The 60,328-nt window shown below is 52.8% G+C and overlaps 2 protein-coding genes and 1 pseudogene across 2 annotated transcripts; 2 read left to right on the forward strand and 1 right to left on the reverse strand.

Annotated features, from left to right (window-relative positions):
• Nucleotides 1–5,943: 5,943 nt before the first annotated feature.
• LOC141996960 (mast cell protease 1A-like) lies at nt 5,944–22,529 on the forward strand. The gene is made up of 5 exons (XM_074969254.1): nt 5,944–6,073; nt 17,487–17,634; nt 18,403–18,538; nt 19,427–19,681; nt 22,345–22,529. Exons 1-5 carry the CDS (start codon nt 6,010–6,012, stop codon nt 22,489–22,491), a joined length of 750 nt encoding a protein of 249 aa, XP_074825355.1. The 5' UTR covers nt 5,944–6,009; the 3' UTR covers nt 22,492–22,529.
• Nucleotides 11,648–15,928, forward strand: LOC141996961 (granzyme H-like; annotated as a pseudogene).
• A 29,860-nt stretch (nt 22,530–52,389) lies between the features above and the next one.
• LOC141996962 (granzyme H-like) lies at nt 52,390–58,618 on the reverse strand. The gene is made up of 5 exons (XM_074969256.1): nt 58,555–58,618; nt 54,851–54,998; nt 53,952–54,087; nt 53,511–53,762; nt 52,390–52,536 (listed from the first exon to the last, which is right to left on the reverse strand). The coding sequence occupies exons 1-5, from the start codon at nt 58,616–58,618 to the stop codon at nt 52,390–52,392; spliced, it is 747 nt and encodes a 248-aa protein (XP_074825357.1).
• Nucleotides 58,619–60,328: the final 1,710 nt, after the last annotated feature.

Below are 60,328 nucleotides of genomic sequence, written 5' to 3' on the forward strand. Positions count from 1 at the left end.
TCACCACACTGATTAACAAGAAGCCAAAACGCATGTCCAGCCCTTGGCTTACCACCCAGGCAACTGGTCTTTATGCTGAGAGGTTAGGGAAAACCAGATTCATCATATATAGGGATCTTCTAATCCCAAAGGATCAGCCACTTCACCAGGTCAAGCTATAGTTCCGCTCTTACCTCAAAATCATGCTTGTAGCCAAACCTTTAGTAACTAAAAACTAAAGGTTTTATTATAGAAATAAAAGAGACAAGAGTGTTATTAAATGGTTAAAAGAATCATATACATTACAAGTGACATTCAGAGTCTGTAGATCAGGTTCATAGCAGTGATGGTAAATTGGCTAGCTTGCAAAAAGTCTCTGTGGGTCACCCAGACAGGTTGTGGGGTCATTCAGTCCATTGTTCAAATCTTCCTTGTTAGAAATCACAGTCCAGAGAAGTGAAGCAGGGATGAAGACAAAGAAGTGATGTCACCATCTCCACTTTTATACTTTCAGCCCAAGTGCATGGAAAGTTACTGGCAAAAGATGGAGTCTTATATCACAAGTCCTTATCCCATGTCCTTCCATGCCTTGCTGGGTCACTGGGCCTCCATTACCCCTATGCTCTTTCAGGAGTCCTCTGAAGAGGTCCCTTGATATCCATCAACACATGGCTGGCTAGTCCTGATGTAAATCTGCCTGGTGGGTGTCACCCAAGAGCAAAACATATTTGAGATAGACCTAGCCAATATTCATAACTTCAGATACAACGATGATACATGGATTTAAACAGGATAATCACACTTAACAGATTATAACCTTTACAAGGATACTTTACAAGACATGCTTTGTACAAGATTGATTGCAATTTTGTAACAATAGTGACTGAATTATTGTAACTAATCATCTTTATTTTTATACAGCATCACACAGGAGGTCAGACTAGATAATCACAATGGTGCTTCTGGTCTTAGATTCTATGAATCCCCCATCTTGGGCTTCTCAGTGCTAATTCATTTCTTTTTTGAAGATGCTCTGTCTTTAATGGCCCAAACAGTGATGTCCTGGAGTCCTGATCAGTGCATTAAAACTCATCTCCCTGTTTATTCTGGGGCAGGGCGATTCTGGAGGCCCGCTCGTGTGCCGTGGAGTGGCCGAGGGCATCGTCTCCAAGTGCATCAGGAACAGCATCGCGCCTCCTGCTGTGTACACACGGATTTCCCACTTCATGCCCTGGATCACTGACACCATGAGAGGAATCTAGCAACACGAGCCCCTGGCCAGCCACAGCCTTCTGCTACACAGCCTGCTCCTGCAAACATGTGATCAGACTTCCCTCTTAGTCTGGGCCTAGCTATTCATTGATTTATGATCAACATAGTCCTTGTGGCCAGATCAGAGATGGCGCCCTGTAATGGGGAAAGGCCCCGGGTCCCATTCCCCACCCCTCTGAGCCAGCCAGTCCCCCACCCTGGGGCCAGACTGGAGCTGCCACCCCCCAGGGAGACCACATACCACGTTCCTTTCTGCTTGTACCCTGGATAGTCTCTGTAAAGCGCTGAGGAAAATATGCAACGTTCCCTGCTCTGTGGGTCACAGATACAGCTTGTGATACACTAAATGGCTTTTTGCAGCAGCTGCTGTTGGTGTCTGGACTCCTGAGTGTTTCGCTGATCGTGAGAGGTGGGCTGCTCCAAACTCCTCACACAGCTCAGTGTCCCTCTGAGTGAGGGTTTGGGTGTGGGGGTTGTGGGGTGTGAAACTACAGTTAAAGGGGACGTGCGGGGAGAAGGGAGAAGGGCCCCAATTCAGCCAGGCTCTGAGCACTCTCCGACATTGCAGCCCATGTGAGTAGCCCCTTTGCATCCAATCAGAATATGCAAGTGCTTAAAGTCAGACACCTGATTATGCACCTTGCTAAATCAGAAGACAAATAGGAGAGAGAGAGATAGAGGTTGGATAGATAGATAGATAGATAGATAGATAGATAGATAGATAGATAGATAGATAGATAGATAGATACAGGGGGTGTATGGGGATAGATAGATAGATAGATTAGATTAGATAGAGGGGGTGTATGGAGATAGATTAGATTAGATAGATAGACGGGGTGTATGGGGATGGATAGATCGATAGATCAGGTCTGTCTTCACTGCAGAGCTCACCCAGGCTGAGCCCTAAGTTGCTACAGTCCACACACAAACCCCTGCAGGTGCTTTGGACTTGGGCCAGGTGTCCTGACTGGGGTTGTCAGCTAGGACCCAGGTTTTGCTTGATCTCAGGCTCTAACTCACTCACTTTGGAGAGAAAACACAGGCTGGATCACTCAGGGCTGGTGCTTCTCCAATGCCTTCCCACGATTCCCCCCAGGCCTAGTCTACCCTTCCCCCAACTCCCTTCTGCACCAGACGTCACCCCCAGTTTCCTAGTGCCCTGGGTTGGCATTGAGCCCTTCGTTGTGCAGGGTCTGCTCCGTTTCTACCTCGCCCTACAGCAGAGCTGCCCTCTGGCAAATCCTCTTGCCAACATGCTGCTTCGTGGCCAGAGGCCCCCAGTCTAGCTCAGTGGGAGCACAACGGGGAGATGGACCCCACAGATAAGATCCCCAAGAGGCAAACAGGGGAGAGGATGGAGCAGGTGGCAATTCAGTGGGGGAGGAGAATAAACAACCTGGAGGGTGCCTATGGCAGGGGAGTTGACACCAACGGCCAACCTGGCCCCCCAGCCTCAACCTGCTCCTGTGACAGGGATTGGGTTGATGCTGGCACCGCTCGGAGTGTGGAGCCCCAGCTGTGCGGGACAGGCTTTGAGCTCAGAGGTGTTAATAACGGACCAGGGCAGAGCGGCCGGAGGGGCTGGGACAGACTCCGACTGCCTGAGGGAAAAGCTGGTACCTCCTGGACCTGCTATCCCACGGGAGACAATCCCAGAGCTCAGGCCAGGGAGGACCCCACTGCTGTGGGGGATGGGACTGTGACATTCCCCAGGCTACAATCTGGACTGTTGGACAGTGTGTTCCCTCAGTTCTGCAACCTAGGGTGTCATTCACACTGCTTCACTCTGAGACCCACCACTCCCGGTCTGCTCACACCCAGCCTCCAGCATGTAAGTCTGATTTGTGTCCATTTATTCTGTTACGTAAGAGACTGTCCAGTTTGACCAATGTACATGGCAGAGGGGCATCAGACGTCAAGAATTATAACATTCAAAAACCAGTCGGAGAACACTTCAATCTCTTTCGTCACTCGATTACAGACCTAAAAGTGGCAATTCTTCAACAAAAAAACTTCAAAAACAGAGTCCAAGGAGAGACTGCTGAATTGGAATTAATTTGCAAACTGGATACAATTAACTTAGGCTTGAATGGAGACTGGGAGTGGATGGGTCATTACACAAAGTAAAACTATTTCCCCATGTTTATTCCCCCCCTTCACCCTCCACTGTTCCTCAGACGTTCTTGTCAACTTCTGGAAATGGCCCACCTTGATTATCACTACAAAAGGTTTCCCCCTTCCCGCCCCCTCCATGCTCTCCTGCTGGTAATAGCTCACCTTAAGTGATCACTCTCCTTACAGTGTGTATGGTGACACCCATTGTTTCATGTTCTCTGTGTATATAAATCTCCCCACTGTACTTTCCACTGAATGCATCCGATGAAGTGAGCTGTAGTTCACGAAAGCTTATGCTCAAATAAATTTGTTAGTCTCTAAGGTGCCACAAGTCCTCCTTTTCTTTTTGCGAATACAGACTAACACGGCTGCTACTCTGAAAAGTGGTGTAGGGGGGGTTGGGTTCTGCTTGTCTGCCAGAGCCAGTTGGTGCCTTTGCTCTCTCTTTCCTCAGCTTCCTGGGTTTTTAGCTCTAGGGCTCGCGGATGTCCAAACTCCTCAGCTTGCTTCTGAGCCCCTATTTCCAGTTCCCTTAGCTCCAAGATTTGGGGATGTTCTTTCTCTTTTTCTGCCACCTGCAGTCTGTACAGCTCCAACTTTGCAACTGCATCACTTTCACCCATCTTTCTGCTTTTCCTGTCCCTATTTCCTTTCCCCAAAATAAGTAAACAGAAAATAATAAACTAGTAACCTTCTCTTTGACTTTTCTCAGCATCCACACTTAAAGTCTCACTTAAAAATCTCCACACCAGTGTATGAAGTGCAAATCTCACTCAGGACAACAAGCTGTGCATTTCACCCTGCTCGATGCACCACTGTGATGGGGTCTCTGGGGTGCAACCTGGCCTGCGGGACCTCTGACCCCTCCAAACACAACAGCCTGGGCTGCCTCTGACACTGTGATCCTGATGTCAAACTACAAGCCTCTGGCAGGCCCTGCACTTACACAGCCATCCACAGACCAGGACATACCCAACTGAGTTACATGAATACTCTCCCAGCCACTCATGAACCATCAATATGGAGGCTCTGGCCAATTCACCCCAGCTCCCCAGCCTTGCACCCCAGAACTGTACCATCTTGCACTGGTCAGAAGCCTGGCCAGTGTAAGCTCGTTGCCCAGTTTGCCTCGCCCTCGATGTGGAGAGGACACACACTATCCTTTGTAAACTAAGCTGAGATTTCCCAAGCACCTCTATCAAAACACCCTGTTTTAGGTAAAATACAAGGCAGACTGATTAACTACAGAAAGGTCGATTTGAAGTGATTATAAGTGGGAGACATAAAGGTTAGAGAAGAAATAAATAGGTAAATATGCCTTCTATATCCTAAACTTTTAGTCTAAGCAGGATTTGAATCAAACAGCTTTTCTCACTCTGACAGATGGTACAAGCAGGTTACAGATCATCAATACACAAACTGGACTCTTTTCCAGCCTGGGACCAAATTTCCCCTGCTCAAAGCCTTTGTCTTCCTGACATGGTTCTAGGTGTTGAGATGGGAGGGCAGGGGGAGAGAGGCCAAGTGATGATGTCACTTCCCCTCTTTTATACTTTCAAAGATCCTTGCTATGATGTGGGTTAGCCCCAGGGAAATGATGTCTTAGGTGTAGTGAGTTTGTCGGGTGTGAGACCTGAGTGGCTTGTGAAGGACAGTGAACACTTCATTGGTTGGCACCAAATGGGGCCTCTGGGTCACAGGGGGCTGAGAGACAGGACTCCTGGTTTCTCTCCCCAACTCGGAGAGGAATGGAGTATCTAGGTAGGAGCGGTGGGGGGCCTGGGAACCAGGACTCTTGGGGTCTATCCCAGGCTCTGGAAGGTAGTGCTGACATCAGCCACAGGAATAACTACTGTGGCTGCAAATTGACCTAACAATTTTTGGTTTTTGAATGTTGACTTAAGATTGTAGTGTAGAAATGCGCATCAAGAAGCCCTCTTGCCATTGTTGCTATGATCGAGGCCGATGGCTGGGCCACCATGAGAAAGATCAAAGGGCCGTGTTCCCCACCACTGAGATCAATCAGTGTCACCCCCAGCCCCCAGCACAGAGACATGGGCAGGGAGCTGAGTGAGGATGGGGCAGATGAGAAAGAGTCCCAGATGTGCCAAGAGGGGGGAGGGATAGCTCAGTGGTTTGAGCATTGGCCTGCTAAACCCAGGGTTGTGAGTTCAATCCTTGACAGGGTCATTTAGGGATCTGGGGCAAAAATTGGGGATTGGTCCTGCTTTGAGAAGGGGGTTGGACTAGATGACCTCCTGAGGTCCCTTCCAACCCTGATATTCTATGAAGAAGCACTGATGTGAGCCTCCATCCAGAGTAGTCCTGGATCCTCCTAGACATATCCCCAGCAGGGTCTTTTCCATGCAGAAGTCCAGGGAGCCAGCTTTGTAGCCTCCCCAGCTAGGCAGCATCCATCGAGCTGGGCAGTGGTCCAGTTGGGCAACATACATCCAGCTCTCCAGCAACCCAGCCATGCAGTTTCCAGGATCCCCAGCTGCTGGGCTGTTGCACGCTCTGTCCTTCCCCACAGCCAACCACACAGGCTGTGGTTAGAGACTGAGACTCTTGAGCTCTGCATTTGGATGAGTGTGTGGGTGACCCTGAGGTTTCCTGCCACTGCTCCCTGCACTGACTCTGAACATGCAGCTACAGATCTTGCTCCTGCTCCCCATGGCCTTTCTCCTGCCCCATGGGGCTCAAGCTGGTGAGTACAGATGAAATCAGGGGCCCCTGGGGCTTTGGGATAAATGGGGAAGTCTTAGGGATGGGGACTCAGCGGGTGGTATCTAAGGGCCTGTGACTTTCTGTACCCCAAGGTTCACCCCTCTTACGGGACTGTGATAACTTTTGTACAAAGTATGCCTTGTCTGGTATCATTCAAAAAACCATTATTGTCTGGGTAAAATATATGTGGCATATAAAGTTATAAGATTCTACTGTATGGTTTTACTACGACATACTGCAGATCTGGGGAGCAGCCACAAACCAGTTCTCCAGAGACAAAAGGCTAGGTGATGCCTCAGCCAGGTGTCAACAAAATCAAATGGACCATCACCTGGTTAAGTGGCCATTCTTGGGCAGGAAAGAGGGTGTTGGCAAACAAATCTACATCTAGACAATGAAACCGCTTGGGGTTCCTTTCCATACAGACTTTATGTCTCGTAAACTTCAGCTGGAGATAATTCTCAAAGAAGAGAAAGAGCTACAAGAAGGTGGAGCAGACACCCCAAATGATCTCTTTCTTTCTCTCTACCCACGGCTCTCACAACACCGAAAGTACAAAGGAAGTAGCATTGGACTGGGGAAAGGATCCTGACGGAAGCCAATTCACCCTGTAAGATTGCAGGAACATGTGATGAGAGACTTTTCAAACGATACCTCACAAGGCATATTTTGTATGAAATTTATCACAATCCTGTAAAGGGTTGAACATAAAGGTACAGACTATTACAGGGGATCGGGGCGTGTTGTCTCACCCGGCACTGATACTGATCAGTGTTAGCCACAGACCATTTAAGAAGATCTGGGGAAGGGCAAAAAGGGACTGTGACAGGAGGACCGAGGTGACCTTGAGAGGAAAGACCCATGTCCCAGCTCCCCATCCCTGAGCCAGCCAGCCCCCTGACCTTGGGCCAGATCGAAGCCTGCCCTCCCTAGAGGGAAATGGCTTCCAGCAACTGAGGCACCAAATATTGGAAACATGAGGGCTAGTTGTGCTGGGCTCCAGATGTTACACAGCTGGTGCCCTGTAGCCTTCTAAAGCATGATCTTTGCCCATGATTGGTGGTGACAGGTGCCTGTCAACTAAACCCCAGGGGATCTCTTCTTCCCTTGATCTCCCAGTGCTGTGCTCAGGGGTTCGCATTGGCTAACTATGGGATGGGGGGAGTTGATTGTCTTAAGGCTGAGACTGTCAGGGGTGCCTGGGAGATGTGGTCTCCCCATCCCCATTCATTTGAAAGCAGGGGTCCAGCGCCTGGGGAGGAGATGGTCCAATGTTATTGCTGGGGGTTGGGGCAAACCTTGTTGCGGGCGGGGCGTCTGCTTTCTTAGATCAATGCAAAGAAGTCATTTTAGCCATGTGGGGATCCCACAGCCATTGCACCCAACACACAGGTATGTGGAAAAGCTGTAGTAGATGCCAAACCACGTGGGTCCATTGACTTCCCTGGGTGCACCTAGCAAAGGCAGGAGCTGAGGCTTTGCTCGGTGGGACAGCTGTTCTCCACGTGCGAGAGACAGGAGGGGCGAGAAGTGGTGAGTTGGTGAAGCAGAGAGTAAAAGAAGTGCTGGCAATGTGGCTATAGGAGCTGGACTGTGATGGCTGTTGTCTTAGCTGATACACCAGGGATTGAACTGGGGCACCTGACAGAAATAAAAGCATGAACTGCTTTAGAGCCCAGGGCCAAGAACAGGTCCTGGTGGGATCCCCTGGAAACCCTCTTTAATTCCCCATTCAACATTGCATTTTGCATGCAGTCAGCAAACCAGTTTCTAACCCATTTCACCTGGATTAAAACATGTTGGTGTTACCGTGTCTCAATGAGAAAGTCATGCGGCACTTTGGCAAATGTCTTCCAGGAGTCCAAATCTCTCTCTTGCCTCAGCATGGTCGCCTCTATCAACCAGCCTTGTAATGTTGTCCAAGAACGACATCATCTTCATTTAACAAGGCCTGCTGTCCATGGAACCATATTGATTGGTATCAGTTATATTGCTCTCCCTAAGCATCTCTACTGATGGAGTCCCAGCTCAGCAATTCCACCACTTTGCTTGAGATGCTGCTCATGGACTTGGCATGTCTGACAGATGAGGGATGGGATCCACACATCCCCATACAGACCCACCATTGCCTATCTAGAGCCATTCCCGAAGTATTCGAGGTCCCTGCTTGAGCAAAGCAGATGCACAAATATGTTGCTGGATCCATTTCGGTCCATTCAGGATTTATCTTGTTGCCGGCACCCAGTGCCGAGAGGCAAAACAACAGCAGGGGTTCGTTACCCAGTATGCTTCACTCAATAATCACAACGGGGTGGAGAAGCAGAAAAGTTTATTTGAAGCTTCAAAAAGGTACAGGGAGATTAGAATCTCAAATCCTGCACGCAGAGCAGGAAGTTATACAGGCTTTTATACATTCTTTTTTTAGCATACTTATTCAATAGCAAGCTGCCCTAAGTATCCATATAGCCAGCCAATCCAGTTACCAGCTAGTGCCCTTGTTCTCTGTATCATTTGTTAAACCATACATAAAGCTGCTTTATTCAGCATTGTTCTTCCATATCAGCCCTGTTTGGCCTTGTTTAGTTTCAGGCAGTCTGACTCTGCAACATATTGTTGCAGATCCTCAGAATAACTGCTGCGAGTGCCTCCAGGTCGGGGGGCCAAGGACACTTGGGCCTAGTACGCAGAGCTGCTGCGAGTGCCTCCAGGCAGGGGGGTGCCACGGACACTTGGGCCTAGTGCGTGGGGGCTTCATCGACACTCGTGGTCTTCCATCCCCTCGAGTTACCTAGTGGCCATGCCCCAGTGTCCCCAACAATCTTGATCAAACAATTCCAGTCTAGATCGATCCACATCTACATATACAAGTAGTTCATGTTGTGTATTTGGTTGTCATGGTAATAGAATCTTGTTGTTGCTATGGCACCTGCGTCAGATTATTAGGGATAGCCCAGCCAGTTTTGACTGGTCGGTCAGCTCAGTGTGTGGCAATAAATGGCTGCTTTTCAGGTTTACTGCTCTCTGTGTCTCAAGTGATTTCTTCCTAAAACTGCTGCCCCCAAGGATACAACAGTTCAGTTCTAGATTGATGCACACCAATGCCCATCCATTCTAGAACAACAGCACTAGGTTCTAGACCAGAGGTGGGCAGACTACGGCCCGCAGGCCACATCCGGCCCGCGGAACGCTCCGGCCCGGCCCCTGAGCTCCTGGCCAGGGAAGCTAGTCCCCGGCCCTTCCCCCGCTGTCTCCCCTCCCCCGCAGTTACGCCGCCACGTGGGCAGCAGGGCTGCGAGCTCCCGCCACTTTGAACGGCATGGTAAGGGAGCGGTGGCGGTGCACACGCGCGGGCGGCAGTGGGGGGGTTGGGTAGAGGGTCCCGGGGGGCAGTCAGGGGACAGGGAGCAGTTGGGGTGGGGGTCCCGGGGGGCAGTCAGGGAGCAGGGAGCGGTTGGATAGGGGGAGGTTCTGGGGCAGTCAGGGGTCGGGGAACGGGGGTGTTGGATAGGGTGTGGGAGTCCTGGGGGGCCTGTCAAGGGGGCGGGGGAGGATGGGGCTGGGGGTCAGTCAGGGGACAGGGAGCTGGGGGGGTTGAATAGGGGGTGGGATCCCGGGGGGGGCCGTTTCAGGTGTGGGGTCCTGGGAGGGGGCGGTCAGGGGACAAGGAGCAGGGGCGGTTGGATGGGTTGGGAGTTCTGAGGGGGGCAGTCAGGGGGCGGGAAGTGGGAGGGGGCGGATAGGGGGCAGGGCCAGGCTGTCTGGGGGGCACAGCCTTCCCTACCCGGCCCTACGTACCGTTTCGCACCCCGATGTGGCCGTCAGGCCAAAAAGTTTGCCCACCCCTGTTCTAGACCCATCTCCTCATCCTGCCAGTGCTGGACCCACCCGCTATCTGGATCCTGCAGGTAGCTACAGTAGGGGCCACCAAATGGAATCCAAGACCTTCGGGGGGGTTGGCTGGAGAATTCAGGACTGACCCCTGGGGAAGGTGGGATGGAGGATGGCTGGACCACTAATGCTCCCTTCTCTGTGTATGTGAATCCCCCAGGGGGATGGCACCTCCACTGACAGGGAGTGAGTGAGGCTGGGGCTCTCAGAGCACCCTGAGGGGTTGGGTGTCCCAACCCCCACCGGCTCCTGTGGGACCCCTCTGCCAATCCATGCCTCAGACAGGAAGGCCGGCTGTGGGGCTAAGGCTCAGGGCTGGGACCCAAGAAATCTGGGACCAGTTTGTTGCCGGCACAGAGTGCCCGAGGCAAGCAACAGCTGGTTCGTTGCCTGGTATGCGTCGCGCCAATGACCACAACAGGGTGGAGAAGCAGAGAGATTTATCTGAAGCTTCAGATAGGCTGCAGGGAGACTGAACTGTCTCAAATCCTGCAGCCCCAAATGCAGATTACAGTATACAATTTATACCTTTTCCTATTTCACTACACAAGCTTATACAACCAATTACCTGTTGCCCTGTACAATACCGTAGCCAATCAGCTAAAGCAGCCAGTTGTGTTTTTCCTCCGTAGCATTGCCTTATTTGGGTCGAGCCTTGCCTTATTTGGGTCTATTTGTTACTAGTTTTTGCTAAACATTTCTGCCTTATCTAGACGTTTCCCAGGCCGAAGCCGGCCTTGGCTAGCGAGCCGTGTGCAGACCTGCCTGTTTGTGTGCTAGCTTCCTCAGAGTTGTGCAGGGTCACAGAAAGTTCAAGGAGCAGAGGGGCTTCAGTTTGTCTGGAGCAAGAGGGCTTCATTGACACTCGTGGTCTTCCACCCTCCCGAGTTACCTAGAGTAGTGCCCAGTGTCACCAACAAGTGCCTAGCTCAGCCCAGGCTCCCTGTGGATTTCATGGGCCAGTCCCCAGGGCTGGGAATTTCATGGAGGACGGATGGAAACTGAGCACCCAATCCCCTTAAACAGGTGTAGGAACAATCTCACTGTGCTTCAGTTTCCCCGTCTGTACCGTGAGAATGATTCTGCCTGTGTCTGTTTGAACTGGAAACTCTTTGGGGGCAGGGATTTGGGGTCTGAGCAGTGCTCAGCACAATGGGGAGCCCTGATCTGTCTAGGTGCCACCCTAAAGCAAATAACAGCAATGTGTTAAGGTGCAAACTTTGACCAGGGAGCCAGGGGACCTGGGGCTGTGGTGGAGGCAGGAGTCGCTGGGTGGGTTCTGACTCTGGGGTGCCCAGGGAGGTCAGGCTGGGAGGTCACCCTGGTCCCTCCAGGCCTTGAAATTTGTGGGTCTGGGTATCTTAGTGCAGAGAAGCCCAGGGGTGTTTTTTACACCTGTAGTAGGGAGGGGGCAGGGTGAACCACATCCGCAGCCAGGCTGGGTGGGCACCAGAGCAGGAAACCCCTTGCCCTGATGTGGGCACAGCTGTGGCTGGAGGCTTCCCCAGCGGGCGTCTCTGCTCCTGGCCCATCCGGGGTAGAAGTTTCCGGGCAGGAGTGTACCTGCCTCTGTGGTTTCCAGGCTGGGCCCTCCCAGACTCCTGCCTGGTCCATATAACTCCCGGGGCTAAGGCAGAGGCTCCATGCCTGACCGTGGATGGCTCAGATGATGCAGCTCTTCATTCTGGTCCTGCTACCTGTGGCCTTTCTCCTGCCCCCTGGGGCTCAGGCTGGTGAGTGTGGGGAAGGAATTGGAACCTGTGGGGAGTGGCACCCTCACCTGGCAGCTGGAGCTGTGGGCATCAGTGAGGATCTCCCCCAGATCCTGCTCGGGCTATAGGAAACTTGAAGCATTTCCTGAGTGTGGCTGGGGACCCTCAGGCTGTTTTGGGATCCCACTGTCAAGCCAAGCCCCAGGCAGGGGGGTTGCTCACAGGGCTAAGGCACAGGGCTGGGACCCAAGAAATCTGGGACCATTTCCCAGCTCTTCCCAGGCTCCTTGTGGGAATACTGGGCCAGTCCCTGGAACTGGGATTTTCATGGAGTGCTGATGGGAACTGGGCACCCAAACCACTTAGGAACAATCTCCCTGGGCCTCAGTTTCCCCATCTATACAATAAGAAAATTGTTTCTTCCTGTGTCTGTTTGAACTGGACACTCTTTGGGGCAGGGGTTGTGGGTCAGTGCAAGGTCTGGCGCAATGGGGTCCCTGATCTTGGACGGGGTCATAGGAGCACACGGCATAATGGGAGCCCTGATCTTGGTCAGGGTCGATGCAGCACCTGGCATAATGGGGGGACCCTGATCTTGGTTGGGGTCTGTGAAGTGCCTCGCACAATGGCGGGGACCCTGATCTTGGTTGGGGTCTGTGCAGCGCCTCGCACAATGGGGGGGACCCTGATCTCGGTTGGGGTCTAGGCAGCACCTGGCACGGTCGGGGGGGCCTGACTGGGTTTGTTTAGTGTGGAAAAGAGAAGACTGAGAGGGGACATGATAACCGTTTTCAAGTATGTAAAAGCTTGTTACAAGGAGGGGAAAAAAAGGTTTGCTTAACCTCTGAGTATCCGCCTCTTAATTGAAATGAAACAAGCACAGAAACTGTTTCCTGATCTTGCCAAACCTTTTTTTAAAACTTTCCCTTTATTGTTTTAAGTAGTTTACGTTTAACACAGCGCTGTGCTGTTCTTGCTTCTTCTTCTTCTTCCTTTTTTTGGTCTTTGCTGCTGCCTGATTGCACACGTCCAGTCCCAAAGGGGGTGTGTGGGTGACAGATCAGTTCCTAACTCTGGTGTTGGTGACTCTGAGGCTCTACTGTAACAGGAATTTGTTGAAGGTGGCCTTTTCCAACTCATCCATCCCCTTGGGTGGAGACTTGTTTGGAGCTGATCACAAAAGGTTTTTTATTTTTCCATGGGAAAAACCCCAAAACTTTCTTTTACAGCAAGCAAAACCTGGAAACTTCCACCTAAAAATTACCAAAAACTGGGGGGAAAGAATCAGCTTCACAAGAAAAAAATCAGACATGTTCAAGGAGAGAAAAGGCTTTTTGAGAACAAAAACATACCCTTAGTAAAAACTACAATTTTCCACTGGACCAAAAAATTGGTGGGTCAGTCTTGGAGCAGCCCTGGTTGGTCACTGTGGGTTGACGGAGAAGGAGAAGCGTCCCCAAGGGACCTCTCAGTGCCGTTCTGGGGGCTGCCTGGCCTAATCTGGGATGACATTGCCCCCCCCAACACTGTTAACTCCACGCAGTGCGATTACTGACCCACTCCCAGTGCATTTGGTACCGATTCTCCACCCAGGCAGGTCAGAGCTTCAGATTTACCTTCCAGCCCCATGGGGTGTCCAGTCTGGGGGAGAGCTGAGGAGGGGGCAGTGTTCCAGGAACAGGGATCCTCCAGAGAGAGCATCACAGGGGGTGGGATGAGGTTGGGGGCTCCCCTTCAGGATGGGGAGCTCAGTCCCAGCCCAGCCCAAGGAGACAATGGGAGCTCTTAGTGTCAGCCTGGTTTCCCCCCAGGTGAGATCATCGGGGGCTGGGAAGCCCAGCCCCACTCCAGGCCTTACATGGCCTGTCTGGAAATACAACACAGAGACAAGAGATTTCACTGTGGAGGGTTCCTGGTGTCAGAGAACTTTGTGCTGACAGCTGCTCACTGCAATGGAGAGTAAGCGCCTCTGAGCAGGGGACGTCGGGGCAGGTCAGGGTTAGCAGGTAATGGGGGAGCCGGGAGCTCTGGTGCCATCTTAGGTTGCAGGGAAGGAACAGTTAGTAGGTAAATCTGGGAGAGCAGAGCCCAGGGGTCTGGTCTGCTCAGGCGGCGTCAGCTTGTCTGTAGGGGCCATAGGCACCAACTCTGTGGGCGCTTCAGGGCTGGAGCACCCCTGGAGAAAAATTGGTGGGTGCTCTGCACCCACCAGCAGCCAAGCTCCCTGCCCTGCCCCCCTCCGTCCCAACTCACCTCACCTCCGCCTCTGCCTCCTCCCCTGAGCGCAATGCGTTCCCGCTTCTCCTCCCAGCGCTTGCCACCGCCAAACAGCTGTTTCGCAGCATAACAAGCTGTGGGAGGGAGGGGGAGGAGCAGGAACACAGTGCGCTCAGGGGAGGAGACAGGGAAGAGGCGGGGCCGCGGTGGGGATTTGGGGAAGGAGTCCAATAGGGGCAGGGAGGGGTGGAGTTGGGGCGGGGACTTTGGGGAAGGGGTTGGAATGGGGGCAGGGCAGAGGGCTGTGGGGGTTCGAGCACCCACCAGCCCCAGGAGAAGTTGGCGCCTATGGTAGGGGCCTCTGCAAATCATGGTCCAGATCCAGTGCTGGGTAAATCAATGGAACTATGGCCAGTGACACCAGCTGGAGTCTGGCCCATTGCCCAGATTGGGGCAGGGAGGGGCTCACAGCCCCAGGCAGCTCTGCAGGGCTCTGGGCTCGGAGGAGCAGGGCATAGACCCCTGTGTGGATCTAGCTGGGAAAGGGTCACTGGGCCGGAGGGGAGCTGAGACCCAAGGGCCCGGCAGGAGGACAACGAGGAGTGAAGAAGCTCAGCCCTTGTGCTGGTGGAGACACCTGATGGGACCCCAATGCCACTGGGGAAAGGCCCTGTGCCCACCGGAGTTAGTTTTTCATCACAGAAGCGGAGTCCGAGATCTTGGCCTGAGAGCCCCAGTCTGCCCTGTCTCCCCATACCACTGTCCATGAGTCAGACCCACATGTGCCCATCCCCCACCTCACGTATGCTCCTGCCCCTACAACTCATGCATTGCGCTTGGCTTTTACAGCGAGATCACTGTGTCCCTAAGAGCCCATAACATAAAACAAGTACTGGACATAAAACGACAAAAGATCCCTGTGTGTGGAAAGATCCCACACTCAAAATACAACAAGACCACCCTAAACAATGACATCATGCTGCTGCAGGGACCGCCCCATCCCATCCCCCCACCCCCCGTGACCCCACACTACTGTCTTTACCGCCTCCATCCCATCACCCCGCCCCCAGTGACCTCACACTGCTGCAGGTACCGTCCCCATCCCATCACCCTGCCCCCACTGACCCCATAGTTACGTGTTTTGCTGGGGTTATGGGTGTCTCTCTGTGTCCTTGAGTGCGACCCTCATGTTGATCTTGTCTCTCAGCTGGCCAAGACAGCGAAGCTCAATACAGGGGTGGGTACCATCGCCCTGCCCCGGGCCAAAGAGGTTGTAAAGACAGGGACTTAGTGCAGCGTCGCTGGCTGGGGCAGCACGAGCACAGAGAGTGAATTGACACTGGCCACGCTCCAGGGGGTAGATGCGGTGGTGATGAAGGATGCCAAGCGTCTGAGGAAACGTAATGACACATATCAATACTATGACGCCTCCAAAATGATGTGTGTGTGGGGGGGGATCCGAAGACGAACAAAAACTGTGCAAAGGTAAATGTGCTCCTGGCTTCTAGCATCCTTGAGAAATCATTATTATTAATGAGGCTGTTGGGGTTGCAGTCAGGCCTATGAGTGGCTAACAGGGATCAGGCCCTGCTGCACCCAGTGCTGTACAAATGAATGGGAAAATAACTTGTCTTTTCTCAGGGGGAGGCAGAGAGCCGCTGGACAGGGGAGTGGGTGGGGCATTGAAACCAGCTGGGCTGTGGGAGGGCCAATCGGAGACTGGGGGGACATCAGGGGCTGACACTGAAGCCAGCTGCCGGGGGGGTGGGGGGGAAGGGGGGTTGTGCGGTGTCACTGCCCATGAGCTGCTCATCAGCAAGAAACGACTCACTGGGCTGTTCTCCATCTGTGGTTTATTCCATTTCACAGAGCGACTCTGGGGGCCCCCGATGTGTGGGAAAACAGCCCAGGGCACCGTCTCTTGGGGATCCGAGGATGGGACCCCCCCTGGGGTGTACACAAGTGTCTCCACCTTCATCTCCTGGATACAGGAGACGATGAAGAGGCTGCAGCCCTGAGCTGCTCCAGAAATCGCTGCACTGGCTGGAGCTGCGCCACTTTGGTCCTTTGGAGAGGCCCAGATATAGGGCCTGCTATGCAGAAGGGCTACGGCTCCCCAGGCTGAGCCTCCCACAGCCATCGCTCGCTCAGGCAGCGCCCATCCAATGAACATCAATCAAGGGAGCCTAGGGGGTTTAGGAACCAGGTTCAAGGCCTGCTCCTGTCAGCTCCCTTGTGTCCACCGGGATCCTCTCCATTCAGTGGTCCATCATCCATTGAGCTATGGAGAGACCCGGACAGGCAGCATCCATCCAGCTGTGCAGGCTTCCTGGCTGACACAGGGCGTGACTTCCCCTCACCCCACGTGGTTGGCTGTGGTTAGAAACTGAGATGCCTGAGCCCTGCATTTGATGAGTGTGTGGACGACCCTGAGGTTTCCTGCCCCCAAGATCTCCCCCCTGCTGAGTCTATAAAGCCCCCAGGCCTGAGGCAGATGCACTGTCCCTGCACTGACTCCAAATATGAAGGTACAGATCTTGCTCCTGCTCCCCATGGCCTTTCTCCTGCCCCCTGGGGCTTGGGCTGGTGAGTACGGCTGGGATCAGGGGCCCCTGGGATTTTGGGGTGAATGGGGGGTCTCAGGGATTGGGTTCAGTGGGTGCTATCTAGGGGCCTGTGACAATCTATACCCATATGTTCACCTCTTTTACAGGACTATGATAAATTTTATACAAAGCATGCCTTGTGAGGTATTGTCTAAAAATTCATACTTTGCTGATCATTACTGTCCTGGTAAAATATGTGTGGCAGCTAAAGTTATAATATTCTACTGTATGGTTTTACTAAGATATGTTCCAAGTCTGGGGAGCAGCCACAGACCAGTTCGCCAGAGACAGAAGACTAGCGAATGCCTCAGCCAGGTGTCAATGTAATCAATTGGACTATCACCTGATTAAGTGGCCATTCTTGAGCAGGAAAGAGGACATGGACAAAAAAATTACATTGTGACAAAGAAACAGCTTGGGGTTCCTGTTCACACACTTTCTGTATCATGAACCTCAGCTGGTGATGGTTCTTGTAGAGGAGAAACAGCTATAAGAAGGGTGAGCAGATGCCCAAAACGATCTCTCCCTGTCTCTTTACCCACGGCATTGACAACACTGGAAGTGCAAAGGGAGCAGAATTGGAGTGGGGAATGGAACCTGACTGAAGGAAATTTAGCCAGTAAGATTGTCAGTGCCCTTTTGGGGCTTGCCTGGCCTAATTTGGGGTGACCTTGGCCCTGAATGCCATTAACTCAAGGCAGTGCAATTACTGACCCACTCCCTGTGCATTTGGCACTGATTCTCCACCCAGCGAGGACAAATCTTTCGATTTACCTCCCAGTCCCATGGGGTGTCCAGTCTGGGGGAGAGCTCAGGGGACAGAGTTCCAGGCGCAGGGATCCCCCAGGGAGAGCATCATAGGGGGTGGGTTGAGGCTGTGGGGATTCCCCTTCGGGATGGGGAGCTCAGTCCCAGTCCGGCCCAAGGAGATGATGGGGTTCTTTGTATGAACCTGGTCTCCCCTCCACAGGTGAGATCATTGGGGGACAGCAAGCCCAGCCCCACTCCAGGCCCTACATGGCCAATCTGGAAATACAACGTGGAGACAAGAGCTATCACTGCGGAGGGTTCCTGGTGAAGACAAACTTTGTGCTGACGGCCGCTCACTGCCAGGGAGAGTAAGCGCCTCTGTGCTGGGGATGTCGGGGCAGGTCGGGCGTTAGCAGGTGATGGGGGAGCCAGAAGCTCTGGCACCGTGGTAGGTTGCAAGGAAGGAGCAGTTAGTAGGACAGGCTGGGAGAGCAGAGCCCAGGGGTCTGATCTGCTCAGGGGGCGTTGGTGTGTTTCTCGGGGCCTCGGCAAACCATGGTCCAGCTCCAGTGCTGGGTAAATCAATGGGGCTATGGCCATTGAAACCAGCTGGGGTCTGGCCCATTGTCCAGATCAGGGCAGGGAGGGGCTCACAGCCCCAGGACAGCTCTGCAGGGCTCTGAGCTGGGGGGAGCTAGGCATAGACCCCTGTGTGGATCATGCTGGATGGGAGCTGAGACCCAGGGGCAGGGAGAACAATAAGGAGTGAAGCAGCTCAAGGGAACAGCACAAGGGACTAGTGGAGATAGAGGCTGGGACCCCAATGCCACTGGGCAACTGTTCATGCTGCAACCAGTGCCCACTAGAAGGGAAATGCCCCTTGTTCCATTCCCCCCCACCCCCACACCTCCAAGCCAGCCAATCCTCAGCAACGGAGCCGGATCGGAGCTGGCAATGTGTACAGGGGTATGTACATTTTTGCTGGCAGAAGCTGAGCCTGAGACCTCAGCCTGACAGCCCCAGACTGCCCCGTCCCCTCCATGTCACTGTTCATGAGTCAGACCCTCATGTGCCCGTCTGCCCCTGACATACGCTCCTGCCCCTAACGCCCCATGGATTGCTCCTGGGTTTTACAGCGAGATCACTGTCACACTGGGAGCCCATAACATTAGACAACGGGAATGGAGCCAACAGAAAATACCTGTGAGGCGCCAGATCCTGCACCCGCGATACAACAGAGACACCATTAGCAATGACATCATGCTGCTGCAGGTACGGCCCCCATCCGATCACGCCGCCCCAGTGACCTCATACTCCTGCAGGTACCGTCCCCATCCCATCACCCCACCCCAGTGACCTCACACTGCTGCCGATACTGGCCCCATCCAACGTTCTCACTAATTATTACCATCCATGTGCAGAATGAATATTGTTATGTGCAGCAATATGGAGGGGATGTGTGGCGGGGGTGGGGCCGAGGGGTTCGGAGTGCGGGCGGGGGCTCAGGGCTGGGGCAGAGGGTTGAGGCTTGGGGGGTGAGGGCTCTGAGGTGGGGCCAGGGATGAGGGGTTTGGGGTGCAGGCTGCCCCAGGGCTGCGGCGGAGAGAGAGGACTCCCCCCAGCCCTCTCTCCCTGAAGAAGCACCTGGGCTGGGGGAGAGCATCTCTCCCAGCTGCAGCAGCTCCAGGGCTGCGGGAGTCCTCTCTCCCTGTGGCAGCCCCGGGGTTGGGCAGGGCAGAGAGGCGTCTCTCCCTGCCGCACCGCAGCCCTGGTGCTGGGGGAGTTGCTGAGGCCCCGCATGCCCCAAGCTCCCTCATCACCGCCCCCACCTCACCCCACGCCCGTGAGTGCAATGTGCACATTTGTGCGGCCCTTGGTGGCCTCCTGCATGGCCGTGGAGGCGTGCAACTTACAGGGAATGTAGTCCCCCTCCCATCACCCCGCCCCCAGTGACCTCACACTGCTGCAGGTATCTTCCCCCTCTCATCCCCCTGCCCCCAAGGACCTCCTACTGCTGCAGGTTTCACCCCCATCCCATCACCTTGAGTCTTGAGTTTCTGAGTTGTCTCCATCTGACACACACACACAGACACACACACACATACACTCTGACTGCACTTCATGGGCTGTTTCATTCCCCTCCCCTCTTTGCCCCAACAGCTGCAACACAAGGCGCGTCTGACTGAAGAGGTGGGACTGATTAATTTGACTTCTGCTCATCACAGAGTGAGCCCGGGGACCATGTGCAGCGTGGCTGGCTGGGGGAGGACTAGCCTGACTGATACACCCAACACCCTTCAGGAAGTGAACCTGTTGGTGATAAGCGATGAGACCTGTTACAACCGGTACCGTTACTATTACCCCTCCAGCATGCTGTGCGCAGGGGACCCTGATGACCAGAAGTCAATTTATCTGGTAAGTGGCTGATTGGCTTGGGCTCCTGCTGCTGGTTGTCCTTCCTCAGCTGCATTGTGGAGTCAGCCGGGGCTCACAGGGGCCTGGCAAGTGCAGTGGGACCTCAGCCCTATTGATTGTCTAACCCTAAATGACTAGACCCTGGTAACGTGCCTATCCTACTGTAGAGCCTTCCACCCAGGTCGTACACTGACACCTTCACCTCCTTATTGTCACGCATTGGCCAGGGGTATCCCGCAGCCCCTCCCTGCCTGATTCACACGCCATGGGAGTGTGGAAAGAATGACACAGGGTGGCAGGGTCCAAATAACGACATTCATTAACGACGCACAACCCATGAGGCCTGGCTCCCAGCCCACGGCTGCTCTGCTCGGGTTCCAGTAATGTAGGAGACATAGGACAGTGTGAGCCCCACTGGAGGGCTCCCACGCTGTTGACAGGGACATCACCCAATTCCTGAGCACTACAGTCAGTGACAGCCCCAAGCTGGCTCTTTCACTCTTTCAAATCCTAGACGAGCCCCTCCTCGGAGTCATGGCATGGCAGAGTTGAGACCAGACCAGACCAGATCATCCAGTCTGAAAATTTGTAGATCACAGGCCACCAACCCTGCCCAGCATCCGCACACTAAAACCAACAGCCAAAATGTGACCAAGGCATCACGGCCCACAGGCAGGGCTTAACTTGTAATCAAAGAGGTGTCAGGACTTAAGCAATTAGGTGCCAGGGCTCAAGCAATTTTTTACATTCGTACCTGATGCAGCAGGCCCAGAGGCGCCAGGGCTATGGACGGCCAAATCTGGCGATGCTGGGGCTCAGCCCGGGCACAAATTAAGCACTGCCCACTGGAGACAAACCTGTGGTGGCGACAGGCAGAGAACAGCAGGGACTGAGGGGCCACCAATGCCCGAGGCCCCACAGTGGCAGGAAATGGATTAGGAGAGATGTGCCCAGATTGTTGCAATGGGTGACCCATGCCCCAGAGGAAGGTGAACCCCCCTGCGCCCTGCAAGGTCCCCACCACTCTGACCGGGGGAAAGATTCCTTCCCAGCCCAGAACGTGTTGATCACTCAGACCCTGTCTGTGTGAGCAAGCTCCTGAAAGGGAGAACCCTCTCTATCACCTCCCGCTTCCCATCCTCAGCCCCGGCCACTTCGGAGGCTTCAGATCAACCCCCACCACCTACTCCCCATTTACACAACACATCTTGAGTGACACATCTGGGATTGATCCAGGGACATCCAGAGCGAAAGGCATGAGCTGCCCCAGCTAGCACTGCAGAGCTGTTGGGTCCCACCAGCTGGCGTCAGCTATGATGATAAAGTCTCCATCACTGGCAACTTTAACATCAAGCCTGGATGGTTTTTTAAACCATCTGCTCTAGTTTAACCAGGAATTAATTCAGGACCATCCAATGGCCGGTGTCATGCCAGCCTAGTGTGGGTCACAGCTGAGAGTGCCAAATTCAGGACAGTCTGGTACAAAAACCAGGGCAGACACAGCCCAAAACTGATGGCTTATTCTATAATTCGATTTCACCAGGCCAGTAACAAAAGTGAGCTTCTCTCTCACCACACTGATTAACAAGAAGCCAAAACACATGTCCAGCCCTTGGCTTACCACCCAGGCAACTGGTCTTTATGCTGAGAGGTTAGGGAAAACCAGATTCATCATATATAGGGATCTTCTAATCCCAAAGGATCAGCCACTTCACCAGGTCAAGCTATAGTTCCGCTCTTACCTCAAAATCATGCTTGTAGCCAAACCTTTAGTAACTAAAAACTAAAGGTTTTATTATAGAAATAAAAGAGACAAGAGTGTTATTAAATGGTTAAAAGAATCATATACATTACAAGTGACATTCAGAGTCTGTAGATCAGGTTCATAGCAGTGATGGTAAATTGGCTAGCTTGCAAAAAGTCTCTGTGGGTCACCCAGACAGGTTGTGGGGTCATTCAGTCCATTGTTCAAATCTTCCTTGTTAGAAATCACAGTCCAGAGAAGTGAAGCAGGGATGAAGACAAAGAAGTGATGTCACCATCTCCACTTTTATACTTTCAGCCCAAGTGCATGGAAAGTTACTGGCAAAAGATGGAGTCTTATATCACAAGTCCTTATCCCATGTCCTTCCATGCCTTGCTGGGTCACTGGGCCTCCATTACCCCTATGCTCTTTCAGGAGTCCTCTGAAGAGGTCCCTTGATATCCATCAACACATGGCTGGCTAGTCCTGATGTAAATCTGCCTGGTGGGTGTCACCCAAGAGCAAAACATATTTGAGATAGACCTAGCCAATATTCATAACTTCAGATACAACGATGATACATGGATTTAAACAGGATAATCACACTTAACAGATTATAACCTTTACAAGGATACTTTACAAGACATGCTTTGTACAAGATTGATTGCAATTTTGTAACAATAGTGACTGAATTATTGTAACTAATCATCTTTATTTTTATACAGCATCACACAGGAGGTCAGACTAGATAATCACAATGGTGCTTCTGGTCTTAGATTCTATGAATCCCCCATCTTGGGCTTCTCAGTGCTAATTCATTTCTTTTTTGAAGATGCTCTGTCTTTAATGGCCCAAACAGTGATGTCCTGGAGTCCTGATCAGTGCATTAAAACTCATCTCCCTGTTTATTCTGGGGCAGGGCGATTCTGGAGGCCCGCTCGTGTGCCGTGGAGTGGCCGAGGGCATCGTCTCCAAGTGCATCAGGAACAGCATCGCGCCTCCTGCTGTGTACACACGGATTTCCCACTTCATGCCCTGGATCACTGACACCATGAGAGGAATCTAGCAACACAGAGCCCCTGGCCAGCCACAGCCTTCTGCTACACAACCTGCTCCTGCAAACATGTGATCAGACTTCCCTCTTAGTCTGGGCCTAGCTATTCATTGATTTATGATCAACATAGTCCTTGTGGCCAGATCAGAGATGGCGCCCTGTAATGGGGAAAGGCCCCGGGTCCCATTCCCCACCCCTCTGAGCCAGCCAGTCCCCCACCCTGGGGCCAGACTGGAGCTGCCACCCCCCAGGGAGACCACATACCACGTTCCTTTCTGCTTGTACCCTGGATAGTCTCTGTAAAGCGCTGAGGAAAATATGCAACGTTCCCTGCTCTGTGGGTCACAGATACAGCTTGTGATACACTAAATGGCTTTTTGCAGCAGCTGCTGTTGGTGTCTGGACTCCTGAGTGTTTCGCTGATCGTGAGAGGTGGGCTGCTCCAAACTCCTCACACAGCTCAGTGTCCCTCTGAGTGAGGGTTTGGGTGTGGGGGTTGTGGGGTGTGAAACTACAGTTAAAGGGGACGTGTGGGGAGAAGGGAGAAGGGCCCCAATTCAGCCAGGCACTGAGCACACTCCGACATTGCAACCCATGTGCGTAGCCCCTTTGCATCCAATCAGAATATGCAAGTGCTTAAAGTCAGACACCTGATTATGCACCTTGCTAAATCAGAAGACAAATAGGAGAGAGAGAGATAGATAGAGAGATAGATAGATAGACATAGGGCCTGCTTTGCAGAAGGGCTGCGGCCCCCCAGGCTGAGCCTCCCCCAGCCATCGCTCCGCTCAGGCAGCGCCCATCCCATGAACATCAATGCAGGGAGCCTAGGGGATTTAAGAACCAGGTTCAAGGCCTGCTCCTGTCAGCTCCCTTGGGAATCCCAACCCTTAGGCTGCCTCTTCACTAGGGAACCAGCTGGTTTATTTCCCCCAGGGTAACGGACACGGGCCAAACCCTGGAGCAGACCCAGCGGTTTGTAGCTCTCACCCATGTCACCCTGTCGAGTGACCGTGTATAGGAGATCCTCGTCATTACCTGACCTGCTAAGTCGTGTTAAAACTGCAGCCTGCCCTGTCCTCACTGGGCCTTTCCCGTGTGTTAGTTCCCCCTGGGGGGCCACTTCCCATTCCAAACACACCTGTTCCCAGTGTGGACAAGGCCAGTGGGAAGGGAACGCAGTGAAGGCTACGCTGAACGGATTGCAGATCAATCCCCGGCGCTGATCGCCTCTTTCCCACCTTCCCTGCCCCACCCTGCCATGCGGCCTGCTGCGTTTCATTCACTGCTACATTGCCAGCAATGAATAAAAAAAGTTTAAAAAAAAAAAAGTGATTCTGGGAGTGAGCCATCAACATGAGCCTCGATATCCAGAGCAGCTGCTGCAGCTGCCAGGCCCAGGAGGGAATTTACCCCTATAGGGAAAGGTTGGGCTTGTGGTAAATGCACTGGGCTGGGACCTAGGACACTTGGGTTCAGAGATTTCACGCAGCATGTCATACCCCTGGGGGAATTCTGCGCACAACATTTCGAAATTCTGGATATTTTCTTTGTCAAAATAACAAAATAGAATCACACCGGTTTCAATTATTTTGGTAATTGATTTCAAAATATGTGGCAGTAAGTATATCTGTAACAATACAGAGACACACAAATTGTCCCCCCGCAGTAGAGAGTTAAAGCAACCCCTACGACAACCCAGTTCCTGTTTCTCTGCCCCCTCCTGCCCAGAGCCCAGAGCGGGGTATCCCCCCAGCCCAGATAACTGCACCTCCTCCTGCAAAAGCCCAGCTGCGTGGCACCCCCCAGCTCAGACTCCTGCACCCCCTACCCCTGGAGCCCAGCTGTGGGCCCCCCAACCCACACACACCCCCCTTTCCCCCCAGAGCCCAGGGATCCAGAGGGGGAGACAGCCTGATGCTGGGTACCGGGCTTCTATGGAGTTTCCTGCCTGCTGCTGCCTTCCTCCAGGGCGTGCTGAGAACTGCAGCTGCCAGGAACCCCCCAGCTCCCTCCCCTCCCCCGGGCAGTGTCTTCGCTCTGCAAGCGGGGGTCTTCGGGGTCCAGCGCCCCTTGTGGAGGCCAGCAGCTGTGCAGCCCATTTCGGGATCCGGGGGGAGAGAAAATTCTGTGCAAACGATATTAATTTCTGTGCAAATTCAGCATTGGATAGTGATACAGAATTCCCACAGGAGTAAGAATGAGGATGTGGTGGGTGCCAGTAGGGAATTAGTGCCCTCAGGGCTGGAAGAGACCCTGCCTGCTGGGACAGAGATGCAAGGGGTATTTAAAAGCAGCCTAGCAATCAGCTCTCCTGACTCCAGAGGGTCAACTTCTGGGACAAAAGTGCGACAAGTTTGAAACTATTCTAGTGACAAAAAATCAAACTGCTTCTTACCATCCTCATCCGTCTATCTATCCCCATCCATTGATCGATCCTATCCTGATCTATCTCTCTAGCCAATCCCCATCCATCCATCTATCCCGGCCATCTATCTATCCCCATGTCTATTCATCCATCCCCATCCATCTTTCCAACTCTCTGTCTATTCCCATCTCTCTCTCTCTCTCTCTCTCTCTCTGTATCTATTTATCTAACCCCCATTCATCTATGTCCCCATCTATCCATTCCCATCCATTTCCATCCATATATCTGTCTATCAATCCCCACCCCCGTCCATCTATCCCCACACATCTGTCCATCCCCATTCATCTATCTTTCTATCCCCATCCCCATTTATCTATCAGTCCACATCCATATCTGTTTGTCTGGGTCTCACCACGCTGTCATCCACCTATCCCCATACACACACAACTCTCTCAAGCAAGAGATGAGCTTTTGACACAGACCTCTTCTTCTGATCTGGGGAAAATTCTCCAGCATGTCCAAGCAAAGCAAATATCAAAGCCGGCCTCTTTCCCACACAGACGTGAATAAAAGCTATCCCCTCCCCCGACCATGTCTCTCTAATATCCTGGGACCGACACAGCTACACGAACATGGCAAACTACCCAAACAATTGTCCGGTTCCCAGTGATGCCTCCTACCTCTTGTTTTGGGGGAGTTTGAACCTGGTGTTAAAACGATGAGTCTGGAAAAGGTTTCAAAAACCCGTCCTAGGAGAAGAGGTGAAAAAAACTGAGCATGTTGAGTCTTGAGAAAAGAAGATGGATGGGGGGACCTGAGAATAGTCGCCCAGTATGTGAAGGGCTGTTCTAAAGGGGATGCGGATCAATGGCTCTCCATGTCCAGTGAAGGCAGGACAAGAAGTGATGGGTTAATTGGCAGCAAGGGACATTGAGGTTAGACATTAGGATAATCTTTCTAGCTCAAAGGGGAGTTTAAAGGAGGAGCTCCACTAGCTATAGTAGACTCCTATCCTGTTACATGGACCGGCCAGTAGAGGGAGACAAACCCCTCACATTCTGCTAGTGGCCTGCAGCTCAGGAAAGGCTTTCTCATTCTGCCTGCTCCTCTAGGGTTAATTTCAGTCCTTATCTGGGGGAGCGGGGAGGGGTCCATTGGCCCCAGACCCCTTCAGGGAACGGGAGGGGAGTCCATTAATTTCAGTAGATGTTCGATGAGGCGCTGGTGTGGGATTTCCTTGTGGGTCTGCTATGGAAACTCTTCTCCTCTCTTCCCACCGAACTGCCCTGCCCAGCCCTGGCAGAGCAGACGATGACTCCACGGACCCTGAGTGTAGTGCAGAAAGGCCTAGGGAGGGGGAGTGGCTGGATCATGGGATGGGAAATTGGATGTGGGGCCTTTCCCTTTTGGGGGTGCAGCTCTGATCCAGCCCCGCAGCGGGGGGCTGGCTAGCTCAGTGGGGGGTGGGGAATTGGACATGGGGCCTTTTAAACCCTTCAACATGGTTTCTAATCTGCAGTGATTACTGTGTCTGCCTTATGGGTCTGGAAGGGGAGTGGGGTCTAGTGTTTACAGCAAGGGGAGCTGGAACCCAGGACTCTTAGGCTCTATCCCTGGCTCTGGGAGGGGAATTATGTGGAATGGTACTTGGGGTTACCAGGACTGGGAGTGACCTTGTTACCCCCATCCTCCAGGTTAACAGCAGTTGCCCCCGAGTTCCTTGGAACAATTCCCCTGTTACACCCAGCCCCTAATGCTGGCTACTCACAGAAATCCCACTCCTCAGCCCTCAAGGGAACAGCGTACCCATGTTTTCCCTTAACCCACTGTGACAGTGTCACACCCAGTCTTCGTGTGCACAGCGAATAAAACCAAGAGAGGGTTTATTGTGTTTCCTCTGGAAACAAGAGACAGCGCTGGATTCCAATGGGTACAGGAGCAACCGAACTAGGATGCCAGCAGCTAGGGTGGACGCTCGCTGATCGTTCCCGTGCCTAGCTAACCAACAGGTTTTCCCTCCCAGAATTCAGCCCATTGCAGAGCTGGCTGGCACCCCAGGATCCAGGCTTTCCTGAAACACCCCATGCCCCAAGACGTCTCCTCTGGGAAAGGCTGCAGAGGGTCTTCCTCTGCCCTGTTTTATGCTGAATCCACTCACTGTCTCTCGTGGCAGTCAGGGCAAGCACCGGCCAGTTACTATGGTCATCTCTGCCTCCATGTGGCTTTGATTGTTCGTGTCTGGCTTTGACTGGTTCCCGTGGACTGTTCTGGGATTGGGCGAGGGTGGACAATGGGACTTTGTGACACGCTGCCAGGAGTGGCACACGACTGAAGGTGCCAGTCTCATGGCATCGTGGCCGAAACAGGGCAGACCCGCTAGACTGGTGTTGTGTTCTGTGATTAAATTTCACAGCACTTGTACCAAGTGTGATTGCCTGGATCACTATACCAGCTTTACCATGGAGCCCCGGACAGTCCCCTTAGATGCTTTGGTCTATCTCGCCACCCAAACAAACCGGACTCAGTAATAAATGGTCACTGGCACCAAAACTCACCCCACATTCAGGGTGCTCCCCATCCCAAGAGACCCGTTGTGATCCATGGTGTCTGGGGCAGTCTTCACTGGAAATACCAAGGTCAGGGCAGGCTGCAAAAGGGAGAGAAAATACTTCCAAGACTGGTGGGTAATACTGAATTTAATCTCCTCAACCAGTCACAAACTGTGCTTTTGATCCCCCACACTGGTTATCAAAAAGCAAAAAAGAAATCACACAGCCCCTTATTGCATTCCAGTTTTCTGGCTGCCAATCAGCACCTAGGTCCAATACAGTGAGAAGTTATTTAAAAACTGTGCTCACATATACAAAAATATGACCCCAAAGGACCAGTCACGTCATCAGGTCAGTATAGGTTTGCATCTTACCCAAAATACCACACTGCCAGCCAATCCTTTAGTATCTAAAACTAAGGATTTATTATAAAGAAAAAAGAAAGAACAAGAAGAGACATGTTAAATGGTAAAACAGTCAGAAACATATAGAGACTTCAAAGTCCATATATCAGGTTCCTAGCAGTATTGGTGAGTTTGCTGGCTTGAAAGTCTATCTGGAACACATCCACAGCTGGGATGGGTCATTCAGTCCTTTGTTCAGAGCTTCAGTTTGTAGCAAAGTTCCTCCAGAGGTAAGAAGCAGGACTGAAGACAAAAAAGAGAAGACGCAGCTGCCTTTAATAGCCTTTTGCCATGCGGGAAGCCTTAGAGTTCTATCCATGGGCATGTCCCTGCATGCCTTGCTGAGTCACAAGGCGTATCTGCCTTCTCTCAGTGGGTCAGTTGTGTAGCTGATGGTCCTTAATGGGCCATCAAGCAGGCTAGGCAGTGCTGATGCCAAACTGCCTGGGGGTGTCATAGCACAAGTTCGAAATACAGACATACCTACATATCTATAACTCATAATACAAAGGTGATACAAACGCATAGATGAGATTATCATATCTGGTAAATTATAACATTTTTACAGATACCTTACATGGTCTATCTGGCACAACTCATTGCAATTTTACAATATTAATATTCATAATATCCTCAAGTGTCCCCCAGATTCTATACAGCGTCACGCCAGTCACTTAGGCCATGTCTACACTAGCGAGTTTACAGTGACACAGCTGTACCGATGCAGCTGCGCCACTGTAAGATCCCTCATGTAGCCGCTTGATGCCAATGGGAGAGAGCTCTTCTGTCGGCATAATTAAACCACCCCCAACGAGCAGTGGTACCTATGTTGTCAGGAGAAGCTCTCCTGTCGACATAGCGCTGTCCACACTGGCGCTTCTGTCGGTGTAACTCATGTCGCTCTGGGGGGTGGTTTTTTTCACACCCCTGAGCGGCATAAATTATACTGACAAAAGTGGGAGTGGAGACATAGCCGTACTCCGTATCAATTGGTACCTAGATCTTACACCAAAGACAATGCCTGTAGCCAATCCTGTAATCCATGGTGCGCTCACATCTGGAATCCTGCGTGCAGATGTGGTCGCCCCATCTCAAAAAAGATCTGTTGGAATTGGAAAAGGTTCAGAGAAGGGCAAAAAAAAAAGATGATGAGGGGGATGGAACAGCTTCCGTATGAGGAGAGATTAATAAGACTGGGACTTTTCAGCTTGGAAAAGAGACAGCGAAGGGGGGACAGGACAGAGGTCTGTGAAATCATGACGGGTGTGGAGACAGTGAATCAGGACGTGTTATTTACTCCTTCTCATAACACAAGAATTAGGGGCCACCAAATGAAATGAATAGGCAGCAGGTTTAAAACAAACAAAAGGAAGTATTTCTTTACACAACGCACAGTCAACCTGTGGAACTCCTTGCCAGAGGATGTTTAAAGGCCAAGACTATAACAGGATTAAAAAAAAAAAAAGAACTAGATAAGTTCCTGGAGGATTGGTCCATCAATGGCTATTAGCCAGGATGGGCAGGAATGGTGTCCCCGGCCTCTGTTTGCCAGAAGCTGGGAATGGGTGACAGGGGATGGATCACTTGATGATTTGTCCAGTCCCTCTTGGGGCACCTGGCACTGGCCACTGTCTGAAGACAGGATACTGGGCTGGATGGACCACACATCTGACCCAGTATGGCCATTCTTATGTTCTTAATGGATTATAGAAAGGTTTATGAACTAGGAAAAAGGAATAACAGTTATTTCCAGGTTAAAGCAGGCAAACATATACACAGCTGTCATAAATATAAAGGGAAGGGTAACAACCTTTATGTATGCAGTAACTTAAAATCCCTCCTAGCCAGAGGTACAGGCAGAGGTACAGAATCATTTTACCTATAAGAGGTTAAGAAGCTCAAATAACCTGGTTGGTACCTGACCAAAAGGACCAATAAGGAAAGAAGATACTTTCAAATCTGTGAGGGGAGGGGAGAGGTTTTGTTTGTGCTCTCTTTGTTTGTTCTCTCTCTCAGACAGAGAGAGACCAGGGCAGGAAAAAACATCTCCTATAAACATAGCTGAAATGAACATCTAAGATTACAAAAATTGTAAGTAAGCAAGGAAATGCATTCAATAATCTTTTCTTTTAGCTTGTGAATTTTCCCTATGCTAAGAGGGAGGTTTATTCCTGTTTTTGTAACTTTGAAGTTGAGCCTAGAGGGGAATCCTCTGAGTTTTGAATCTTTTTATCACCCTGTAAAATTACCTTCCATCCTGATTTTACAGAGGTGCTTCTTTTACTTTTTTCTTTATAATAAAGTTCTTCTTTTAAGAACCTGATTGATTTTAGTGTCCTAAAAATAAAGGGTCTGGTCTGTCTTTTTATTAAAGGTAATTGGTTAGTATATTAATCTCAAGCCTCCCCAGGAAAGGGGGTGAAGGGACTTGGGGGGATATTTTGGGGAAATAGGAACTCCAAGTGGTCCTTTCCCTGAATCTTTGTCTAAATCACTTGGTGGTGGCAGCAGTACCATCCAAGGACAAGGAAAGGATTTGTGCCTTGGGGAAGTTTTTGACCTAAGCTGGTAGAAATAAGATTAGGGGGTCTTTCATGTGGGCCCCCACATCTGTACCCCAGAGTGCAGAGTAAGCCCAATGAGTTACCATCTAAATCCGAAGAGTGCCAGAGCTGTAGTGGTCTGTCAGTTCAAAGTGTCTCTCAGGGCAACCCCTGGAGAGCTCCGGTGTCAGTTTGGGGTCTGTAGCCCACTCAGACGTCAAACAGCCCAAAAGACAGAAAGTTGCCTTATGGCTTCCTTTTATTTACATCATTCAGCTTCCAAGCCCACAGCACTTCCTTGCATGTCACATTTCCCAGGGGCCAGAGGGATATTAACCAATTTTTTGTATTGTAATGGTCTGGGATGGCCATCTGATTTTGATAGTCCTTCTGGGTGGATGCCGGAAAGGGGGGGTGGGGTGGACGATTCCCATGCCTGGGTTCCCAAGTTCAGAGCAAACACTTGCAATGTTTTCAAGCAAAACATTCTTGTTTCCTTATAGCCTAGAACACAGACATTGCACGCGAGATTGATGCAGGCAGCAAGGTACAAGCATTTCATAGACTCTAAACACTAAATACATCCTTGTAAGACTCCTCCCTCTTTTGAGTGAAATTAACACACAGGTGAACCATCTGTTCTCCAGCTACGAGTTTGTTAGTTCTTAGTTAATGCCAGCTGCCTGGGCCTGCCAGCATCACACCGTGTAGTCCATCACCAGCTAGCCAGGGAGGGCTGCCAGCTCCCTCCAGTGTGAAGGGGCTGTCCCCAGGCCACGAGATTCCCTGGATGGTCACTCCAAGCCCATTAGCCGTAGGTGTCAGGAGAGAGACATTATCCCTGAACTAGTACCCGTACACACGGCTCGCAGTGAGCATGAAGCCTGATAAGTTACCAGCTTTCAGAAGAGTCCTCACACACTACCCTTCCGGGCTAAATACCAGGAAGCAGGATCTGAGGTGTAGTGAGTTTGTCAGGTCTGAGACAGGACTGGCTTATGAAGTACAGTGAACACTTCGCTGATTGGCACCAATGGGCCTGTGGGTCACAGGGCACTGGGAGCCAGGACTCCTAGGTTCTATCCCTGGTTCTGGGAGGGGAGTGGTGTCCAGTGGTTAAAGGAGTGGGGGGGGGGGGCTGGGAGCCAGGACTCCTGGGTTCTATCCCTATCTGTGCTGTGTCATTTCCCCTCTGGTGCTGCACAGTCATAGCTCCCAGCTGTACATCATCACACAGGTGCCACATCCTGTTGGCTTGGTCACAGACTCACTAGGGAGCTTCTCAGAAACCCTCCCGCTGCGGTCGCTGTGATCGGAGCTCAGGTCTGCTCTGCCCACCCCCACCCTGTTTGCGGCTGGGCCACCCTGAGAAGGATCAAAGGGCCACGTTCCTACCCGCCACTGAGATCTCTCATTGTCACCCACAGCCCCCAGCACAGAGACACGCGCAGGGAGCTGAGCAATGATGGGCCCAGGTAAGTAAGAGCCCCAGATGTGCGCAGCTGTGAGCCAGCACCCAGAGCAGCCCTGGATCCTGCTAGACATGTGTCCACCAGCATCTTTTCCAGCTGTGCATCATCCATCCAGCTGTGCAGGGACCCACTAGGTAGCATCCAGCCAGCTGTGCAGGATCCCCGGCTGACGCACGGCTTGTCCTTCCCCCCAGCCCGTGTAGTTGGCTGTGGTTGGAAACTGAGAGGCCTGAGCCCTGCATTTAGATGAGCGTGTGGGTGACCCTGAGGTTCCCCCCACCCCCGCCGATCAGTTGGGAAGAGCAAGTGAACATATGCCCAGTTTACCAAAAATGTCCAGTGCGCCACCCTAGCGGGGCATGGAGGAATGTGTGTGTGTGGGGTGGGGGTGGCGACGTGAGGTGTCAGGCAGCAGGGCTTGGGGGGTCAGCCCCAGCCCCAGGTAGAATGGAGCTTGGAGGGGTTAGGGGCCAGCCCCAGCCCCTGGCAGTGGCATGCGGAGCTCGGGGAGGTGGAGGTCAGCCCCTGGCTGTGGCATGGGGAGCTGTATGGGAGGGGTCAGCCTCAGTTGCAGATTTAGAGTTAGAGGGGCCCTGTGCTCAGCTTCAGGAAAGTGATCAGGAACAGTCAGCATGGATTCACCAAGGGAAGGTCATGCCTGACTAATCTAATCGCCTTCTATGATGAGATTACTGGTTCTGTGGATGAAGGGAAAGCAGTGGATGTATTGTTTCTTGACTTTAGCAAAGCTTTTGACACGGTCTCCCACAGTATTCTTGTCAGCAAGTTAAAGAAGTATGGGCTGGATGAATGCACTATAAGGTGGGTAGAAAGTTGGCTAGATTGTCGGGCTCAATGGGTAGTGATCAATGGCTCCATGTCTAGTTGGCAGCCGGTGTCAAGTGGAGTGCCCCAGGGGTCAGTCCTGGGGCCGGTTTTGTTCAATATCTTCATAAATGATCTGGAGGATGGTGTGGATTGCACTCTCAGCAAATTTGTGGATGATACTAAACTAGGAGGAGTGGTAGGTACGCTGGAGGGCAGGGATAGGATACAGAGGGACCTAGACAAATTGGAGGATTGGGCCAAAAGAAATCTGATGAGGTTCAATAAGGATAAGTGCAGGGTCCTGCACTTAGGACAGAAGAACCCAATGCACAGCTACAGACTAGGGACTGAATGGCTAGGCAGCAGTTCTGCGGAAAAGGACCTAGGGGTGACAGTGGACGAGAAGCTGGATATGAGTCAGCAGTGTGCCCTTGTTGCCAAGAAGGCCAATGGCATTTTGGGATGTATAAGTAGGGGCATTGCCAGCAGATTGAGGGACGTGATCGTTCCCCTCTATTCGACATTGGTGAGGCCTCATCTGGAGTATTGTGTCCAGTTTTGGGCCCCACACTGCAAGAAGGATGTGGATAAATTGGAGAGAATCCAGCGAAGGGCAACAAAAATGATTAGGGGTCTGGAACACATGGCTTATGAGGAGAGGCTGAGGGAACTGGGATTGTTTAGTCTGCAGAAGAGAAGAATGAGGGGGGATTTGATAGCTGCTTTCAACTACCTGAGAGGTGGTTCCAGAGAGGATGGTTCTAGACTATTCTCAGTGGTAGAAGAGGACAGGACAAGGAGTAATGGTCTCAAGTTGCAGTGGGGGAGATTTAGGTTGGATATTAGGAAAAAATTTTTCACTAGGAGGGTGGTGAAGCACTGGAATGCGTTACCTAGGGAGGTGGTAGAATCTCCTTCCTTAGAAGTTTTTAAGGTCAGGCTTGACAAAGCCCTGGCTGGGATGATTTAATTGGGGATTGGTCCTGCTTTGAGCAGGGGGTTGGACTAGATGACCTCCTGAGGTCCCTTCCAACCCTGATATTCTATGATTCTATGATTCTATGATTCATTTTTGGGGCCCCTCCGTGGGACTCAGCCAAGAAAAAGATCATTCATTCTTCTCTCCCCCCCACCCCCATTTCTCATTCTTGTTTTCTTCATCCTCCTCCTCTAAGGAATAGCAAGTAAATGACAATAAAGTGAGGGACCTTGATTGTTGTTGTTGTCTAACTTATTTTTCCACAGACCACTTGAAAATCGCTGGGGGGCTCGACATACCACTTAACGATCTTTCCGAATATTATTTGCACTGTTCGCTAACGAGTGTGAAGCGCTTTGGATTAGAGCACTTTATAAAAAAATGTAAAAAGAAGTTGGGGTGTGGGGTCTGGCCAGGACTTAGGGTGCAGGAGGGGGCTCAGAGCTGGGGGTGCAGGGTCTGGGAGGGAGCTAGGGTGCTGGAGGGGGCTCAGGGCTGGGGGTGCAGGGTCTGGGAGGGGGCTCGGGTGCGGGAGGGGGCTCAGGGCTGGGGCAGGAAGATGGGGGATGGAGCACTTACCTGGAGCAGCTCCCATTTGTTGCGAGGGGTGCAGGAGGGGATGCGTGTGGGGGGGTGCAGGAGTCAGGTCTGGGGGTTCAGGGTCTGGGAGGCAGTTAGGGTGCAGGGTCTGGCCAGGAGTTAGGATGCAGGAGGGGGCTCAGGGTTGGGGTAGGAGGTTGGGATGTGGAGCGCTTACCTGGAGCAGCTCCTGTTTGGTGCAAGGGGTGCAGGTGGGAATGTGTGTGTGTGTGGGGGGGGTGCAGGATCGCCCGTTTGGTGCTCAGGGTGGGGGTGGGGGGTGCAGGAGTCAGGGCATGGGGTGTCGGGGGGCTGGGAATGTGTGGGGGTGCAGGAGTCAGGGCAGAGGGCTGGGGGTATGGGCTGGGGTCGTGAGGGTGCTCCCAGCTCCCCAGCCTAGCCCCTTCCCTGAGCAGCTCACGGCGGGGGGGGAGGGTATGTGTAGGGGGAGTGTGGGGATCCCGCCTTTTCTTCCTTCCTGTCCCGATTCCACCCACTGCCCCCGCCTCTTCTCCGTCTCCTCTCCTGAATGCGTTGCAACCCCGCTCCTTCCCCTCCCTCCTGGAGTGCCAGCAAACAGTTGTTAGGCGGTGGGGTAAGCGCTGGGAGGGAGGGAGAGGAGCGGGAACGTGGCACGCTTGGGGAGGAGGCAGAGAAGAGGCAGGGGAGGGCGGAGCTTGGCTGCCATTGGGGGCAGGAGAGAGGCGGGGGGTGGAGAAGAGCTGGCGGGGCCTTGAGCTGCAGCCCAAGCAGAGCAGGCCGGGGCCCTTTTGGAGCCTGGGCCCGGCCCCATGGCACCAGTGGCACCATGGTAAACCCAGTACTGCCAATCCCCATCCATCCATCTATCCCCATCACCATGCATCCATCTCTATCTAATCTAATCTATCTGTCTATCTACACCTATCCATCCCCGTCCATATATCTATCCATCCCCATCTATCTATCTGTCCCTTCCATCTGTCTATCCCCTTCCCCATCCATCTATCTATCCCAATCCCCATCTACCTATGCATCCACATCCATATCTGTCTCTCTCCACACCTCTGTCCACCTATCCCCATTGTGACGGGTTGCTCCCCCTCACACCTGGGATGACACCTGATATATTGGGGTCCTACTGAGCCCACCCTTTCCACCAGCCTGGGCTTACTCACCCTATCCTTGCTGTGCCAGGCCCTCAAACCTTCTCTAACACACACACAGGTAGGGCCATACCCAGCTGTAGACACAGAGACTGAAATCAGCTCTGAGTGGGACGATTCAGCTCAGGGATTTGCCCAGCATTAACGTTCACACCTCCTTTGGGGTGTAAACCCAAAATTGTATTCTCTTGCACTGTATAGAGTGATCTGTACAACGCAAGCTCATAAAAATCACCCCCCCTCAATGTGGAGGGAGATATGCACAGCTTTTTGTCCCCCCTCCCAGCTATGAATTGCACAAACTGGTTTATAGAAAATAAAAACAAGTTTATTAACTACAAAGGACAGATTTTAAGTGATTATAAGGGATAGCAAACAGATCAAAGTAGATTACTGATCAAAATAAACAAACATGCAAATTACGCTGAAGACACTAAAGAAGCTGGTTACAAATAGTAATTTCTCATGCTAAATGTTGCTTTAGGCATGTTGCAGAGTTCCTTGAACACAAACTGCTTTTTGCTTGCATCTTAAAGTCCCAGGTATTTCTCTTCACAGGCCAGACCCCTGTTTCAGTCTGGGTCCCAGTCCTTCTTCCCCAGATCAGTTCCAGGTATTTCCAGCGGTCATCCTTGGCAGGGATTCAATGAAGAACTCGTGACCTTGATTAACTCACCCTCCAGACTTAAACAGGATTTACATGTGGCAGGAATCTTTTATTTCCCTGTTTGATCCCCCCTCCTTCAGTGGAAAAGTACCAGCCAGTCAAGATGGTGTCCAGTACCAGGTGACCTAATCACCTGCCCCTGCAGTGTCAAAGCAGCATCCCAGGAAACTTCTCAAGAAGGAGTGAGATTAGCATTTTCAAAGTTCTATTGTTTTCCTTAGTGGCCCATCCAGGCTGTTTGCCTACTGTGTCGTGGGCATTCCCCAGGTGAAAACACACTTGTAATGGTAACATAGTCAAAATTCCTAACTCCAGATACACAAATGATATATGCATACAAATTGGATAATCACATTCAGTAAATCATAACCTTTCCAATGATATCTCACAAAACCCACCTTGCATAAAATATCTTAGTTATTCCATATTCATATCATAAGCATATTTCTATAAAGAATATGGGGTGTAACATCACACCCATACACACACGCCTCTATCAATATCTCTATAATTCCCCCCCTCCGTGTGATCTAAGAACCAGGTTTAATCTCTACATGGTGTGGGGACTGGCTGGCTCAGGGCAAGTTGAGAATCAAACACTTTATTTTCCCACCTTCATCAAGGGGTCTGTGGTAAATGATGCTATCATAGATGGGGGGTGTGACAGGTTGTCACCTCTGGGGTGCGATCTGGGAACTGCTGTGCTTCCTAACCCCCCAGCTGGGCAAGCCTCACTCACACTTCTCCGCTGGATATTCAGCCAGCCTCTCCAGGTCCTGTAGTTGGGATTGGTCCTGCTTTGAACAGGGGGTTGGACTAGATGACCTCCTGAGGTCTGTTCCATGATTCTATGATCACCCACCATGACAGCAGGTGGCGCCACATACCCAGCTGAGCTACCTGAGTGCTCTAGCTAAGCCACTCAAAGACAGAAAGAAGACACCAGCCAATTTCTCAGCTCCCCAGCCTTGCACCCTTGCTGGAGTATAAACCCAATCTTATACCATCTTGCACTGCACAGTGATCTGTATAATGCAAGCTCACTAATATAGCTTGCTTTCCCCTTGACGTGGGAAAGATGCACAACAAGCCTGTGTTAACCAAGCAGAGATTTTCCCAGACACTTCACTCAAAACACATTGGTTAAGATAAAATATAAAAAAAAGTTTATTCTCTACAGAAAGATCGATTTGAAGGGATTATAAGGGATAGCAAACAGATCAAAGCAGATTACTTAGCAAATAAACAAAATTGTAAACCAAGCCTAACATACTAGATAGATAAATTGATAATTCAAATCCTCTCATCCTGACTGATGACACAAGCCAGCTTGCAGATTCTTAAGGCACAGACTGCAATTGCTGTGCAGACTGGGTTCCCCTCCCCTCTTCCAAGTCCTTTGTCTTTCAGAGCCTCTTTCAGTTGTTGAGTTGTGGAGGAGTGAAGACAAATCATGATGTCACTTCCCACCTTATGTAGTCTCCTTATATGGTGGGAACCCTTTGTTGCAAGCTGAGTGCCCAGCCCAGTTTGTGGAAAAATACAGGTACCAAAATGGAGTTCAGTATCATGGTCTGGTCACATGCCCTTGCATGCCTTGCTGAGTCATAGCAGACATTACTTAGCGGCTGGCTGAAACATTCACAGGAAGGCTCAGCTCTTCCATGGTCCATTGTCTTTGTTGATGAGCCATCAGCACTGTCTAGCTTCTTCACTGTTGTACCTGAAAGGCTAGTCATGGGTGTGACACTGCACCTCATATTCTTCATAGTGATATTATGACGATAGGATTATGACATAGTGTGATAGACCCAGGCCATTGGGTACAGCAGAGTAGCCCTATTGGGATCCAGGAAGTGGACAGGCAGAGCCTGACCACTGCTAAAGGATCCCCCCACCCCCAGCCTAAGAGTGGGGTCCACAGGACCTGGAACCAAATAATTACGGGGGACAACTAATGAAACAGGGACAGGGTGTGCAGTCAAAGGGTCAAACGAAGGGAACCGGACGGGGGCACCGAGCAGAGGACCCCTGACAGCGCCCACTGCTCCTCGAAGGCACCAAGGGAGTCAGTGGACGCCGCCCAGAGGAACTCTGCCAGGATATGTGAACGGACAGAGGATTGGAAATAGGCCCCACAGTCACAGGAGACTCCATTGGCCAACCTCCTCACCCTGGTTTTATAGATGGCCACTTTAGCCAGGGCCAGGAGGAGGTTGACCAGGAGGTCCCTTGACTTTGTGGGGCCACGGATAGAGAGTGCATAAATAAAACGGTGAGGGGAAAAGGGCAACCAAAATCTTAACAAGATGTCTAAGAGGAGCTGAAATAGGGGCTGCAGCCTGGCACACTCCAAATAAATGTGCACCAGGGTTTCCCTCACGCCGCAAAAAGTGCAGGTGTCTGGGATAGGGGTAAACTGCGCCAAGTACACGCCCGTGCTCACGGCCCCGTGAAGGAGCCGCCAACTGATATCCCCGGCGGGCCTCAGGAACAGGGTGGAGTGTAGGCTGGCCCACCGGGGCTCCTCACCCTCTAGAGGTGGCAGGAGGTCCCGCCACTTTGTGACAGGGCGGGGCGTGAGGGTGAGGACATGAAGGGTGTGGAGCACGAGCATGTATAGATGTTCTCTTGGAGCGGTGTGGAAGCAGACCGGCTGCAGATTGTGCAGCTGGCTCACGGTGAAGGGGCGTGGGTCGGTTGGGTCCATGGGCCAAGGGCCTGATGAAAAGGTCCAGAGGGCCTGGGGTGGAGGGTGGGCGGGGCCCGCCCTCTCTTAGGACCCGGTCGAGGCAAACCCAAGCAGTGGGAGGCAAAGAGGCCCTCACCTCCTGAAGTACGCACTGGGGAGTACGAGGCCAGGAAAGCCCCACGTGCTGAGCGAGCCTCAGGGGATCCAGCCAGTCTCCCCGGTCGTAGTCCAGGAGGTCTCCGACTCTGGTGACTTCTGCCAGAACGAACTTCTGGTGCACTGAGGGGGACTCCGCCACCTGCACACGGAGCTGGGGGTTGTGTAGCAGGGGCTCCGTGAGGAGATCTGCCCCCACAGTGGCCGCCACGGACCTGGTCACTGAGAACAGTTTCCAGGTCCAGAGGAGGTCTTGGCAGAAGACTGGCAGCCTGGAGAGGTCTTGCGGAAGACCTCTCGGATGGAGATGAAGGAGCTGCCGGTCATATTGGAGCCCTCAGAAGTGGCGCAGGAAAGCGTGCGCCAGTACGCTCCACGCTGGACTACCTGCACTATAAAGGAGCCTCTGCAGGGCCTGGAGGTGGAAGACATGGACCTGAGTGGGTAGAAACTTCAGGCCCTACCCTCCCTCCTCCAGGGGTAGATGGAGAACTCCTGCAGAGACCCAGTGCAGTCCTGACCAGAAGAACTCCAGAATCGATGTCCGGAGGTGGGCCAGGAAACCCAGGGCTGGGACCAGGGTGTTGAGCATGTACCAGAGCGTGGACAGGACTAGTTGATTAAGCACCAGTGCTCTCCCTTGAAGGGAGGGGCACTGGAGTAGTCCTGTTGATTTCCGGAGCCGCTCTCTCACCCTGTCCTCTAAACTGTGCCAGTTCTCTGGCAGAGACGGATGCGTGGCAGAAAGGTAAATGCCAAGATAGAGCAGCGGACCCGTGCTCCAACAGATGGCCTGAAGCGCGGGTGGGAGGGAGCTCGCCTGACGCCCGTCCCCTTCCACCAAGCCAGAGCTCTTGACCCAGTTGACCTGGGTGGAGGAGGCTGCAGAATAGATGGCCTGGCAAGCCTCCACCTGCGCCAAGTCACCCAGGTCCTGGACCGCGAGGAGCACGTTGTCCGCGTACACCAACAGAACCAGCCGCAGCTCTGGTTCTCGCAGCACCAACCCTGTCAACCTCCTACGGAGGAGACAGAGGAGGGGCTCTATCGCCAGAGCATACAGCTGGCCCGAAAGGGGACACCCCTGCCATACTCCTCGCCCAAAGCTGACTGGTTCGGTCAGGGTCCAGTTGAGCCTGACCAGACATTCTGCGGAGGTGTACAGTACCTGGAGAAAACCCACAAACTGGGGTCTGAAGCCAAACGCTCACAGAATGCTCAGGAAATACCCATGGTCCACTCTGTCAAAAGCCTTCTCCTGATCCAGGGACAGGAGGGCGAATGACAGACCATCCCTACACACGAGTTCCAAGAGGTCCCGGATCAGATACAGGTTGTCAAAGATGGTACGGCCCAGGATGGAGTATGTCTGGTCTGGGTGGACCACGTCCACCAGCACAGACCCTAGCCGCAGCAAGATGGCTTTCGCTATGACTTTGTAGTCTGTGCCGAGGAGCGAGACGGGACGCCAATTTCGTAAATCACAGAGGTCCCCCTTCTTCAGCAATAAGGCGAGCATGGCTCACCTGCACGAAAGAGAGAGGACCTCTCTCTGCAAGGACTCGGCCCAGACAGTGACTAGGTCTGGGCTGAGGACGTCCCAGAACACGCGTTAGAACTCCACGGTCAGCCTGTCCATGCCTGGAGATTTATCGGTGGGCATGCAGCAGAGGGCTTCCAAGAACTCAGCCAGAGTGAGAGGCAGCTCTAGCCGGTCTCAGTCGCCCACACTGACCGTCAGGAGTTCGTCCCAGAACACTCCGCAAGCATTAGGATCGGTCGGATTCGGGGAGGAAAGGCCTGCATAGAAGGCCCTGGCCCTCCCGCACATCTCCGCCGAATCTGTGACGGGGGTGCTATCCTCTGCCAGAAAGCAGGCGATGTGTTTTTTGGCCCCCCTCCTGTTCACCAGGGCATAGAAGAAGTGGGAGCCGTGATCCATCTCCCGAAGGAGGCGGATGTGGGATCGAACAAAGGCACCCTGGGCCCGATGGTCTTCAAGGGCCCTGAGCTCCTCCTGCTTCTCCCGGCACGCTCCGCAGAGGGGTGGATCCTCGGGGCTGGCAGCCAGACACCTCTCCAGCTCTAAGACCTCCTGTTCCAACTGCTCTATCGCTGCATCCCTCCGTCGGCTGGCGCCCCGGGTGTAGTCACGGCAGAAGAGCCGGGCGCGCACCTTCCCCAGATCCCACGACCGCCGCACCGAGGGAAAGGCATGCCACTGCCCTCGCCAGGCCAGCCAGAACTCCCAGAAGGACGCAATGAAGCCCATATCCTCCAGCAAGCTGTTGTTGAAATGCCAATAGGCCGGCTCCTGCCTCTCTGCACAGAGAGATGCCATCACAGTGGCTAAATGATGATCAGAGAACGGGGCTGGCCGGATGCTGGAGGAGTGGGCCCGTGAAAGGTGGAAACGTGATAAATAGATGCGGTACAACCGGGAGTGGCGTGACCGATGGGCCTCCACCCGGACAAAAGTGAATGTCGAAATGTAGTCTGGGTGGTGGTCGCGCCAGACGTCCACCAAGGAGTGATGTTCAACTATCTCCCAGAGGACATCCGCGGTGGCTGGGCACTGCTCAGTCCCCGAGCAGTCCCGCTTCTCAAGGGTGTTGTTAAATCCCCACCAGGACCAGGCATTTGCAAGGATCCAAGGTGCCGAGGAAGGCGGACGCCTGCTGATAGAAATGCAGCTGCTCCGGGCCTGATGTCAGGACATAGATGTGACGAGTTTGACCACGAGCCCCTCCATGCTGACCCGGAGGTGCAGCAGGCGACCTGGCACAGCCTCAGCGATCCTCAGCACCTCAGGCTGTAGGTCGGGGGAGAACAGGGTCGCCACTCCAGCCGTACGAACTGTGAGATCGCTAAAGTAGACCCTGTCCCCCCATTCCAGCTGCCAGCTGTCTTCGGCAGCCAGATCTGTATGGGTCTCCTGCAGGAAAACCACAGAGTATCCCCCCTCCCGAAGGAAGGGGAGAACCTGGCACCTGAGGAGACCCATCCTACAGCCCCATGTGTTCAATGTTGCGAAGATTATAGGTGCCATGAGGAGGGCTGGGGGGGATCCTCACCGGCAGTGTCGCTCGTGGCCCCTGTTGGGCCATGCAACAAACCGTGACCTATCCCATAGGTGAGCAATGAGTCATGGAAGAGGCAGACCCACTGGTAGGCTGCGGCGGCCTGCTTCCTGGTCCCTTTACCCTCCCCCATGAGGGCCCTCGCAGCCCAGAGGATTTGTTGGAAGTCCCCCCATCACTGGAGAGTGAGCTGCACCTTACTAGGGGAGCCAAGGACGTCTTCAAGGAACTCCCGCAGCTCTTCCCGCAGCGTACGGGGGGCTGGGGTCACTGGCCCCTGGCTATCCTCTGGAGGGGCCTCTGACACAGCCCCGTGGCCCACCGAGACGGGCAGACAAGGGGCGGACCCCAGACGTGGCACCCAATGTGCCAGCACCATGCAGCCTGCCTCAAAGCCTGGCTCAGTAGGGGGCAGCGGAGGGAAGATAGCAACCCCAGGTGGGTCGGGACAGGGAAATATAGAGGCCGCTCCCTGGGGGTCATCCTCTGGGAAATGGAAGGAGTCGGCCCCAGGGAGGTGGAGGGGATAAAGACGGGGTTGGAATCAGGGGCAAGGCAGGGATCAAGAGTAGGGGCAGGGCAGGGGTCAGGAACAGAGTCGGGGAGAGTGACAGAGGCAGGATCCTGGGCCCCAGTAGCTGGGCCACTGGAAGGAGGCCCCTCTCATTTGGGCTCAGGGATCTGGGTGGTGGGAAGGGGACGCCCAATGATGCCAGGCTCAGGGTCTATGGCAGGCATAGCAGCCACGGCTTCAGAAGGTGGACAGTCTTCAGTGGGGTAAGGTGGTCGGTAGCCCCACACCTATGGGGGATACCCATGGGGCTCGGGTCTGAGCCGCGTGGCACCGGCCGTTGCCGCAGTAGGCTCAGTGGCCGTCAGCAGGGTGCCACCTGCGGCCGGGCAGCTGGAGGAGCCCAAGGGACGCTCGGAGGTGGGAGCAGAAGCAGTGGTTGGGGGGCGGAGCATGGGGAAAGAGGGCCCAGGGTGAGGTCACGTAGATTGAGGCCCGCTGGCAAAGGGTCATCCTCCCTCTGGGTGACCGGGCTCAGACCCAGGGCCTCAATCTCCTCATAAATGGAGGGGAGATCGCCTTCCACTACCCGGGGTTCTCCTCGCTGGCACCCGAAGCGACAATCACCACGGGGCTCACAGGGGCTTCAGATGGTAACGGGGCAGGAGGGGCTCCATCGGGGGCCTCAGAGGGAAGGGAGTCCCGTGGAGGGGAGATACTGCCCTCTGGTGCTGCCACGTCTGCCCCAGCCGGCACTGGTGGATGGATCGCACCTGTGGGCAAAGCGGAAGGCTCGGCATCGGTGCCCCCTTTATTGGTCTTCTGGGGGGCCTCCACATCGGATGGGAGGAGCGGAGCTCGAGCCCTCCACTTGCCCCGCTTCCCCTGTACTAGGGCCCAGCCCTCCGTGGCATCATCTGGGGGCTGGCTAGCAGGGGTCGGGTCGGGGGCAGGGGCAATGGCTCAGGGACTCAGGGGGGGGGGTAACGGTGGGAAAGCACGAGGGAGTGAAGATTCCCCCTGGAGAAGGCCCTCTCCCATGCCCGGCGGTGTCCCCACCAACTCTCCTCCACGGGCCCCGCCAGATTGCAGGCAGCAGAGGTGGGGCTCTCCCGCTCGTCTGGGCATAGTCGGGGAGGTGCCTCTCAGGCCCGAGAGGGATCAGTGGTGGACTGGGAAGGAGGAGGGGTGGCTTCGGGTGCCAGGTAGCCAGCGATGACAGGGCTGGTGCCCTGCCGGTGCTCGGGGATCCCGGATGCTCCTTCTTGCCAGGCCAAGGAGTAGTCCCTCTGGAAGTGCCCCATCACCCGGCAGAGGTAGCACCGGGCCTCCCCCGTAGAGTAATGCACCCGGTAATGGGCCCCCGGTAGGGGACCAGGAATGACCCCTCGAGCGCCTCTCCATCATGCGCCGCCGGTAGCAGTGGAAGCTGCACCTGCCGGCAAAACGAGAGGACGTGACGGAGGGCGGGGTCTTTGCAGCCCAGTGGGAGAGGGCTGAATTCGGAGATGGGTTTCCCCAGGGTGGAGAGGGCGGGTAACAGGGCGGCATTGGGAAGAAAGGGAGGGACGGACATCAGGACCAGTCGGATGCCCAGGTCCTCTAGCGGCTCCAGGGGGATGAACGTGCCCCACACCTCCAGGCCCTTCTCCACCGCCTCCTGGGCAGCAGCCTCCAATACCAGGAACAAGACGACCTTGCCGTACATTTTAGAGGCCACCATGATGGCTGTGGACCCCACCACCCAATGCTCACAGGTAGGTCTCCCCATGGGGTGAGGTGGGCACCTGGAGGCAACGGACGCCGTGTTTCCTGGTCAAGGTGGGGAAGGGGTCCTGGCCACTATAGATGATAGTAGAGATGGTGGCTGGGAGAGATGACTTAGCGGCAGGCGGGGGGTATGCCCTGCGGGTGAGGGAGGGGCACTCGCAGAGCTGGTGGAGGGAACAGCAGGGAGGGATGCTGCGGCCAGTGGCGGGGCCACAGCAGTGGGGGCAGCCCCTGCCATGGATGGCTTGGTCTTTTTAGTGGGGGCCTTCCCCTTATTTTTACCTTGGCCCTTCCCGCCGGCTGCAGGGGCTTTCCCAGAGTCGGGGGGGGGGTGAGGGACGTGGCAGCAGCAGAGGTCACCCCGGTGTCCACCACCTCCGGTGCCCCAGCGGGGGTATTAGCAGGTGGTTTGGCCATGGCGGTGGAGGTAGAGGCTCAGGGGGGTGACGGGGCAGCAGGCAGGGGAGGGGCGGTGGGGTCTGCCAAAGGGGTCTCACTCGCCTTGTCCCCCACCATAATGAGCAGGGTGGGAGGGGAAAACACCAGAAGGAGGAGGGGAAAGGGGAAGCAGGTCGACCACCCCTCCCCACTAGGCTACAGGCAGGGGAGGAGGGCGCCAAAAGGGGTGGGCTGGATGGGGGGGCAATCAAGGGCTAGGGGTCAGTCACTGACACGGGGTGGGATTCCAAATCCTCTAGCTGCACTAGGGGAGGGGGGAATACAACAGCATGGAGGGGTGAAGTGAAAAGGAGTTCAAACTAAAATGGAGAGGGGCACAAGCGCATGGGAGGGGGCATGGGCGCACGGAGCGAGGGGCTAATCAGGGCAGGGGAACCGCAGGGGGAGGGGGAAGAACCAGGCTGGAGGCAGGACAGGGAACCAAGGGGCTAGCTTCAGAGGCTGGGGCGGGGCAAACAAATAAAAGCTGCAGAGGGAAAAGGGCAGGGCAGGCAAATAAACTGAAGCTAGAAGGGGGGGGGCTGGGGCAAAGAGGGGGGCAAAAGGCTGCAAGGGGCAGGTAGTAAGAGGCAAAGCTGGGGGGGGGGCACATGTGCCCACTTGCACAAAAAGTCAGTTTGGGCTGGCTGCTGCTTCAGGCCCAAATGGTGGAATCAGGGCGTGGCCAGCCAGGTGAGCAGCGAAGTCCCAGAGGCAGGAGCTGAGGCAGATGGTAAGTGTCCACTGGGGGTGGTGGAGGGGGCAGCGATGACGGTGGTGGTGGGGGGGGCAAAGGGGGACACACGGATGGACCAGCGGGGCAGGCTCCACGCCACACCCCCTGTGTCCCCACAGTCAAAAGCCCCCACCACAAGAGCACAGTTCAAAAGCTACTTGGTCTTTGAAAGCCCCCTCCCCAGTGGTCTGCAGAGTCTCTGTGCGCTCCCCCCGCAGCAGATGGTCTTCTTCTCCTCCTCCTTCGGGTTCAGCAGCTCCTCAGCAGCAACCACAGCAGTAGCTCCAGCAGCTCCAGGTGGCAGTCTGGTGGTCCAGGCAGGCAGAAAGGACCCCTCTCAGATGGCGGTGGTGATGGTGGTGTCCGCAGCAACTGGGGCTGGAGCAGGGGTCCCTCACTCCCCTCCTCTGGGGAGCGGGCCAGCAGCCCCCCCGCCCCAAGGGGCTGCAGCAGGAGCAGTAGCAGCCACTGGGGGGGGCTGTCTAGCAGCCAGCCAACAACCAGGTAGCAGAGAGGGATGGGGGTGGTGCCTGGCCCAGCCAGGGGAGTAGCTAGAGGAGTAGCAGCAGCAAGGGCCTAGCAGCCCCAGCAGTCTCCCTCCTCCCTTCAGGCCAAAGGGCTATAGGAGAGAGTCCGAGGCAGAGTTTCTAGCCACTGGATTAGCAGTTTTCTGTTCCCTGACTGACCAGGGCAGGGGATAATGAAAACACTTGACTTCAATTAACCTGCAAAGAGTCAGGTGAGGCCATTAAGCTAATGTGATCACCTGACTCTAATTAAGGCCCCTCTGACACTATAACAGGGCTCACTCTCCTCTCCGGCAGAGGAGAGCCAGTGAAAGGAAGTGCAGATGGAGGGCTGGTTAATGAAGACACCCTCAAGTCATTAGTCAGGGAGAAGCAGGAGAGCTGTGGGGAAGTGGCCCAGGGAAATATAGCAACTCTGGCAGTGAAGGCTGGCTGCCAATAGCTGCTACCATTAGTGTCCCTGGGCTGGAACCCAGAGTAGAGGGTGGGCCCAGGTTTCCCCCCAACCCACCACTACAGATACATGTCCTGAGAAGGGAAGACAGGCCCCTCTCAGGACAGGAGGCTAAACTGTTTTGGTATGAGGCTGTAGAAGCAACAGAGACTGTGGGAGTTCTCTCACCAAGCTCCTTACTGGCTTATGATGAAGAGGGCTCAGTAGACTGTATCCCTGGCCCTAGAGAGAGGTTGTCCTGGCCCTAGTGGAGGGTTGCAGTGAGCCTCTGAAGCTAGCATAAACTGCCTGGAAGAGTGGGACCCACGGGGACAAGTTTGGAGCTCTACCATAATAGTTATGAAGTATTTTATGCAAGACATGACGTGAGGTGTCATTGGAAATGTTATGATTTGCTGAATATGATTATCCTATTTGTATGCATGTGTCATTTTTGTATCTGAAGTTATTAATATTGACTATATATTGTTCAATATCTTCATTAACAATCTGGAGGATGGTGTGGATTGCACCCTCAGCAAGTTTGCAGATGACACTAAACTGGGAGGAGTGGTAGATACGCTGGAAGGTAGGGATAGGATACAGAGGGACCTAGACAAATTGGAGGATTGGGCCAAAAGAAATCTGATGAGGTTAAACAAGGGCAAGTGCAGAGTCCTGCACTTAGGATGGAAGAATCCCATGCACCGCTACAGACTAGGGACCGAGCAGCTAGGCAGCAGTTCTGCAGAAAAGGACCTAGGGGTTACAATGGATGAGAAGCTGGATATAAGTCAACAGTGTGCCCTTGTTGCCAAGAAGGCTAATGATATTTTGGGCTGTATAAGTAGGGGCATTGCCAGCAGATCGAGGGATGTGATCATTCCCATCTATTTGGCATTGGTGAGGCCTCATCTGGAGTACTGTGTCCAGTTTTGGGCCCCACACTACAAGAAGGATGTAGTGAAAAACTGGAAAGAGTCCAGCAAAGGGCAACAAAAATGATTAGGGGATTGGAGCACATGATTTATGAGGAGAGGCTGAGGGAACTGAGATTATTTAGTCTGCAGAATCATCATAGAATATCAGGGTTCAAAGGGACCTCAGGAGGTCATCTAGTCCAACCCCCTGGTTCAAAGCAGGACCAATCCCCAATTTTTGCCCCATGTCCCTAAATGGCCCCCTCAAGGATTGAACTCACAACCCTGGGTTTAGCGGGCCAAACCTCAAACCACTGAGCTATCCCTCCCCACCAAGAAGAATGAGGAGGGATTTGATAGCTGCTTTCAACTACCTGAAAGGGGGTTTCAAAGAGGAGACTGTTCCCAGTGGTACCAGATGACAGAATGGGGAGTAATGGTCTCAAGTTGCAGTGGGGGAGGTTTAGGTTGGATATTAGGAAAAACTTTTTCACTAAGAGGGTGGTGAAGCACTGGAATGGGTTACCTAGGGAGGTGGTGGTGGAATCTCCTTCCTTAGAAGTTTTTAAGGTCAGGCTTGACAAAGCCCTGGCTGGGATGATTTAGTTGGGGATTGGTCCTGCTTTGAGCAGGGGGGTGGACTAGATGACCTCCTAAGATCCCGTCCAACCCTGATATTCTATGATATTCTATTCTATGATTTGTATTTCAAATGTAGTTACACCTGGGTAACGCCAACTAGACATGATGCTTCCAGTCTAGATAGTGGGTGGGGAAGGGCCTATTCAGGGCAATGGACCATTAGGAGAAAAAAAAGCAATGGGCCTTAGGAGAAGCTTTTCTCCCATCTGGGGAGCCTTCCTGAGAATGCTATAGACAGCCTCCAAATAATGGTTGCTATGACTCTGCAAAAACATGTGATGAGACCACATGTCTCTAGACTCCATCTTGGGATGTCTGTATTTTTCCACAGACTGGTGTGGGAACCCAACTTTGAGAACAAAGGGTTCCCGCCATATGCAAAAGCTATATAAGGCAGGAGATTGACATCATTGGGTGTTCTTCGCTCCCTACTCAAAAAGACTCCTGGAAACACCTGAGGGACAAAGACTGAACTGGGGGAAGTGCTGGACCCGGGCTAATGGGATTTTTAGCCTGTGAATGAAACACCTGGGGATTCCAAGCTGTAAAGCAAGTGCAGCTGGCCCCTTAAGAATCTGCAGCCTGCTTATATCCTCTCTTAGAGTGAGAATCTGCTATTCATATCCAATCTATTTAGTATATTAAGTTTAGTTTGTGGTTTTTGCTTATTTGCTAAGGAATCTGCTTTGATCTGTTTGCTATCACTTATAATCACTTAAAATCTATCCTTTGTAGTTAATAAACATTTCCTTTATCTAAACCAATGAGTTGGAGAGAAGTGTGTGGGAATCATAACTCAGGGGAAAAAGGCTGTTTCATATTCCTTTCCACATTGAGGGAGGGGGAGAATTTTATGAGCTTGCTTTGTACAGAGGGAGTGCATGCCTGTGGCGCTGGGAGTAGCCTTCCCAGGCAGGGGCTGGTCAGAGAGCCTGCATGTAACTGCAGCTGGCTCTTCCCCTTCCTGTATGAATGCCGGTGAAAGTGCAGGCAGGAGGACTTTGCAGCTTGTCACAGCAGATATCCAGGGAATCACGTGGCTTGGTGACAGCCCAGTTCACATGGGAGAGAGCTGTGAGCCCTCCCTGGCTACCCAGTGATGGACTACACGGTGTGATGCTGGCAGATGGCAGATGGCATTAGCTAAGAACTAACAGACTCGTAGCTAGAGAAGAAACCTGTTGACCTGTGTGTTTGCTTTTCACTCAAAATAGGGATGAGTCTTACAAAAAACCATTTAGTGTTCAGACTTTGTGCAATGCTTGGAAGTTGCTGCCTGCATTAACCTCCTGTGCAATGTCTGTATTCCGGGCCATAGGCGCTGACTCCGTGGGTGCTCCGGGGATGAAGCAGCCACAGAGAAAAATTAGTGGGTGCTCCGCACCCACTAGGGTGACCAGACAGCAAATGTGAAACATTGGGAAGGGAGGTGGGGGGTAATAGGCACCTATATAAGACAAAGCCCCAAATATTGGGACTGTCCCTATAAAATCAGGACATCTGGGCACCCTAGTACCCATCGGTAGCCAAGCTCCCCCCTCTCCTCCCTCCCCCCAGCACCTCTCGCCCGCCGCCAGCCCTGCTGATCAACTTCTCCCCCTCCCTCCCAGCACCTGCCGCAAACATCTGTTTCGCAACATGCGGGAAGGAGGTGCTGGAAAGAGGCAGGGTGGGGGCAGAGTAGGGGTGGGAAAGGTGGGGCAGGCGCTTAGGGGAAGGGGTGGAGTGGGGGCAGGAGCTGGGGCAGAAGGGGGGGGTGTTGAGCATCCCCCAGCTAGAGGGGAAGTCGGCGCCTATGTTCCAGGCTATGGGAAACATGTAAGTTTTGCTTTATAACATTGAAAGTGTTTGCTCTGAACTTGGGAACCCAGGCCAGATTCCAGGCCTCAGCTCAGATACTGCAGCATTAACTGAGCTTTTGTATCCCATTCCCTGACCCCTGAGCCAGCAAGTCCCCAGCAGCCAGTACCCAGATGGGAAAAGCCCCGTCTCACATTCCCCAATGTGACAGCACAGGCAGATGCAAATAGAGTAGCTGGATCCTAGTAATTTGTTGTTCCTTCTGCCCTGGTTTGACAGACAGTTCAGACTGCTGGGTTCAACCTCTGAGTGGCTGGGGCTCCCCTCGCCTGGATGACAGAGATCCAGGAGGGAAGGAAACACTCACAGGGATGTGATTTCATAAAACTCTGTGCTGATTCCAGAGGCCACAAACCACCATGTGAAATTAACAAGTAAAGAGGGCAGATGGAGGGGAGGGGACTTTAACTACCCAGACATCTGATGGAAAAGTAATACGGCAAGATACAACATTTCCTATAAGTGTTCGACCTTTTTCTGCTGGACTGAAGAAGCCATTATTAAATATTTGTTCCTCATGTAGGTACTTATAGACTGCAATCACATCACCCCTTAACCTTCTCTTTGTTAAGCTAAATAGATGGAGCTTCTTGAGTCTATCACTCGAAGGCAGGTTTTCTTATCCTTTAATCATTCTCATGGCTCTTTTCTGATCCCTCTCCAATTTATCAGCACCTTTCTTGAATTGTGGGCCCCAGATCTGCACACAGGGTTCCAGCAACAGTCGCACCAGGACCAAATCCCAAGGTAAAATAACCTCTGTGCTCCGACTCTAGATTCCCCTGTTGATGCATCCCAGGATCACACTAGCTCTCTTGGCCACAGTATCGCACTGGGAGCTCATGTTCATCTTGGCCCCCAAATCTTTTGCGGAGTCCTTACTTCCCAGGAGACAGTCTGTAAATCTGGCCAATATTCTTTGTTCCTCGATGGATACATTGACATTTAGCTATATTAAAATGCATATTGTTTGCTTGCTCCCAGCTTACCAAACGATCCAGATCACTCTGTATTGGTGACCTGTCCTCTGCATTATTTATCACTCCCCCAATTTTTGAGTCATCGGCAAACATTATCAGTACTGATTTTAAGTTTTCTTCCAGGGCATTGATAAAAATGGTAAATTGCATAGGACAAGAATGGATCCCTGAGCCCACAAGAAACACATCCATTTGGTGATGATTCCACATTTACAATTACATTTTGAGATCTATCATTTAGCCAGCTTTTAACCTATATTATGTGGGCCATGGTAATTTTACATAGTTCTAGTTTTCTAATCAACATGTGCAGTACCAAGTCTGATGACTTCCAGAATTATAAGTATATAGCATCAACACTGTTACCTTTACCAGTCAAAGTTGTAATCTGATCAAAAGGCAACAAGATCTGTGAGGTGATATCTTTTATTGGACCAACTTTTGTTGGTGAGAGAGACAAGCTTTTGAGCTTACACAGAGCTCTTCAGGTCTGGGAAAGGTTCTCAGGGTGTCATAGCTAAGTACAAGGTTGAACAGATTGTTTAGCATAAGTATTTAGTATATATTTCTCTCCTTGCTCTTCATCAGAAGCAAGCTTTGCCCAGACCAGGACCCACCAATTCAAAGTAGTATCAGACCCTGCCAGAACAAAAGATGCAAAACTTGCAGACCTATCTCCACTGTTATGATGACAAACACCCCCTCCCCACAACGCACCTTTCTAGATACATGGGTCCTACGCATACCCATCAAAACATGTGGCGTACCTTATCCAGTGCACTAAATGCCCCAATAACAACTAGATGGGTGAAATGAGACAACCACCCTTGAATGAACTCACACAGAAAAATTATGAAAGCCAAAAACACCTTATCACCTGGGGTTGAACACTTTTCACAAAATGATCACTCCATAGCTGACCTCTCAGTCCTCATCCTCAAAGGAAACCTGCACAACACTTGCAAAAAGTGAGCCTGGGAGCTTAAATTCATAACTTTGCTAGACACTCAAAAAACAGGAAGTGAATAGATACACTGGATTTATGGCTTATTACAACAATCTGTAGCCCACCAAACCTCCTTCCCCACACCTTTCCCACCCTCTTTCTCCCCCTATGACTGGAGAGGTGTTAACAGGCTACTTCAGCTTGAATGGTCCCTTGAAATATGTGTTAACTTCTTATGTTAAACAATCTGTTTCCACCTTGCATTGAGCTGTGACACATAGAGAACCTTTCCGGATGTAAAGAAGAGCTCTGTGTAAGCTCAAAGCTTGTCTCTCTCTCTAAGAGAAATTGATGCAAGAGGATATCACCTTTTCCCTCTATGGGGTGCTGGCTCCAATACCAGCCTTTCTATATGGTTTTTCTGGCACCACCCTATAGGGTTTAATAGAGGGAATCTGATCCCTGCTCTAGAATCCCATAGGATAGTTCAAAAACTCATAGAGACACACAGGGGTTTTATCCCAACATCTACGGACTGCTTCCCCCACCCCCAATCCATTTTGAGACCAATCAATTCATAGCATTTTTCTAAAACTAATGAAGATAATCTGCATTTCACATGCAAAGCCTAATTAGCCCATGGCTGGTCTAGCCATGCAAAGAGCCAGGAAAACAGGTGTCTCCTTTAATGCTGTTTCTGCAGAATGTTCTGGATCCAGGGAATGAAGGTGGAGAGTCTTGTAAACACGCTTGGCTTGCACAAATGCTTGTCAACGTATGAAGCGATGCCCTGGGCCACTCCCTCACATACCAAGGGGCCACCAGAATCACCCTGGGATTAAGAATAACCACAATTACATCTTGCATATCTGTAGCATGACTGTTCATCTGCAGATCTGATTGCACCAGAGTAGGGGAGGTTTCAATATTTGGCACTAGTAGGGTTAGGCAGAGTTTGGTAGAGTTGAATTTGGGTTGGGTAGAATTGGGTAGGGTTTGAATTGGGTGGATGTGGGTAGGGATGAGTTTGGGTAGAGTTTAGTAGAACAGGGTAGAGCTGGATAGGACAGTGGTTAAATTTAGTAGAGATTGGGTAGTGTTGGGAAGAGTTGGAGTTGGGGACAGTTGTGCAGGACAGGTTAAGTTTGTTAGAGTTGGGTAGGATTGTGTTGGGTGGAGTTTGAGGAAGGGTTGGGTACAGTTGTACTGGGTGTTTGAGCTTTGGATAGTGTTGGGTTGGGCTATGTTGGGGTAGGGTTGATAGGGCTGTCTTGGGTGGGGTTTGAATTTGGGGTAGGGTTGGAAGGGTTGTGTTGGAGGCAGTTGAGTTTGGGGTGGAGTTGGTAGGTTTGTGTTGGGGGGGTTCAGTTTGAGATAGTGTTGCATAGGGTGGGGTTTGAGTTTGGGGTAGGGTTGTTCGGGAAAGAGATTGAATTTGGGGTAGTGTTGTGTTGGGGGTTCAGTTTGTAGAACAGTTGGGAAGGATTTTGTTGGGGAGGGGGGTTGAGTTTGAGGTAGAGTTGAATTGGGTTGTAGTGGCCGGGGTTTGAAATGAAAGAACGTCAATAGCCGTGTGTAATAAAAGATCTTTGCCAAGCTAGTAGGAGCTGTGCTGAGCTGGTCTCACTATTGCTTCACCCTTTGGGCCAGTCTGATGTCTGCATCAACACTCCGTCTCCTGAGTGGGGCTAGGTTAGTAGGGGATCACTGTGCAATTAGATATTTAGCCCTGGAAAACACCTCCCCATTCCCTCCCAGCAGTGACCTCCTGGAACCAAGGACCCTCCAGGTCAGCAGGATACTTACCCGATAAGGTAATTTCCCCAGGCCGGGCTTCCCCACACACAGCATTGCTGAGGGGTTGTATCTATGGTTCCACTGACACATGTCATCCTTCATGACCTCAAGGCCCACCTCACGGAGGGTATCAGTTCTTGAGTTCCTGCCAGTCCAACCCCATCCAGCCACGCTGCACATGGATCCTGGCCTCACCCTGGACTTGGCGTTTGGCAGGGGGATGAGACGCACCCAGTTATTCAGCTTTGCATTGTGTGACAGCTGCCATGGACGTGAGGGAAAACAGGGAACCAGATCAGCCCAGGGAGTGGAGCTGAAAGGGACCAACACGTCCCAAGAGAGGAAAATAGAGATGTGTCTAGTGCTTTCACGTGAAGTCACTGGGGGCGGGGTGATGGGGTGGGGGGTAGTACCTCCAGTAGTGTCAAGTCACTGGGGGCGGGGTGATACCTGCAGGAGCATGATGTCATTGTTAAGGGTCTTCTTGTCATATTGCTGGTGGGGGATCTGGTGGTGCACAGGGATTTTCTGTTGGCTCCGTTCCTGTTCACTAATGTTATGGGCTCCCAACTTGACAGTGATCTTGCTGTAAAAGTCAAGAGCAATACATGGGGCGTTAGGGGCAGGAGTGTACATGAGGTGACGGATTGGCACATGTGGGTCTCACTCATGAACAGTGATATGGAGGGGACAGGGCAGCCTGGGGCTCTCAGGCCAAGATCTCGGACTCATCTGCCAGCGTGCAAAGTATATATATATATACACACCACTGTATACATTGCCCACTGCGATCTGGCCCAGGGCTGGGGACTGGCTGGCGCAGGAGGCTAGGAAATGGCACAAGGGGCCTTTCCCCTCTAGAGGGTGCCAGTTGCAGCACAAACACCTGCCCAGTGGCAATGTGGTCCTAGCCTGTGCCTGTACCAGCCCCTTGTGAGGTTCCTCTGAGCTGCTTCACTCCTTGTTGTCCTCGCAGCACCTCGCTCTCAGCTCCTGTCCAGGCCAGTGACCCCACCCCAGCTAGATCCAGACAGGGGTCTATGCCCAGCTCCCCCCATCCCAGAGCCCTGCAGAGCTGTCCTGGGTCTGTGAGCCCCTCCCTGCCCCAATCTCGGCACTGGGCCAGACCCCAGCTTGATTTACCCAGGGCGGGATCTGGCCATGGTTTGCAGAGGCCCCTAGAGACACTGCAACGGCCCCTGAGCAGATCAGACCCCTGGGCTCTGCTCTCCCAGCCTGTCACACTAACTGCTCCTTCCCTGCAACCTGTGACAGCGCCAGAGCTCCTGACTCCCCCATCACCCGCTAACCCCGACCTGCCCCGACATCCCCAGCACAGAGGCGCTTACTCTCCCTGGCAGTGAGCGGCCGTCAGCACGAAGTTTGTCTTCACCAGGAATCCTCCACATTTTTTTTTAACCTGCCCATCTTGTATTTCCAGATAGGCCATGTAGCGTCTGGAGTGGGGCTTGGCTTCCTGGCCCCCGATGATCTCACCTGTGGGGAGACCAGGTTCATATAAAAAACCCATCATCTCCCTGTGCCGGGCTGGGATCAAGTTCCCCATCCCGAAGGGGAGTCCCCACAACCTCAACCCCCCTCCCCGATGCTCTCCTTGGGGGATCCCTGTGCCTGGAACCCTGCCCCCTGCTCCGCTCTCCCTCACAGACACCCCATGGGGCCGGAAGTTAAATCTGAAGTTTATTTCCTGCTGGGTGGGGAATCGGTACCAAACACACTGGGAGTTGGTCAGTAATCGCACTGCCTTGAGGTAATGGCATTGGCGATCAAGGTCACCCCAGATGAGGCCAGACAGCCCCCAGAAGGACACTGAAAGGTCTCCTGTGGATGCTTCTCCTTCTCCATGAGTCCACAGTGACCAACCAGGGCTGGTCCAAGACGGACCTGCCAGATGTTTGGTCCAATGGAAAATTGTAGGTTTTACTAATAGTATTTGTACTCAGAAAGACTCGTCTCAAACCTGTCTGAATTATTATGGTGCAACTGATTCTTTCTCTCCAGTTGTGGGTAATATTTAGGTGAGAACTTTCATGTTTTGGTCATTGTAAAAGAAACACTTTTGATGGTTTTTCCCATGGAAAAATAAAAAACGTTTTGTGATCAGCTCTGAAGAAGTCTCCACCCAGGTGGGTGGCTTGTTTGGAATATCCCACCTTTAACACACTGCTGTTAGTTACATTAGGGTGGCACCTAGGCTGAGATCCAGGCCCCCATTATACCAGGTGCTGTGCAGATCCCAGCCAAGATCAAGACCCCCTTGTGCCGGGCTTTGCACAGACCCCCCAATCCCTGCCCCAAACAGTGTCCAGTTCAGACAGACACATGCATAATCTTTTCATTGTACAGATGGGGAAACTGAGGACCAGTGAGATTGTTTCTAGACCTACCAAGGGATTTGGGTGCTCAGTTCCTATCAGCACTGCATGAAAATCCCAGACCCAGGGAACAGCCCAAGGTCCCCACAGGGAGCCTGGCCTGAGCTGGAAACAGGTCCCAAATTTCTTGGGTCCCAGGCCTGTGCCTTAGCCCCATAGCCGGGCTACCTGTCTGGGACACGGATTGGCAGTGGGGTCCCAAAGGAGCCTGGGGGTGGGAATAGGCCACCCAACCTCTTGGGCTGCTCTGAGAGCCCCAGCCACACTCAGGAGAGGCTGCAGGGTTCGCTACAGCCCCTTGGCCCCAGCAGGATTGCGGGGAGACCCTCACAGCTGCTCACAGATCCCCCTGCTGGGTCAGGGTCCTGCTCCGCACAGGCCCCAATCCTCCTTCCCCCCAGCAATCACCAGCCTAGGCCCCGGGGATCAGGAGAAAGGCCGAAGGGACCAGGACCAGGATCAAGAGCTGCATCATCAGAGCCATCCAGGCAGGGCACGGAGCCTCTGCCTGAGCCCCGGGGGGTATATGGACCAGGCAGAGGGAGGGGAGGGCAGGACCTGGCAACCACAGGGACACGTACGCTGTTGCCTGGAAACCCCTACCTGGGATGGGCCGGGGCAGAGATGCCCACTGAGGAAAACTCAGGTCACAGACGCGCCCGCGTCGGGGGCAGGGGTCTCCTTGGCTATGGTGCCCACCCAGCCTGGCTGGGGAAATGGCTAACACTGCTCAGCCCTACCACTGGTGTAAGAAATGCTCTGGGGCTTCTCTGCACCTAGATACCCAGCCCCATAGATTTCAAGGCCAGGAGGGATAATTGTGACCTTCCAAGCTGGCCCCCTGGATACTCCAGAGCCAGAACCCACCCAGCCACTCCACCACGGCCACAAGTCAGTTGTTCCCCTGGTTCCATGTTTAATGTTTGCATATTAGTCTTAGCCAGACCTTTGCTGACTCCAGCTCCCGGCCATTGGGTCTTGTCCTGCCTTGGCCAGTGAGGTTGAAGAGCCCCCTGCTCTCAGAAACCCCCACCCCATGGAGGTTCCTACATACGGGGGATGAGTCCCCTCTTCGCCTCCAATACCCTCTGGAAATCACTCTCCTTGGAGCGCACCCCACGAGTCAGGGTCTCCAAATCTTGGCTTGTTCTTGTAGCACTTTCCAATTTGCCAACATCCTGCTGGAGGTGTGGACACCAAAACTGGACACAGTTTCCAGTTGTGGTGTCTCACCAAGGCCGTATCCAGAACTGACCCCACCTTCCCTGGCTTACACACCCAAAGATGGTGTTCATCATCCACTTATCTAGAGCATTGCACCAGGAGCTCATATTGGCTGGTTTTCAAGGTTTAACCCAACCCCCAACAATAGCATTGGCCTATCTTTTCCCTAGGAGCTGGACCCTCTGGTTTCAGATGAATGGTTTCATCTCCGAGATGCCTCTGACAGTCTCGGCCTTAAGACAATCACCCCACAACCCAGAGTTAGCCTGTGTGAACCCCAGAGGACAGCCTTGGGAGATAAAAGGAAGAATAGATCCCCTGGGGTTTAGTTGACAGGCCCCTGCCTCTGTCAGTGATGTGGAAAGTTCATGCTTTGGAAAGCCACATGGTAACAGCTATGCAATGTCTGGAACCCAGCACAACTGGGCTTCCTGTTTTCAATTTTTGATACCTGAGTTGCTGGAAGCCTTTCACCTCTAGGGGCCGTGGGCTCTGATATGGCCTGAAGGCAGGGGACTGGCTGGCTCAGGAGGTGAAGAATGGGACACGGGGTCTTTACCCTTGAGGGCAGCTTGCTGCTGCTGTCACTGTTCCAAAGGATTATTTTTACCTTTCCCCAGCTCTTCCTTACATGGGCTGTGGGTGACACTGATCGGTATCAGTGCTGTGTGAGACTATATGACACAATCCCCTGTGACAGTCTCTACCCCTGTTTTCACCCCTTTACAGGACGGTGATAAATTTCATAGAAACTATGCCTCGTGAGATCTCTCATGTTTCTGCAATCGTGCGGGCTGAATTGCCTGTAATCAGGACCCCTTTCCCAGTACAATGTTGCTTCCTTTGTACTTCTGGTGTTGTGAATGAGGTGGGTAGAGAGAAAGGGAGACATCATTTGGGGCATCTGCTCCCCCTTCTTCTAGCTCTTTCTCTTCTTCGAAAATCATCTCTAGCTGAGGTTCAGGAGACTGAAAGTCTGTGCGGCCAAGAACCCAAGATGTGTCTTTGACAAGATGTAAATTTTTCACCCATGTCCTCTTTCCTACCCAAGAATGGCCACTTAACCAGGTGATGGTCCATTTGAATACACTGACACCTGGCTGAGTTGTCAGTTGGCGTTTTGTCTCTAGGGAACTGGTTTGTGGATGCTCCCCAGACTTGGAACATGTTGTAGTAACCCACCATACAGTAGAAACTTATAACTTTACACACCACACATATTTTTCCAGGACAATAATGATTAGCAAATTATGAGTTTTTAGATGATACCTCACAAGGCACGTGTAGTATAAAATGTATCATAGTCTGGTAAAAGGGGTGAACATAGGGGTACAGGCTGTCACAGGCCCCTAGATCCCACTCTCTGAGCCCCATCCTTAAGACCCTGCCATTGAACTTAAAGCCTCAGGGCCCCCGATCCCAGCCGTACTCACCAGCCCAAGTCCCGGAGGGCAGGAGAAAGGCCATGGGGAGCAGGAGAAAGATCTGTATCTGCATGTTTGCAGTCAGTACAGGGATGGTGCATTTGCCTCAGCCCTGGGGCCTTTATAGACTCAGCTTGGGGGAGATCAAGGGGGCAGGAAACCTCAGTGTCACCCACACACTCATCTAAATGCAGGGCTCAGGCCTCTCAGTTTCCAACCACAGCCAACCACATGGGCTGGGGGGAAGTACAAGCCGTGCGTCAGCAGGGGATCCTGCACAGCTGCCTGGATGCTACCCAGCTGGGTCCCCGCACAGCTGGATGGATGATGTACCACTGGATGGAGAAGACCTTGGTGGGGACGTGTCTAGCAGGATCCAGGGCTACTCTGGGTCCTGGCTCACAGCTGGGCACATCTGGGGCTCTTAATCACCTGGCCCCTTCCACGCTCAGCACCCTGCCCAGGTCTCTGTGGTGGGGGGCCGTGGGTGACAGCGACTGATCTCAGCGGTGGGTGGGATCGTGACCTTGTGATCTTTCTCATGGTGGCCCAGCGTGAGCAGGGTGGGGCTGGGCAGAGCATGGGCGACTGCAGCGGGAGGGTTTCTGAGAAGCCCCACGGTGGGTCTGTGACCATGCAAAAGGGATGTGGCAGCCTCTGTGACGCTGTACAGCTGGGAGCTATGACTGTGCAGCACCAGAGGGGAGATGACACAGCAGAGGCAAGGACAGAACCCAGGAGTCCTGGCTCCCATCCTCCTGTGACCCTATTGGTGCCAACCAGCAAAGTGTTCACTGTCCTTCACAAACCACTCCAGTCTCAGACCTGACAAACTCACTACACCTCAGACACCCCTTCCCTGGTATTTAGCCCTGAAGAGTGGCATGTGAGGGCTCTACTGAAAGCTTGTAACTTGTCAAGCCTCATACTCCCCACAAGCCACACATTTGGGTACTAGTTCAGGGCTAGCGTCCCTATCTTAACACCTATGGCTAGTGGGCGTGGAGTGACCGCCCAGCAAATCTCATGGTTTGGGGACAGTCTGTTCATACGGGAATGAACTGTCAGTCCTTCCTGGACTACACCAGGGATTGGCAACCTTTGTCTCGCGGCTCGTCAGGAAAAGCAGCGGGCAGGCCGGGACAGTTTGTCTACATGGAGCGTCCCCAGGTTCAGCCGATCGCAGCTCCCACTGGCTGCGGTTCACCATTCCAGGCCAATGGGGGCTACAGGAAGTGGCAGCCAGCACATCCCTCGGCCCACACTGCTAACTAACTAGCTCATAGCTGGAGACCAGACGGTTCACCCGTGTGCTCATTTCGCTCAAAAGAGGGATGAGTCTTGCAAGAACGTAATGAGTGCTCAGACTCTGTGAAATGCTGCAGAGTTCCTGCCTGCAGCAACCTCACGTGCAATGTCTGTGTTCCAGGCTACAAGGAAACATGGATGTTTTGCTTTGTAACGCTGAAAGTGTGTGCTCTGAACTTGGGAACCCAGGCATGGGAATTTCCCCTCCACCCTCTTCCCCACCCATCCGAAAGGACCATCCGGATTAGATGGGCCAGCGTGAGCTGTCACTTTACAAAGGATTGCTGAATTGCCCTCTCCCTCCTGGAAACGCTGCCTGCAAGGAAGTGCTGTAGGCTTTCAAGCTGAATGACGAAAATAAAAGGAAGTCACAGGTCGATTTTTTAACCAACACAGGCTCTTTCCTTGATTGCGGCTTCTTGGGCATCGAGTAAAGTCTTCCGCAACCATTCCTGCTCCGAGGGGAATTCTGTGC

The sequence above is a fragment of the Natator depressus genome, chromosome 13 (assembly GCF_965152275.1).
Source record: "Natator depressus isolate rNatDep1 chromosome 13, rNatDep2.hap1, whole genome shotgun sequence".
NCBI lineage: Eukaryota > Metazoa > Chordata > Testudines > Cheloniidae > Natator > Natator depressus.

Coding starts and splice junctions, on each gene's coding strand:
- LOC141996960 (XM_074969254.1), top strand. CDS start 6,010: ATGCAGCTACAGATCTTGCTCCTGCTCCCCATGGCCTTTCTCCTGCCC. Junction 17,635..18,402: donor GCCGCTCACTGCCAGGGAGA/GTAAGCGCCTCT, acceptor TGGGTTTTACAG/CGAGATCACTGTCACACTGG. Junction 19,682..22,344: donor ACCAGAAGTCAATTTATCTG/GTAAGTGGCTGA, acceptor ATTCTGGGGCAG/GGCGATTCTGGAGGCCCGCT.
- LOC141996962 (XM_074969256.1), bottom strand. CDS start 58,618: ATGCAGATACAGATCTTTCTCCTGCTCCCCATGGCCTTTCTCCTGCCC. Junction 54,088..54,850: donor GCCGCTCACTGCCAGGGAGA/GTAAGCGCCTCT, acceptor TGACTTTTACAG/CAAGATCACTGTCAAGTTGG. Junction 52,537..53,510: donor TGGGGAAATTACCTTATCGG/GTAAGTATCCTG, acceptor TCTTAATCCCAG/GGTGATTCTGGTGGCCCCTT.